The sequence below is a fragment of the Lactuca sativa genome, chromosome 1 (genome assembly GCF_002870075.4).
Source record: "Lactuca sativa cultivar Salinas chromosome 1, Lsat_Salinas_v11, whole genome shotgun sequence".
Classification (NCBI taxonomy): domain Eukaryota; kingdom Viridiplantae; phylum Streptophyta; class Magnoliopsida; order Asterales; family Asteraceae; genus Lactuca; species Lactuca sativa.
This window is the reverse complement of record NC_056623.2, coordinates 51,604,472-51,675,898: the sequence shown is the minus strand read 5'-3', so window position 1 is coordinate 51,675,898 and position 71,427 is coordinate 51,604,472. Positions and strand designations below refer to the sequence as shown.

Sequence of the window (71,427 nt, the reverse complement as noted above, 5' to 3'; positions counted from 1 at the left end):
GGAAAGCCATCTGAAGTAATCTGTTTGATAAAACATCTAAAAGTGTAGTAAATCCATTTGTATGTTAGTTATTAATCACATGTGATTGATATAATAACTAGCATGATTCAACTTGTATCCCCCCCATAAAAGCATTTAAAAACATTTAAAAATATTGATTAAGGGGGTATGAACTCACCTGTAGCAAGTGGTTGGGCTGAACGGACTGAATAGGATGCTAAGTGTCAAGTGAAGATTTGAGCACACACAAGGATCCTAATTAACATATATTAACACATATATGTATCCAATTAGTCTTTAAACAACTAATTAACCAAGATTAGACATCCTAATACATGTAAAACACTTGATCTAAGTGTTATACGTCCTAAGGATTGTATCTAAGGGGTGTAGGACTTGACTATTGAGTTTAGGGTTCAAGGGTGAACTCCCTTGGAGTTTACGGTTTTGTGACCATAACCCCGTAGGTTTACGGTCATAAACACATGATTTTACGGCCGTAAACTCATGTTCTTTTGACCATTTGTTGCTTTGAAGCTCTACAAGCCATTAGAAGCAATCCTACTTGAAGCATAAGTCAACAAATCACTACTATATGTAGTTTACGGCCCATGGACCACTATTCCATGTGTTTACGGTCGTAAACACATATGATCTAAGGTCTTTTGACATTTTAAAGTCCTAAACACATCAAGGAAGGGGTCTAAACTCGTTTCCAAAGCTTGAGAAGGGACTAGGGCCACTTTGGCACACTTTTTAGGGTTTACGGTCCAAGAACATCTTTGACCGTAAACACCTTTGATCTTCACTTTCTTGGGTTTTTTCTTGATATATGGAAGTATAAGAAGCCTTAAGATACTCTAGGATAGAAGTACTTACAAGATAGAGGCTTGAAATGGTACCAAAAGGCCAAGAACACTAGTGTGTGTTCTTGGTGTTCTTGAAGATCTAACCTTGTGGAACATTTTTACGGATGGAAATGTGTTAAAACACTAGATTAAGTGATATATCAACTTAAAAGGGTTAGAAACACTTACTAGTTGAAGATCTAAGAGCAAAAGTCGGATGCTACTTGAGAGGGTTTGAGTTCTAACTTGAAATGGTGAAAAAGTGATTTAAATGGCTAAGTGCCATATATATACCACTAGGGTTTACGGTCCAAATACCATTTGGACCGTAAACTCCAAACTCCTGAAGTTTTTGGAACTTTATTGTTTCACAATAAACCCTAGGGCATCCTCTCTCCTGATATCTCCTAAAGGGTTAATCCTAACATACTCAAACTTATTCCAAAAAGCTTGAAAGTTTGCAGAAACTTGTCACACCTTGAAACCAAAGGTGGAAACATTCCGGGGCAGAGGACGTCATGAATATCGCAACCAATGTACATAGTAAGCATAGTAAACATAAAACTTTACATTACATAGATTCATTTACATTGTCTGAAAACAAAGAGTTACATGTGTTACACATATACATATCATATGAACAAAAGTAAAGACGTGTCTTCTACGTACTCTGTCTTCGCCAAAAGGATCGTTGGTACCTGTATAATGTGGACCTGAGAATACAAGCAGTTTGAAAATCAGCATAAAGCTGGTGAGTTCATAAGATGTTTGTTTTCTGAAAATGTACAAGTTTCCTTTAGTTTTCCGAAAAGTTTGTTATCCAAGAAAATCCCATATTTTCTTATAAGTATAGTTTAGTTATCCATTAGTTACACGGTCTAATTAAGAACAATTCAGTTATCTCAGGAAAAACCCTTATTTTCCTAAAAGCAAAGTTTAGTTAAATACCATAGAGTATAGTTTACTACATAAAACTATATATTGAAAACCACTAGGAATTACCATCCAGTATAACAATAGATATTTTTAATACATAAAAATATGGATTGAGAACCATGGGAATATTAACCCGTACTAGATATAAAATAGTTTTTATTACATAAGACTATAGATTGAAAGCCATGGGAATACCATCCCGCACTAGATATAAAATAGTTTTTATTACATAAGACTATAGATTGAAAGCCATGGGAATACCATCCCGCACTAGATATAAAATAGTTTTTAATACGCAAAACTATAGATTTAAAAGCCATGGGAATACCATCCCGTACTAGATATAGATATAGATTCAAAACCATGGGATTACCATCCCGTACTAGATATAGATTCAAAACCATGGGATTAACATCCCGTACTAGATATAGATTCAAAACCATGGGATTAACATCCCGTACTAGATATAGATTCAAAAACCATGGGATTTACATCCCGTACTGATGGGTTTTGGTCATAAGACATCCTATGTGCTCATACAAACCCTAATGCTTGGATCTAGGTTTCTCTATTGTACATGATTTGAATCCAAGACTATAAACCCTAATTCTAGCATATGGAAATCGATATTAACATATAATTAGGTTTATGATATTACCTTTATTGTTATGTAGCAATAACAATCCCAATTCCTCCTTGAATTGACTTTGGAAGGCTTAGAGTCACAAGTGTCACTCTTCTAATGGCTTACAAACACCAAGAGCAAATGGAGAAGGTATAAAGAGAGAGGAGAGGTATATGAATTCGTCTCTAGTACCTCTTGGGAAGGCATGGACGAATTCATGAGCCTTGGGGTCTTTATATAGGTGTAGAGATTAGGGTTTTAGTCCTTATCCTTATCTAGTTGCTTGCCCACCAAGTAACCATAAGATAAGACTTGAAAACCTTTATCCTAGTCGAATTCTAAGGCCTTATCACCTTAAGTTCGTCCAACCTATTAATAAGATAATCCTTACCTTATTTTGTAACTATCACATAATTACAATTCAACCCCTCTAGTTTAATTAATTACACTTGATCACAAAATTAATTCTTAATTAATTATTGACCAATATTAATTAAACAAATATGATTTCTCCTTTAATATATTATTCTTATAACATATTAATAAATCATAATAACCTCTATCTTTATTTATTTCTCCAATCAAGTTGCTTTGGTGAAGGCAACCCAAAAGGACCATGCACCATCGGGTCAAGTACATACCAAAATAGTTATGGACTTAGACACTAATCCAACAGTCTCCCATTTGGATAAGTCTAATAAATATTATGCGTATGACTTCAGATCCTGATCTGCAATCATAGCTTTCCAAAGCCACTGTCAACTCTGATCCTATCAGATACGCGTGTCCTTAGATAAGGGATCATATATTTCTCCATTCTAGATATCATATGAGATATGATTTCAAATCATTCTCTTTGTACTATATCTCGATTCCGATTTATGACGACTGACTAATTGAACAAATCAAATTAGCCCCAGCCCGGCCGAGCATTTACGTTTGTCATCACTAAATCATCGAGGGGCCCAAAGATATCGCTTTTACCCTACTTCGAATAAAAGGAACGGATAAGCTTTGATTCAATGCTCGCTTGCACTCACTCACCGAATCACACACAACAATATGTTTTATAACACCAAGTTACTGGTGCGTTTACATATTATCAATGTGCAACCGATTTGCAAGATACAACTCACACATCTCGGTTTCAAGAATATAAGATGTTATCGTCTCACCAATCACTCGTGATACAATTCATGGAGTAACCCAAGTGAGCGTGGGTTTAATCCAATGCTCAAATCATATTCATAAGCACTCATGAACGTTGCAGCAAACATTTGCTTATGTCTAATACTCTTTTAGACAATCCACACACCAATTCACGACAGTCTTCATTCATATCTACTTCCAACATATGAACGACTGTGGCCCGTTCGAATAATTAGATTATTCTTAATAAACTCAATTATTCTGGAAGTCAAAACATGCAAATGTGAAACACAAGAATAATACTAATCCCATATGGCCTCAATCCTTTGAGCATAAATAAAACACCTTTTATTTATCACCATATTGATTACTCATTATTTGTCGTTTCGGTTAATCAACTTCTTACTTGAATTACAACACTTGTCCCATGCTCCTAGCATGCACACAATGTTTACCTATGGTTCTTATTTTGTGAAATAGATCACGTTGAACACATTTCCAATCATTCTCATTTCACAGCTCCAAATCCTTTTTCCATAAGTTAAAGAATATCAAATTCTTGCTACTTATAGAATATGCTAGATTCTAACATTTTATGCAACTTATCCTTTCGTAATGTCATTGCACCAAAGTCACAAAGACTATTGCCAATGATATTACAAAGTCTTTTATTGTAAATTGTTACAAGACAATTCCTTAGATATGATGTCTCTCACTCAAAGTACATTCCTTTGAACATCCTTTTGCATAAAAGTTTCTAATCTAGTCATAGATTATCAATATTCAATTCCCAATGTGGATACATTTCCATATTTTCCATATGTCAACTTATTCTTAATAGAATCTTATCTATTCCTAATAATGTCGATATGGTCCATCCAATATGAAAACATTTCCATATCTTCCAATACTATACTTCCAACTACTCACAAGCAACCAATCCTCGTCGAACTTGGATTGTCCTTTGATAGTTGTTTAATTATTTTAGTCTAAACCGATTCTAGTCATTTTTCCCTCTAAATGCGCTAGACATTTGGAAAATTTTAGAATGGTCAAACATTAAAGCATTTGCAATCGATCCTATACGCGAAGCGTATGGGACACGACGCATAATGTTTTATTTGCTATGTTCTCAAAATTCGAATTGTGAAGAGGAATGTCGTAATTATAATCGAAATTTTAAGAACACACTATGTACCCTTGACTAAATTTATTAACATTTTTCAACCTAAACCTTCAGATTTGAAATGAAGCATAATATTCTCTCCCTTAATTATAGCAAAACAACTATTCCATCCTTACAACTTTGCAAAGAATGACTCTTGTTTTCTATAATTAATATTGCCAACTTGCAATACTTTCCTTAATAATCATACAATCATAACATTTATGCTCCCACTATCATGATGATTATTATAAAACATAACACTTATGCTCCCACTAGCTTCGACATGTATTCATAAACATCTTTAACTTTCAGAAAAACAATACCTATTGAATTTCTTAAGTCCATGTTTCTAATACTTAGTGCTTTGATAATCTTTTATCAAGGCTTCTTGAACTTATACACCTTCGCCTTAGATAGTTCATATGCGTGTGTAAACAATTGCCAAACCTCACAATTCAAATTATGGAAAGGGATACCGTAACCATGATTGAATTCGAGAATGGAATTTTACAATTACTATCTTCTAAAAATCTTTCTTAGTGAAAGCATTTCCCTACAATCATTTTCATGAAGGAGGAAATCTTATGACACTTAGATTTTAAACGGTGTATGTGTTCCTATCCATGTGAATTTGTTAAAACCAAAGTTTACGACAAATTCAAACTCATATGGATCGAACTTTCTTAATCTTGATTTCTTGCCTTATGGTAACACAGCTGCCCACCATGTCTTCCAAGTAGTTAAGCAACTCACCCTTTCCTATCAATGTACCTTTCATTGATTAAGGTGCTTTGCCTTTTATGCGTTCAAAATGAGAACTCATAGAACTCACATGCATAATTAACTCGATTGGATTGGCACAGAAACAAAATAATGTCAACACGATAGGTTGTAAACCTCAACTCGTGTGCTAGTGATGATCGATAAGGTTTATTTGATTTGTTCTTGAAACCTTTCAAGACCATTAAGACTCCCACTTACTCCTTGACATATAAGATTCTCTTTTCAATAAACATTTCTTGACAAACAAATATCCAAGAGTTAGTGTAGCTCATATTAAAAATACTTCATAAATTGGTCCTAGTTGGTCTTTGTCTTATCCAAGACATCCCAACTTTCAACATTTGATGAATGTTATAAACCTTACTTTTTCACTCGATGTCACAATCTTAACTTTAAGACTTGTTATTGGAACGAAGTATGATTGACTTATTGATTTAACCATTTCTTCAATTCTTGATTCCTCTTCTTAGACATACAATTGTACTAAGACTCATTTAGAGGATCAATTGAGATATGGTTCTTAATCATTAAGACCTATCATAAAGCATAAAAGGCACTCTCCCATCTTCTTAGAATGGAGAAACTTTTATCTTTCTGCCTACTTGATTATTCTTATTCGTTCTGCTATTGATCTAAACCCTTTAATCAATTCAGAATTACACTTAATCTTGTAAGTATAATAATATTTACTAAACCTTTAGTAAATCTTGACGAATATCTTTGTTACTCTTATGGTGGACTTGATCAACACGCAACTTTGTGTATTCGATCTTCAAGTCCTTCACTTGACACTTTGTATTGGAATTAGTCTAATTTCCAAATATGAAATTTCTCATTCATCGTGCAACCAAGTTGCATGATTCCAAATTTCTGTCCAATTGAAACTTGGGCAATGAGAAACTCTCCCTATTTGGTAAATTCTCGACTTTTCCATAAACACCATAAATAAGAATCATATCCATTTGTTGTAGAAATATGCAAACACCAATTTTCATAACAATTTCATTGCAAGGAAATAAACAAATAAATAAATAAGTCAAATGAAAATTTATTTTATTTATAAAAGCAGCGGAAAACATTTGTCCTTACAATGCAAAATCCATTGAAAACTATGTATTTCAAAAGAAAATTTTCTAACAACTCTATCATAACTATCTAATCTCAAAATCTAATCTTCAAGTCCATGCGATCAAGATCCATTCCTTGTGATTAGATTCATCTTGCTCTTTCACCAAGCTTCCTTTCTTTTCACCGATCCTGTAAAACATTCAAATGCAATCTTATTACATTATGTATTAAGAATTAATGAATGGGAACTTAATGGAGTTAGATAGTGGATTTTACCTGAAGCGTAGCCATACACCTTGACTCTCCCATCTTCTGGACTCTTCAGGCTCTTTGGGCAGACTTGTATCCAACGCCCTATCTTTTGGCAGCAAACGCATGTCGGTTCTCCTACAACGTCCTCGGAAGCATGGTCGGTTGACCTTTCCAACAAATACGCTCCATTGCTTCGCCAAATCATTTCTGATTCACCAACAATGAGCATGTAAGTTAGGTCAATGAGGTTGTCGTCATGATCCATCATATAATACTTTCTTTTGAACTCATTATATGATTCAGGAAGTGACTGCAAAACCCAATTCACAGCCAACTCATCTGGGAATGACACACCCAACATTATCAACCTATCAATGTGTGATTTCATTCCTAGAACGTGGGCACACACGGGTTTACCATCTTCATGTTTCATTTCCAATAGGGCTTTAGTGATATTGAACCTTTCAATTCTTCGATCTTGTGGGTTGGGGAGAACAATAGGAGGAGGAGGAGGAAGTGAAGCATGATTTCTAGTTCCTCGATTGAATCGTGGAACACCATCTTCATGTGGAATGTTTGTTCCACGGGATTTGGGAAGACCATAGTTGTCGAACTTTGACATCTACAAAACGGGAGAAAACGAATTCAAGTTAGTTGATTGATTGAGTCCTTAGTAAATCACCCAAATGAGATACTAAGGCTAGGACCCAACACAATATTCTACAACTTGGGAGAGGGATGCCGTAACCCTAATTGCAAAATATTTGAAGGTAAGTGAATGACGATTCACTAATTTCCACCATGAAAAACGAAAAAGGAAATTTAAGTTTTAAATCTATGAAAACTCCTAGATCCATTGAGATACATTGAACTTTCAATGGCATGTTTAAATCTCGATATGCCCCTCTTGTTTGTGACTGGGATGCCGAGGATCACAAAGCGAGTGTGAATAACCATGCAAACTTACATGGTGCCCTCACATGTTACAGTCACCTATTCGATGTGCCGGTAAACCACACACGCTCCACCGAACTATGACAAACATTGAGTCACCCTTTGCTACCTTTGCTTAGAGCCATTTAGTGTGCCGGTTAACCACACACGCTCCACTAACGTCTTCGCAAGGGCACAAAGTGTAATTTCATGGAATTGCATCAATTCACTTTTGCCTAAGTAACTAAGATTGGGAATTTTTTAAAACATTTAGTTACTTTTGTACTTTATTATACTTATAATGAAAGGTTTTGTCATATCCTACCCGTTCGGCTAACGACCCTCCACTAGTCAAGAGTGTGGTGGGTAAGAGTGGATACCCATTCAATCGCCATTTTATAGGCAATTTCCTTAAACACCCCTTATAGACCAGCTTCGTGAATGAGGCCTACTAACGGTAAGATTGACTTTTACTCATACATATATATATATATATATATATATATATATATATATATATATATAATGTTAGACTTTTAATGTTATATATAGTATAGGGTGTATTTTATACTTTCAAAATACTAGGTGGTCTAATCTAACAATTATACTTTTAATTCAATTAAATTGTAAACCTAAACTTTTATGGATTTATTAAACTTCTATTAATTATACGCCTTAATTAATTAATAAAACCATAAGGGTGTGATTTGAACTTTTCAAAACAATACTAGAGTTTTAGAATTTAACATTCATAATTAAACTTTTAATCAACTTTTAAATTCCAAAACTTGAGGGCAAGTTTTGAAACATTTCAACACATTAGGGTTTAGAATTTAAACATACATCAAAGTTAAACCATTTAATCAAAATTTAAATTCCAAAACTTGAGGGCAAGTTTTGAAACATTTCAAAACATTAGGGTTTTAACTATTTAAATTTCAAAACAACAAAACTTTTGGGTTCAAATTTAAACTATAAAACCTAAAAGATAAAATATGAAACTTTTCAAAACAACAAGGATCAAATAACAAATAATCTAAATTAACAATTAATCACATAATTCTCCATATTTGATTTATTTAATTATTTCTTGCAAAACAATTTATCAATTTAGTCAAACATAATTAATCAATTATCACATAAGGAAACAATTATCTTATTAATTGATAAATATCTTCAATTATATCAAGAATATAGTCAAATATATCATAAAATCGGATTTATATGGATCTAATATGATAAGGTAACTATCCCAAAGCAAAAACAGCAAGAAATCCCGAGATATACTCCATCTGACGAGTTGACTCGTCGAGTCAAGCTTGGACTCGTCGAGTCTGCATGGACTCGGCGAGTCCAGCCTCCAGAACATCAAAAATCGAATTTTTGAACATGTAATGCATCAATACAATTGAAACCAGTCTAGGCTCTGATACCACTGATGGGTTTTGGTCATAAGACATCCTATGTGCTCATACAAACCCTAATGCTTGGATCTAGGTTTCTCTATTGTACATGCTTTGAATCCAAGACTATAAACCCTAATTCTAGCATATGGAAATCGATATTAACATATAATTAGGTTTATGATATTACCTTTATTGTTATGTAGCAATAACAATCCCAATTCCTCCTTGAATTGACTTTGGAAGGCTTAGAGTCACAAGTGTTACTCCTCTAATGGCTTACAAACACCAAGAGCAAATGGAGAAGGTATAAAGAGAGAGGAGAGGTATAAGAATTCATCTCTAGGACCTCTTGGGAAGGCATGGACGAATTCATGAGCCTTGGGGTCTTTATATAGGTGTAGAGATTAGGGTTTTAGTCCTTATCCTTATCTAGTTGCTTGCCCACCAAGTAACCATAAGATAAGCCTTGAAAACCTTTATCCTAGTCGAATTCTAAGGCCTTATCACCTTAAATTCGTCCAACCTATTAATAAGATAATCCTTACCTTATTTTGTAACTATCACATAATTACAATTCAACCCCTCTAGTTTAATTAATTACACTTGATCACAAAATTAATTCTTAATTAATTATTGACCAATATTAATTAAACAAATATGATTTCTCCTTTAATATATTATTCTGATAACATATTAATAAATCATAATAACCTCTCTCTTTATTTATTTCTCCAATCAAGTTGCTTTGGTGAAGGCAACCCAAAAGGACCATGCACCATCGGGTCAAGTACATACCAAAATAGTTATGGACTTAGACACTAATCCAACACGTACTAGATATAGATACCATAGATTGAAGATAGATATAAAATCAAATCCGTGAATAAACTTATGTTAATACGTATTGTGAGTCGGGTAACCATGCTGATGCGACACCGAGACCTCCTTGACGTTCGTCAGACGTCGGACGATATCTAGAATTTGTCACCCCAGGCGTGCCCGCCTAACTGTAGCTAGCAGTTTAGGTGTAGGATTGTCAGTCCCGAATAGATTTATTCACAAATTCCACGCTCTCCCTCCTGGAGACTCTGGTTACACTTCCGGGGAGGATTTACTGATAACCCAATGGGTAATGACGAATCTCACAAGCTAGTATTAAATTACTCACGGTGTTTTCAGACGTTATCAAACATACTAATCGTTTTGAAACATAATACAGTGAAAATAGTTAAAAACAATGGAATTATCTGGCAAAATACTCTAAATTAAACAGAGATAAACCGAATCAGACATAGTTTATCTAAAAGCTTTACATAAATTTGTGCTTGTTAAGTGAGAACTAAAGATCCCAAATTATTCCCATAATAATTTGATTGATTTGATTGTTTCCTTTACTGAAATCCATGTAGTTATAATCGATAAAACATCCCTTATGCTCAGCATAATACATAAGGGGTAAAGATATCTAAAAGTTAGCCAGATAATTATAGAATTACATCAGTTTTAGGTTTTGAAAACATTTATAATTTGCTTATATACCCCCCCTTGAAAACATTGAAAAACACGGAAAAAGGCGTAGGGGTATGAACTCACCAGTCGAAGAACGTGTCGTCTAGGATGCTAAGTGTCGGATCGAGGCTTGATAACGCGTGAGGTTCCTATGTAATATGAAATGATACACAATTGTATCTAATTAGACATTGAATCACTAATTAGATAAGATTATACACTCCAAGACGCAAAAACATTTCAAAATAAGTGTTTGGAGTGACCCGGGTGACATCTAAGGACGTATAAGGCTTGGATATGGAGTTTACTCCTCAAGAGTAAACCCATAAGAGGGTTTACGGCCCTAATGACCCTATCCCCATGAGTTTACGGCCATAAACTCATGGTGGTTGTTCTATGATGTTAAATGGCCTTATATCACTTGGGAAAATTAGCTAGGATCAAATCTAGGGCATTGGAATGGATTAAACTCACTTATGGACCATTTAATGGATTTTACGGTAGTAAACTATGATTTTATGGCCGTAAACTCCACCACACTCAATCCCTTGAAGTTTTGGTGGTCCTAGGTCATTACAATGCACATAGGAAGGTTCTAGGGTGGATTCCATGGCTTAGGAAGTGATTGGGACTTGAATTGACCTTGGAAAAGTAGTTTACGGTCTATGAAGATGTTCTTGGGAGTTTACTACCTTAAACACATGAGTTTACAACCGTAAACTCATGTTTGTCCAAGATTCATGGGTTTTGGTGGTTGAAAGTTAAGCATACAAAGCTCTAGACCCATTTCTAAGCCATACAAGGTGTTAAAGGCACTTTAACACCCATTGAATGAGTTTAAGGTCTAAGGAGATGAGTTTACGGTCCAAGAATGTTCTTGGGCCGTAAACTCAAGCTTGTCCCATTTGAGTAAGTTTTGGTGCATTTCTTGAAGGATTATAAGGTTCTAAACTCTCATGGAGGCTTGTTGGAGGTGTTTAGGGGCAAACTAACACCTTAAATTGAGTTTACTCCCCATGAATAGGTGTTTACGGTCCAAGCATGTGCTTGGGCCATAAAAACATGCTTATGCCCTGAATGATGAGTTCAAGGTGTTCTAAGTCCATACAAATAAGTCCCTTAGTCATATCTAAGCTCCAAATGAGGTTTGGAAGGGTTTTAAGGCTCAAAACCCCTTAATACATGTGTTCACGGCCTAAGGAGGTTCCAGGACCGTAAACACATGTTTATGGTCCTATTTCTCATATTTTTCACGAATTTGAAGGCCAAAGGTGTTATACTAGGAGCTAAGATAGTTACCTTGATGATTTGGAGCTTGATTTGGATATTTTGGCTTGATTTCGAGTTTTAGAGAGAGAAAGTAGAGAGAGTGGAAAAGGCTTCAAATGAGGCTCTCTCAACTTTATATATGCTCAAAGTTTGGGACACGGTGGAATTCTACCCGATACTGACGTTAGGCGAGGCTTCTGGTCGCACCCGATTAATTTACCGTAATTACGACTTAGATGAAACTAAATATTTTCTAAATAAAAATAGAAAATATTTTAATGAATTAAAATGTATCCCGACACTTATGAAATTTAAATAGAAGTAGCAAATAAATTTAATTAAAACAAAGTTAACGGAAAAATTGGAACATAACAACTTTATTAACGGAACCGGGTTACGATGACGGAACAAACTTCGGGTTGTCACATTATCCCCCGTTAGAGGGAATTTCGTCCCGAAATTCAAACTTTAGATGCGACTCGCGGATTTGGAAAGAGAATACAGATACTTCTGTCCTATTGGATCATCACGCTTCCAAGTGAATTCGGATTCTCGCATGGCATTTCGGGTAACCTTTCACTTATCGGGATACTGCTTGTTTCATACGTTTAACCTCTTGATCTATGCTTTCGATTGGTTCTACCATGAAGTTCAGACTTTCGTTGATTTCGGTCTCATCAAAGGGATTAATGTGGTTTCATCGGGTAGACACTTCTTAAGAACAGAGACGTGAAATACCGGATGGATGCTGCTAAGTTTCTGAGGGTAGTCAGAGTTTGTTGGCTACGGGATTGATCCTAATGAGGATTTCGAAAAGTTCTATGTACCTCGGGATTCACGTTTTAGAAGGTAACATGCCTTCTTCGATTACTACATGGTCAAAGAAAATGATTAGACCGAAGGGCATCACTACATCTTCGTAGTGACTATATCGAGTCCTGAATGCCGTTTTGGAAACATCATTCCTGTGATCTCATAGCTGACTGGAAAACTCTTGCATTGTTGTTGGCGCTAATCGATACGTGGCTTGGTTACGAGGGTAGCTCCAAGAATTTGGTCGATGTGAAACTCGACTCGACACTCGGGAGGAATTCCTGGAAGCTCTTCGGGAAAAGACACCAGAAAAGCTGCAGACTTCGGGGATGCAACTTCCTGTTTCTCGATGGTCACATAGGCTAGGAATTTATGGCACTCCCTTCTGGGAAGCCTTTTTGAGCTTTGACGCAGGAAATGATATGAAGATTCGAGTTAAACTTATCGCCACAGATCGTGAGAGTCTGACCAGAGGGAAGGTTGAGACGGATGACTTTTTCGTAATAAAGGATATCCGCATAATTGGAACTCAATCAATCAATGCCAAGGATAACATTAAAGCTCTCTATGGAAACTGGCATTAGGTCGACGGGAAAAGAATGATCGTTCGGGGTAAGGGTACAACCTATGAATCTATCGCTAACATCCTCTTTCTCGTTGTTAGACACCTCGACGGTAGACATTTCAGTTACTAATGGAGGACTAAGGTTAAGATGATGTTTGATTGAATAAATAATAGATTCTCTTTCAACAATATAATCGAAAAGGATTGTAAGTATAAGGGCCGTCGAGGAAGAATATACCCGTGGCAACTGTGGGATCGGCGACTGTCTCAACTTGTCCTATAGCTAGGACTCTTCCAGTGTTGCCAGTTGCTGCTGCTTTGAGGCAGTTCCTCTTGAAGTGCCCAACTTCACCACAATTATAACAGGCCTTATCGACACCCGCTCCGGAAGATTGATTTGTTGATTGGGTCGGTTTTTTGCAGTTTCGAGCAAGGTGACCCTTCTTGCCACAGTTGTTGCAGAGACGTTCACGACATGGCCCGAGAGTACGGATAATGACTTAAAAGGGAGTACTCTGATTTTCGATAAATGTATTTTGGAATAAACATTTTTTCTTAATAATTGATTTATAACTAGGGAGTTTTGCCTTATTTAAAAATGAAATTTTTTTGTTGTGAAAATGAGACGTTACACATAAACATCAACAACCCCACACATTTCATCAATGATTGTCCCACGTAAGATGTCGTGAGAAAAACCTAAAGAAATCATTTATAAGTACTGAATGAGTATAAAAACAAAAATGACTTATTTTGAAACAAAAAAGTATTAATGACTAAATGTGTACAAAAATATTAAGGACTAAATGTATACAAAATGAGAAATATATTACCTTATTAAGTCATTTTTACCGGCTAACCTAGAGTAATCGGTCATAAGGATTGAATGTGTACAATTTAACAAGTTGAAGGCGTAAATATGGACGAAAAAAAAACTTAGTGACCAAATATGTACAAATCAAAAAATATATTACTTTTTTAAGTCATTATCCCATATTTAAATTAACACAAATTGACAATTAACAAACTGAAAATTAAAAGAAAAAATAACATGTGATAATTGTTAATTTTGTTTGAATGTTGATTTACTGAACTTTTATCTTTGTTTGAATGTTGATTTACTGAACTTTTATCTTATTAAAGCTTATATTAATAAGATTTAAATACATATCATAATTTTTCGAATAAATGAAGTAATTATAATTCATTGGTATTATGTTTTAAAAGGACAATAACATAACATGTGTGCTGGTGTGACGAAATTCAAAGCTAGGGTTTCAAAATTCAAAACCATTTTCAACAATCACGTGACTTCCACATGATCATCTAATCAACGGTACGCATAAAAGGCATTTGATCCAACGGTGAAGATGAACGCGTCAGCTTAAAGCTAACATTAAAGACCAAATTTCGGTGAATATTTATTTGTGCGTATTCTCTGAATTTAGGGTCTCTCACTCAACGCAGAATCCCAGCCTCTTACTATAACAACCCTCACACTCGCTCTACTCCGCCTCTCTTCCCCTCTTCTCGAACTATAAAAACACCCTTCATAATGGTATGTTCTCTTTCTTCTTAGATCTGCTGTTATTCGGTTGTTTTAATTCGTTTTTATTTTCTCGATGAAAAAACGACGAATTTGTATTGGTTGATTGAAAACGTTTAATTTTATTGGTTTTGTGTTGTAGGCGTTGCCGAATCAGCAAACCGTTGATTACCCGAGTTTCAAGCTTGTAATTGTCGGCGATGGTGGAACTGGTAGAAGTTCTTGATTTATTTTTATTATTGTTACTTATCTGAATTTGTTTTGTGAAAGTTAATTTGTAAGGATTAAGATATTGATCTTGTGTGTTAACAAGGTTTTGTGATTTTAGTACGATCTTCATTTTATGTTAAGGGTTAGGGTTACGGTTATACAGCATATATGTGAAAAATACATTTAGGACATAAATACCCCTGTTGTGTTGCTTTATAAAAATAGAACGTTTTAACTTTAGAAATAATGAAATAAACCACTGTTCCTGAAAAAATGAAACATAAACTGCAGCACATTTAAGGAAAGAACAGTTTTAACAGTTATTGCCATGTATTATGTTACTTATTGGATATTTTCTAGGTCTTTATAGCTGTTGATGCTTTTTTCTGTTGCCATGATCCTAAATCGTCATTGTTTGAATCATGTAGGAAAAACCACCTTCGTGAAGAGACATTTAACTGGAGAATTCGAGAAGAAATATGAACGTAAGTAATCATTAAAGTGCATTCTCTTATCTATCAAAGTTTTTCATTTCAACTCTAATAATTAATAAATTTATGTTTTCTTTCATATAGCAACCATTGGTGTTGAAGTTCACCCCTTGGATTTCTTCACTAACTGTGGAAAGATTCGATTTTACTGCTGGGACACAGCCGGACAGGAGAAATTTGGTGGTCTTCGTGATGGTTATTAGTAAGTATCTAATCTGCCATTCTTTATTATGTATATCAAATGTCTAAAATGCCCTTTATTAACTATGACAATAAGCATATTTAGTTATTTACTAACCTATTTGAGTGATGTTTCAGCATTCATGGTCAATGTGCCATCATCATGTTTGATGTAACTGCAAGGTTGACTTACAAGAATGTTCCCACATGGCATCGTGATCTTTGCCGGTTAGTTTTGTGATAATTTTTTCTTGCATATTTTTTTTTTATCATGAATCTTTATTGTTTCTTGATGTATTGTTATATGGATTTTTATAGTGTTTGCGAGAACATCCCAATTGTGCTATGTGGAAACAAAGTTGATGTGAAGAATCGACAAGTGAAAGCAAAACAAGTTACTTTCCACAGAAAGAAGAACTTGCAGTATTATGAAATCTCAGCCAAGAGTAATTACAACTTTGAGAAGCCTTTCCTTTATCTTGCCAGGAAACTTGCTGGGTAATGCAGACACATTTTCTTTTGTTGTTTTGAATATGTCTGACTACAATAAGTCAAAATGTTGTTGCATGTTTTGATATAATCTTTAAATGTTGTTGTTTTTAGCGACCCCAACTTGCATTTTGTTGAGTCTCCTGCTCTAGCTCCACCAGAGGTGCAAATTGACATTGCTGCTCAACAACAGTAAGACTTTGTTTCTTTTTTTATTTATTTATCAAGTTCTTTCTGAATAAGTTGTGTTTGGTGTGGAATGAGAAATGAATGATGTTTTGAAACTTGATTTTTGCAGGCATGAGGCAGAGCTTGCTGCAGCTGCAAGCCAGCCACTTCCAGATGATGATGATGATGCTTTTGAATAGAGAAGAGAGTCTATAAAATTCGAATGCTTTTGTTGAATTTGAAAAGGGTTTTGTGTTGTGGATTTTTGGATTATTGAGTATTATGATATGATGATATGATGATGTCTGAATGGTTTAAAAAACTTTTGGTAGGAGATGATTTGTTTGCGAGAAAAACATGAATATTTTCTGTTGTGAAGCAATGTGCGGGTGTTGTTTTTATCAGCTCCCAATTACTTCAAAATGTGTGGTTTTGTTTGATTTGTTCATGTCATTAGTTCTTGTGTTTTCATTGCATCTTGTTTGATCTGGTCCGTATTTGTATTCCGAAAGAGAGACACTAAGTTTTCTGTCATCAAACTACTATTAAAGAAGTTAAAATTTCATTGTTCATGGTGTGACGGTTGGATGTTCTAATTTTTACTAAGTACTTGCACAACAGAGTTTGAAACACATTGAACGTGTTATACAGTTTATGTGTATGGCATTGTGGAGTAACCAAGTAGTAGGGTTAAGGGCATCTCTAACCAAAGTTTACATAAATGCTTTAACCCGATATTAGACTTAACTATTATGTAATGCTATTGAACTAGATTATGACCCGCGTTAAACGCGAAGAACATAAATTAAATACATATTACATCAATAGGTGACATTATTTTAGGTGAAATTTTAATAAAAAATGTTCGATTATTTTTAGATTTTTTGAATCAAACTTATTAAATAAAAATATTTAATATCTATATTAGAGTAATTTAGTTTTTTATAATAATAATTTTTAACATAAATGATCCATGTGATGCGACTTCTTTATTAAAACATATTGTGTAGTAGCGTTATGAATTGACTTTGTCAGGTGTATCAATTTTCATGGAGGCTTACATGACTCTTTTCATATTGGCCCTAATAAGTTATTATATGTACCATCAACATTAAATTCTGCAAAGAATTTCGATAAAGATTACAGTTTAAGTGCATTGTCATAACCATAAACATCAAATTCAGATATTTTAATTTGGTAAATTTATAAAATACTTTTTCCTTATAAGAATTAAAATATGATTTTTCAGGCTACACCCGATCACATATACATATCTTGTAATCAAAGAAATTATTACAAAAAAAACATGTTATGAACAAAAATATAATATTAGTTTCATAATTTACCCAATGTTAACACTAATAAATAATAATGGCTTTTCACAAATTTTGCATTTTGATCACTGCATCCAACTAACAAATGAAATTCAGTTTAGAGGATTGATTCAAGAAGTGCATCCATGACTTTTTGTAGCAAAATTTGAGGAAATGCTAAGACCTACAAAGATATGAAGGAACGGTCTATGAGGCTACAAATGGTTTCTGGAGGACAATAGAAATTCAAAATCGTTAGCACATATTTTTCATACCTGCTTCAATTATTAAATTTAGATCAAACTTGTCAAAATCAAATTACAAAAAAAAAACCCTGAAATATAACCTAGCAATCAAACAACATATTTTTCATACAAATAAATATCACAAATCCACAATTTATACTTTATATAATATTCTTAAATTATATCTTACCTTTTCATCTTTAATGGTTACTAACACCTCTTTCTGTCTTATTGTTGTGACACACATGTATATCAAAAATAAGATAAAGAACTTTAGAGAACGAATGTTGATAGAGTGATCATTCATTGAAAACGCAGCAAAATTATTCATAGAGACGCTAGGATTCTTCTATAGACCGCTAGAAGATCTATATAGTGACAACCGATATGACTTCTATGAGAACACACCATTTAAAGTAACAGATTTGATTAATGTAAATGAAAAATCATTTGGAATACTTACCAATTGTGATTGTTTCTACTTGAATGTGAACATTAACATTCATGTCTAGAAATAGAACTTCAAATTAATCCTATATAGTCAAATCAACAAACATGACAACACAAAAAGAAACCTAAATTGATATATAACCAATTAGGTTTTGTTGAACAACTTTTTCAATTTATCAAAATTTTATTTTATTACAAACCTACATGAGTAATCAATAATCTTAAGCAAGTGAAAGAAGTAATTGTTAATTTAAAGCTAGTAAAAAATACAATATTGTGAAATTGCTTATAATTTGCATGTTTGTTTATTGTCCTGGAGGTACCCAACCACTTGGACATGTATTATTGTTTGATTAATTAGTGCATTAATTACATTATAGAATATGAAATTTAACAATTGTTCAAATTCATTTACACTTGATTATTAATAGAAAATTGACAAATTTATAGTCATAAAAGTATGCTTAATTCAATAATTTTTTTATCAAAATTAGTAGAAAACCGAGTTTCTTGAATAAACAAATCAAATACACAAAAACGATATAAATAAAAAACAAAGAATTGAGCAAAGAACATTTGAAGATCATGTCAGAGAGGTATGACCAATATGATCTTTTTGGCACTTTTCAATATAGTCATGGTTAATGTTTTCTCATCTTCAAGATGATAAGTACAAGTGAGTAGAGAAAACAAATTTATAAGCATAAAAATATGCTTAATTCAACAAATTTGTTATCACAGTTAATGGAAAATATTTTTCTTTTCAAAATACTCAATTATTAAGTATGTAGGATATTACTACTAAGGTATTTAGAGTTTTACATCCTCCTCTAGCTTCAATACAAACATCAACTAATGCTCATCATTTTCAAGTAAAATTCTCTGCAAATTAAACTTAAATATAGTAAATATAATCAATAACATTATAAAAAAGGGTAATTTAAGAATAAATACATACAATTATTGAGTTAGATAGTTGGAAATTGAGCAATTGTAATTTAACATATATCAAACCGATTATTACTTTCAAAACTTGAGGTATTTACTATATTAATAAGATTTAAATTCAAGATGACTGTTTTTCCCTTGATGAATTTTGGTACCATCGATCTACATTGAAAATAAAATAGAATAATTATGAAGATATATCATGTTGATTTGCAAACATATATGATGGTCAGTGCATAAATTACGACTTTAAATTTGGAGAGGATTTGAATTTTAAATTTTATTTTAGGGATAGAGGAAATTGGTGAAGGTTTGGCGGAAACGTTAATAGACAACGTGTTTGACCAAACATTGGTTAATATGACATAAACAATTTGATCTAAAGGTGGAAAATGTATAAGTAAAACACAATCAAAAGTCTTTATTGTTTTAGATGATGGAATAAAGTTTCTCTTTTAAACATAGATGTCAATCTTCTTTTTAGTAAATATAAACCTCTTAGTGTTCGTCTCACTCTAGCATCATTGTAATGAGTTTTATTATTTAATTCTACAAAATTGTATAATATCATTAATATCTAAAAATAATTATATTTCAATGGTAAATATTACTAATAAATTTATAAATAATTTCACAAGAAATATAAATAATTGTTTTATAACGGTTAAAAGATTTATAAAAGTTTACAATTTTCTAAAAAGTGGTAGTTTTCTAATATTTATATTGAGGCTGTAATAAATAACATTGTAGCAATGCTGAAATATTCACATTCAAACGAAATAATAGAGTAAAATATGATTAAATTTATCAATTCATCTGAGTTTAAACCTAAAAGGAAAATAGATGAATAATTCAGCATTTCATAAAACCCAAAATATATTCAACTGATCAAAATTCTAACCCAAAAACGAATAGTATGAAATAAAGTCATCAAAGTAAAAATAGGAATAAGCATCCATATGATCCCATAGACCTCTTTTAAGGATTCCAATATAGAAAAAGAATTGATAGCTTGTCAAACCCCATAACCAAATAGTATGTAAACAAAATATGAAATGAATAATATTCAAATCACTCAACTACTCAAACAAAATCATGAAAATAAGATATTATTTATCTTGCTTTGGAATTAACAATTTTGGCTTGCCTTCTCTAGAAGTACGATTTGTCATTGATGTTGATGGTCATTTATTTGAGGACATGGTTGTCAGATTATCAACATCGTAAACATCTTACAAGTTGCGTTTTAATTCTTCATGTCCATACATTTTTTTTAAAGGATGTCCACTTAGTTAATGGACTTGTTGTAGTGTTTTTATCAAGATTCGAAACGGGTGTGGCATTATCACCAGTAAACGAAACAACATCCTAAATGTAGAAAATAAATTCATATGTCAATCTAAAAGTTAATAATATTTTAAGGTTTTTAAAATAATAGATTTAGTTATATTATATTTTGAAACCTTCGAATTTAATGTGTCTTGAGATCCGACTTTTGCCAATAAAACATTAAACAAATTGGATTTTGGCGCCTACATTTGTAGTACATAGAAATATGTTAGTTGGTCAACTGAAATATAAAAAACAAAATTTAATAAGTGTAATGTTTGTAGTATTCTTCGTAAAAGAATGTTTCCTGTTCGATGTTAATTTTTTTTCCAATTCAACAATGATTGTATTATCAACAATAAAGTTTGAGATCGTATAATCATCAACATTGTTCTTCAAATTATAATGTGAAATTTGAATTTGAACACCAACTTTTTATCGAAAAATACATTTAAAGCAAATGGATAAATCTCCATATTACCCTCCTAAAAACTAAAAAAATTATGGTTATAAAAATAGATAGACAAAAGGTAAAAAATTAGTTTTATATAAATGAAGTTAATATCGATAACCTCATTAAACTTTTGAAGCAACTCTTGTGCAGTTTTTCTAGAAGTTTCTTTGTTTCACGATCAAATAATATAAGTGACACCACACCGGTAAAGTCTTGTACTTGAATGTCGATTTTAAAACTAAAGCCACTGATATAAACAAATACAGTAATATAAAATTAGAAAATTCAACTAAAGAGTATAATAATATGTATAAAAGAATTATTGAAAAACTTAGAACAAGATATATGTATTTGTTTATGCAAGTTGAAGTGTAACAACAAAAAACTTATTTATCTTGCTTTTGGTCCGTTCCACGAGTTTTGCCATCATACGTTAAAATGACTTTTATGGCTTTCTCTTGACAAACATGAGTCAACATATTAAAAAAATTAATATAATGGATATAATTTTGTTTCTATAACTAAATGAATGAAACTAATATACTAAAAGTATGTTAATTAATTTTTTTATGACATCTCAACAGGAATATAGTAATAACAGGTAATAAGAATAAAGTAAATATAAGAAATTGTAGAAGAAGGAGAAAAGAGTAAAGAAAGAACCTATAAAAAATTATAGAATAAGACCGTTAAAGAAGAGCACTGTAAATCATACGATTCAATTCAAAATCGTAAGAAGAACAACTTCAATGTAATCGTATATATAGGTTGTTTTTCAATAAGGAAATCATTATCTTCCAAAAAAAAATGGGATCCTAAAATATCATCTTGGAGATTTTCGGTTATTCATCTAGAAAAAAATGATATGATTTATATTGAATCAAAATTTCAAATTAATTGACTTGCTTAATTAATGAGTTTTAAATTCAAAACCATTATCTCAAATTGATTTATTTTATGTGGGATTTACCGGGAGATAAACTATAAATAATATTGACATTATTTTTTACTCTTAAATATTTCGCTAATTTAATAGGATTAGATTAGATTTTATAGGTTAATGACCAAATTACTGATATGCTTATTTAATGAGTTTTTTCAAAAAATAAATAAATAAAAATTAAACGGGTTTGAATTTTGAAGCCAGGAGCTATAAATAAGAGAGTTAAATTAAGAATAATATTAATTAGAGAAACTAATATCTCATATATAAATAGAATGATATGGTATAATTGATAATGTAATTATTGAATTTAAAGATTCTATAATTAAATGTAATTGTGTTTGAATTTTATTTGAAGAAGATGATGTCATCAATCTAATCTAATGGTGTAAAACATAGAATTGAAATTGAATCAAGGGTTCTGATTGCTTCATTGATGAATTAAGGGATCTGTTATATATATATATATATATATATATATATATATATATATATATATATATATATATATATATATATATATATATATATATATATTGAGTTTGAAAGAATTAAGTGTTTGCATTGTCTTTTACTTTAAGTTGTGTAAAGCATAAAAGATAATGTTAAGGGTCGAAAATGATCTAAAGATGGATGTAAAAGATAATACTAAAGAATGGAGATGGTCTAACGTCATGATACAAGAGCTTCAATATCTTGATTTGTTACGACAAGAGCATGTCATTTTTTGAAGAGTACAAGGTAGAATGTAAGTTTTTGAAGAGTACAAGGTAGAATGTAAGGGTGGAGGGTGTCGGTTCTTCCCAACCCGGTTAGCCATCACATCATTCATCACTCTTTTGTAATTTCCTTCTCACCCAACTAACAATTTGGTAAAGTTAATAATAGAGTGGGAGGATTTAGGAATGACTTAACACCTGAAAATCTATATCTTCCAACCTAAATATTTTGATATAAGGCTGATCAGAGTGAGTCGCTATGCACCATCGCTAGAAGCTTGCTAGGAAAAGCAACAGTGCCGTTAACTCTCGCTAAGCCGAGAGAGAGAGAGAGAGAGAGAGAGAGAGAGAGAGAGAGAGAGAGAGAGAGAGAGAGAGAGAGAGAGAGAGAGACTTGGTTGATTTACATTTGACCAAATCCTAATTGGTTTACTATTTTTTTTCAAAGCAAAATATATTAAACTCTTCACCTATGCTATGTTTTGCGGTGTTATAGTGTTTTGCGGTGTTACTGAACCGCTATTTTGAAATAACATTTACAAATAGATGTGACGCTATTAGCGGCGCTATTTACTGCGAATCTCATCAACGCTATAGCGACGTTACACTCGTTTTTACAATTTTGTATGTATTGGGCTACTTTGACAAAGAAAAAAACGATTGTGTGTTATTTCAATATTAAATCTTTATTTTTTTAACTAGTCCACTACACTTTTTGTCTTAATAAGTCCAACTAATAAATATAATTAATTACAAACTACAATACAACAAATAACAACTTCCCTTTCTCGTCTATTTTAGTACTTAGAAACCACGAACGAGTTGAGGTGCGATGATATTTTGACACTTTTTAGTTTTCATATTACTATATTAGATTATTATATATAGATTATGTGATGTTTTTGTATGATTTTTTATGATAGTAATTCTATATAATATTAATAATCTAATATATAAATTTTGTATAAATATATAATATAAATTATACATAATATTAAAAAAACTGCTATACCACCGTGATAACTGCGATTTCAAATAACGGCATGTGACCGCCATTGAAATTTTGACCGCAATAACTGGTTAGCTCCTCACACTACTACTCTCTATATTTTTCAATCTATACATACTAAACTTATATGACAATGAGGCTAGAGGGAGTGGTGCCACATTTCCTTACTACACACAATGAGTGGTATACCATAAAAAGAGAAAAGAGAGAGAGAGAGAGAGAGAGAGAGAGAGAGAGAGAGAGAGAGAGAGAGAGAGAGAGCGCTCCCATTTTTGGCCGCACACCTCAAACCGCATAGGGGGGCTTGGTGTTCGCTATGTCACATAGGCACCACCTTATTTTTACCGCACTCCACTCCTCATAGCCTAAAAAACCTATATGTCAATGTACTAGAAGTACAACCACTTCCTATAGCCTAAATGAATATGGCACAAGTGGCTAAAAAGACAAGAAAAGTTGAGAAACTGTTTGCTTAAGCAGTGAACTTATCCATTTAGCGGTGGTTGGTCGGAACAGTTAGGGATGAGCGTGGGACGGAACTGGTACCGACCCGTACCGTTTCCGATTTTCTGAAAACTAAATTTGATTGAAAGCAAATCCCGAGTACCAAACCAAATTAACATCACCGGTACCGGTACTGGGAATGGTACCAGTTTTCGGTACTAGTACCGGTACTGTTGGTATTGAATCCCGAATTTTATGTATTTGGAATACTGTGTGCCGTCTCATATTTTCAAATTCGGTATGTTCAGTACCGACTGGTCATCCCTAGGAATGGTGTAACTGCCGCTATCGCTGTGACCACCACTATTTTGCTTCCCTAACTGGCTAGCGTATATACTTATAATTTTAACTGTATTTGCGTGTTTTTTCTATTCTTTTTTAAGCACATGTTTAAATTAATAGAACACAGAAGATACCACACTTTAAGCACAAAATACAATTCCTCTTAAAAAAACTACGAAACACCCCCCTCTGCTCCTCCCCCACCAGTCCACGACCTAACACAACCGTTACTGCAACTCTCCCTCCGCCGTTCTACACAAGGAACCTAACCACCACCTCCCTGAGTATAAATCCAGACCGCTCACACCACCACCGCCATAGAGAACCCATCAGCTCTCCCTCCCTCTCTCTCTCTCTCATTGGGTTGAGATATAGAAACGTTAAAGCGCACCACCATCGGAACTTCTCTCTCTGTTCAGATACCACCGCCGCTGTCACCAGACGATTGAAGCTTGGTTTGGAATGAAAATCCAGATCCACTAAAGAAGGATCATATATACCCTGAAATAACGCCAGTCCCCACCGTAGGGAAAATGGACAATATATACTGATGAATGCCTAACGGTCACCGCGCTAAAGAATTACTTCATATGTTCAAGCCACTCAACATCTCTCAGCTTTGCTTTGCAAGTTTCGTTGTCCCGTTTTTCCCCAAACAATACTCTACCCATACACACACCGTTGCCAAACCCTTGACTACTTCTGTGAAAAGAACATTCTCCCACTTATACCAACGATGTTCAGATCGAAAGGACCTTCGTCATGGAAAAGAAGCGCATGCTCATATGATTGTATCTGGGTTCGAACCCACTGTCTTCGTTACGAATTGTTTAATCCAAATGTACTTAAAGTGTTCCAACATGGAGTATGCTCACAGAGTGTTCGATAGAATGCCTCAAAGAGACACGGTTTCTTGGAACGCTATGATTTTCGGGTATGCAGGGATCGGGCTACTGAATATTGCTCAAGAGATGTTTGATTTAATGCCCGAGAGAGATGTGGTTTCGTGGAATACATTAATTTCAGGGTACTTACATAATGGAAGTTATTGGAAATCCCTTGAAATTTTCACGCGTATCCGAAGGGAGGGTGTGGGGTTGGATGCGACTACATTTGCTGTGGTTCTGAAGGCCAGTTTGGGTTTGGAGGATTATAGTTTAGGTGTTCAGATTCATGGACTTTTAATTCGTATGGGATTTGTTCATGATGTGGTGGCTGCAAGTGCAACTGTAGATATGTATGCAAAATGCAAGAAACTGAAGGAATCCATAACCTTTTTCGAAGAAATGCCTGTGAAAAATTGGGTTTCATGGAGTGCTTTGATTGCTGGTTGTGTTCAAAACGATGAGTTTTTAAGTGGCTTAAAACTATTCAAGAATATGCAAAAAGAAGGATTAGGAATTAGCCAATCAACTTACGCAAGCCTTTTCAGATCATGTGCATGCTTATCTGCTTTACAGTTTGGTTCTCAATTGCATGCCCATTCATTAAAGATGGACTTTGGCTCTGATACCATAGTAGGAACTGCAACTTTAGACATGTATGCAAAATGTGGCCAGTTATCTGATTCCAAAAAACTTTTTCACACCTTATCAACCCATAATTTACAATCATACAACGCGATTATCACAGGTTGTGCTCGTTTGAATCAAGGATTTGAAGCATTGCAGCTGTTTCATAATCTGAGAAACACTGATCTTGGTTTTGATGACATTAGTTTATCTGGTGCTTTTAGCGCATGTGCTGTAATCAAAGCGTATACATTTGGACTCCAATTACAGGGGTTAACAATCAAAAGTAAGTTCCTATCAAACGTTTGTGTACAAAACGCGATTCTTGACATGTATGGAAAGTGTGGAGCTTTAGCTGATGCACGCCAAGTGTTTGATGAAATGCCAACACGGGATGCAGTCTCATGGAACACAATCATTGCTGCTTATGAACAAAACGGAAACGTACATGAAACCCTTCAACTTCTTGTTCAAATGCTAAGTTCACGTTTTGAACCCGATGAATTCACTTTTGGTAGTGTCTTAAAAGGCTGTTCTAGTCTGAAATCTTTAAAACATGGAATGGAAGTTCATGGTAGAATTGTGAAATCAGGAGTGAGTTTTGAATCTTTTGTTGGAAGTGCTCTAGTAGACATGTATTCCAAATGTGGAAACATTGAAGATGCAAAGAAACTCCATGAAAGAATGGAAGAACAAACTATGGTGTCATGGAATGCAATCATTTCAGGGTTCTCAACACAAGAACAAAGCGAAGAATCCCAAAGATTCTTTTCAAAAATGTTGGAATCGGGAACCAAACCCGACAACTTCACATTCGCGACAGTTCTCGACACGTGTGCGAATCTTGCAACCATCAATCTAGGAACACAAATACACGCACAAATCATCAAACAAGAAATGCAAACCGATGTGTTCATTTCAAGCACTCTTGTGGACATGTACTCAAAATGTGGCAACATGCAAGATTCAAGATTGATGTTTGAGAAAACCGTAAATAAAGATTTTGTGACATGGAACGCGATGATTTGTGGGTATTCTCAACACGGGCTTGGAGAGGAAGCTTTAAGTGTTTTCGAGTCAATGAAAGTCAACAACGTGAAGCCAAACCATGCGACTTTTGTTTCGGTTCTTCGTGCGTGTGCTCATGTGGGGTTAGTTGAAAAGGGGTTGAGTTACTTTAACTCGATGGCTACTAACTATGGTTTGGAGCCTCAGTTAGAGCATTACTCATGTATGGTTGATATATTGGGGAGGGCGGGGAAAGTGAAGGAGGCGTTGAAGGTTATAAATGATATGCCTATGGAGGCGGATGATGTTATTTGGAGGACTTTACTTGGAGTTTGTAAGTTACAAAAGAATGTGGAGGTGGGTGAGTTGGCAGCGAGTTGGCTTGTGAAGTGGGACCCGCAAGATTCAAGTGCGTATGTGCTTTTAGGGAATATTTATGCGGATGTTGGGATGTGGGAAGAGGTGTCGAAGGTAAGGAAAAAGATGAGGTGTGGTGGATTAAAGAAAGAACCGGGGTGTAGTTGGATTGAGGTGAAGTCGGAGTTGCATATGTTTGTTATTGGGGATAATGCTCATCCTAGATGTAAACAGATTTATGAGAAGTTGGATGAGTTAATAAGTGAGATGAGATGGTTAGATGATCATGATCCCTTTGAGGGGTGGATGGGAGCATAAAAGTTTGGTGGAAACGCCGAATGAATGAAAGAGTATGGGTTGAGTAAGAAGAAAGAGATGAATACATTATTTAGGGGTATTTACAGATTTTCTTTTTTTCCAATTTATGTTAAGTTGATTGAAAAACAGAACACAAAATGATAGTGATGAAGATGAATTCTATGATCCAACAAGAAAGAATTGAAACCATCATAATAGAAAGGCAATCAATATGAATCAATTGAAACAGCTGATTCTTTTTTAGATAAAAAAGGATGCAATCGATGAACAAATCGAAGAATAAAAGAAGCTAGTTGAGTTCTTGATGAAAATAATAGAGTGATTGTTGAAGTTTGATGTTACAAAATCTTGATTAGGGGATGAAAAATGTTAAAAGAAATTTAGGTTAGAACCCAATCCGTAATTTTCATATAAGCATAGGGACGAAAAAAATGTACTTTACCAAAGCTTATGAAATACAAGCTTTTGTCTTATTTCTCATTACAAATCCAAATTTTGAATAATATAATAAGATTAACATAAATTAAGTAAATCCAAATTTTGATTAATATAATAAGATTAACATATATTAAGTACAAAATTATGTGATTGGTCTATGTGGTTTGCCAAAAGATGCAGATTCATGACAACAAACATAATGTTGTCTATCTAAGTCTTATTCATTCAGAAGATAGAAGACTCAACAACTGAATGAATAAGTATAGATTAGACCTAAATTAGCAAGGGAAGCTTTGTACTAGTAAATGAACAACAGATGAAGGTGATTAATAGAAAATACAGAATGTAAATATAACTGTTACAATAGTTGTTAAAGCATAGTAGAAGAGACTCACATCACACTGTCGTTAATTTACACCTCTACGTAGCAGTAAAATCCACATCCTGAGGTTTGTATCTCGGATGTAAAGCTACACAACTAAAGAAGCTCTCTTGACCCATAAATGCGCACACCTTTCAACCAAAGAATGCTCCGTCGAAGATAACTTATGCATGTACCTTCTATATCCAACTCTTTTAGACATTCTAAAAGTCCAATTTCGTCGGGCAATCTCGCAACTCGAATAAAATAGCGGAGATTGAGATATTTTAGAAGTTTCATCTTACAGATTTTGTTCGGGAGATTTCGTAAATGTTTACACTTGGTAACTAATAAATCATGTAAACATTCTAATCGGTCAATATCCTCAGGTAACCTCTTAAGCCCACAAGATATAAGTTGGAGAATTTTCAGATGTTTTAATGTATAGATGCTATCTGGAAAATGCTTAATCTTTGTATCTGATCTTTGTATCTGACAATGTTAGCCTGTCAAGTCAAGTACAATGAGTAAGATTTAAATACTGCAGATTTGGAGTAAACCCGTGGTAAAGGGACCTCAACTTTGAATGACTGATGTTAAGGGATGAGAGCTTTTGACATCCATCATCGGCCATGTGAAGTTGTTCCAAATCATAACACGTGAGACATAAATCCTCGAGATTGGGAGTCAACCCAAGGTCAAGGGTCCTCAACTTTGAATTAATAAGTTGGAGGGATCTGAGATTAACACATCTATCTGGCATATGAACTTCTACCAAATCCTCGCAAATATCAAGATCTAACACCTCCAGATTTAGAGCCGACTGAAGGTCAAGGGTTCTCTAATATGATTAGGGGTGTCGAACGGGTAAAATTTTCGTGTTTCGGGTAGAACGAGTCGGGTAGAACGAGTATTTCCTTAAGAAAATAATAGCCGATACCCGACCTATATTGTAATTCGGGTTTTCGGGTTTCGGGTATTCGGGTTTCGGGTATTCGGGTTTGAGGTCGGGTCGGGTAATTATCGGGTATACCTGCAATTTTTTTAAATGACACTTATTGATTATTTTTTTTTTTTTTTACATGTTGGTTGGTTTAATAAAGAATTGGGTAGGAAAATACTCCATACAATTAACAAGTACATATATAATAACAACACAAATTATTATAATATGTTATGTACTTTTTTAATTCTATTCCGTGCGATAGTGAGAAACTGAGAATTGTGATGACGGTTCATGACTTCAGCTTCAGTGTCATATTCCCTTTGCAAGTTTGCGTCGACTGTCGAGCCGTCGTTAATAAGAAGGAAACGAAGGATTTTGTTTTATTTGAAGTGTGCGTACGTGACTGCATTGTATATTTGATATTATTTAAAAAATGAATTCGGGTATTCGGGTATACCCGAAAATAAATATTCATACCTAAAACCCGACCTATATTATTATCGGGTTAACCTATTACCCGAATGTTCGTAGCCGTTACCTGTTTTACCCGACCCATTCTACCCGAATTCAGAACGGGTCGGGTGGGTAGAACGGGTATTGGGTTTTTTCGACAGGCCTAAATATAGTCATGCATGCCCATATGCTTACCATCAATGGTTATGAGAGATCTTTGCTCAAGAACTCTTAAACCATTTCTAGCGTAAAATCCATAGCTTTCAAGTGCTTCTAGTGCCAAATGTTTTGGCTCACCTTGCAGCAAGCATGCGACATCCAAAAATATTTCTTTGTAATCCTCCTCTAGACCTATATAGCTTAATTCCAACTTTTTCATAGTTTCCATTAATGGAATTATTTTTAGCCTTTCTATGGCATCCATCCATTCAAGCTCATTTTTACCACAAAGAAACGAACCCAAAACTCTTATTGTCAAAGGAAGACCACCAGCATAATGTATGACTTGTTTTGATAGTCGTGTATACCTTTCAATTGGAATCACTCTCCCAAATGCATACCTATTGAAGAGGCAAATTCCTTCTGTATCGGATAACAGTTTGACATTACAAATCAACTTCATTCCGTGTGCTACAAGAACTTGCTCATCTCTTGTTGTGAAGATAACTGTACTTCCCGGTTTAAACCAATTCGACTCACCGACTAATGCCTCAAGCTGGTCTATATGGTCCACATCATCTAGAACAACAAGGACCTTTCTACTACGCATCAGCCTCTTGATGATGTTTTTCCCATCATGAACACTACTTACCTTGACACATTTTTCATTTAAGAAATATGACAGGAATTGATTTTGCAACGATTTCAACCCAGCATGGAAGCCTTTGAAACTTCCTTAACATTCTCAATGAAGCATTTACCTTGAAATTGATTATATATTTGATTCAAAACCGCTCTGGCCAAAGTCGTCTTCCCACCACCTCCCATCCCCTTGATACCGATCATGCCAACATCATCATCAAAACCACTTCTTAAAGATGATACCGCATAATTGACCCGTGTCTCCATGCCTACTAATTTTTCGTTAATGACAAAATTGATGGAGCGTAATGTTGAATTAGTGTCTAAGTCCATAACTATTTTGGTATGTACTTGACCCGATTATGAGCTTGGTCCTTTTGGGTTGCCTTCACCATAGCAATATGTAGGATGATTTAAGGAGAGAAAGGTTTAAATATGATTTATTAATATATTATGAGAATAATATATTAAAGGAGAAATCATATTGTTTAATTAATATTAGTCAAGAATTAATTGATAATTAATTTTGTGGCTAAAAGAGATTAATTAAACTTAGGGGACTGAAGTTGTAATTATAAGATAATTATAATTGGGCTATGGATCACCTAATAAAATATAGGTTGGACGAATTCTATGGGAAGCCCATTAGAAATCGTCCAAGGGATATGTTTAAGGAGTCCATGGGCTGCTTAGGGCTTAAGCAGTCAGATTAGGGTTTCCTAGTTGTAAACCCTAATAGCCTACATGTATATAAAGGGCACCTATGCCCCAAAAACGTGGACAAGTCTTTCTCTAGGGTTTCTAACCGTTTTTTGGGCAGCCTCCTTTCTTCTCCTCTTCATCCAAGTTGTATATGGTGTTTGTGACTCCATTAGAGGTGCAGCACCTGAGGCACCAAGCTTTTGAAGCCAATCCAAGCAAGGAATTGATTGTTATTGCTATATAAAAATCAAAGGTAATTCTCTAAACCCTAATTCAGTTTAATATATATTAGATCTAGGGTTTATTAGTCTTGGATTCATTGCATGTACAATAGAGAAATCTAGATCCAAACATTAGGGTTTGTATGAGCACATATGATTGTTCTTATGCCTAAAACCCATCAGTGGTATCAGAGACTTGATTGGTTTCTGTTGTATGTCATGCTATATATTGAATTATTTACTGAAAATCGATTTTTTGGCCTCTGCCCGACCTGACTCGGCGAGTCCAGTCCCTGACTCGGCGAGTCCAGGGGTCAGACAGAGGGAATATCGGGAATTCTTGCTGTTTTGCTGAAGGATCAATACCAAAAACATATTTTGATGATAAAATTCGATTTTTATTATATTTGGATGATTATCCTTCATAAAACAAAAGATAATTTCAAATCTTTTGAATAATAGTTTCCTTATATGATAAATATGGATTATTTAAATTATTTGGTAATTATCTTATGAATAAAATGAGATTAGGTCAAATATAGATAATCTCCAAATTAATTATTTAATTTATGTTATTTGTTATTTGATCCCTTATGTTTAGAAAAGTTTCAAAACTTGCCCTCAAGTTTTGGAATTTAAATTTTGATTAAAAAGTTTAATTTTGAAACATTTAAATTCTGAACCCTAATGTTTTGAAATGTTTCAAAACTTGCCCTCAAGTTTTGGAATTTAAAAGTTGATTAAAAGTTTAATTTTGAAATGTTAAATTCTAAAACCCTAGTAATTTGAAAAAGTTAAAATCACACCCTTATGGTTTTATTAATTAATTAAAGTGTATAATTAAAAGTGATTTAATAAACCCATAAAGTTTGGTTTACGTTTAATTAAATTAAAAGTATAATTTACTAAGTTAAACCACCTAGTATTTTAAAAGTGTAAAATACACCCTATACTATATATAACACTAAAAGTCTAATATTATATATGTATGAGTAAACAGTCAGTCTTACCGTTAGTAGGCTTCATTCACGAAACTGGTCTATAAGGGGTGTTTAAGGAAATTGCCTATAAAATGACGATTGAATGAGTATCCACTCTTACCCACCGCACTCTTGACTAGTGGAGGGTCGTTAGCCGAACGGGTAGGATATGACTAAAACCTTCCATTATAAGTATAATGAAGTACAAAGTAACTAAAGGCTTATACAAATTCCCAAATCATAGTTACTTTAGGAAAAATGTGAAATTGTATGCTAATCCATAGAATTACACTTCGTACCCTTGTCCAACGTTAGTGGAGCGTGTGTGGTTAACCGACACACTAATTTGGGGATGACATTGGTAGCGAAGGGTGACTCGATGTTTGTCATAGATCAATGGAGCGTGTGTAGCTAACCGACACATTAATTAGGTGATAGTAGCATTGAGTGCACCACGTGATTCGTATGGTTATTCACACCTTGTTTGTGATCCTCGGCATCCCAGTCACAAATAGTAAGGCATAATCGAGATTAAACATGCCATTGAAAAGTTCAATGAATTTCAAAAGATCTAGGAGTTTCAATTCATTTAAAACTTAAACTTCCTTTCGTTTTTCATGGTGGAAATTGGTAAATTGTCATTTACCTACCTTCAAATATTCTGCAACTAGATTATGGCATCCCTCCTCTAGGTTGTAGAGTATTGTGTTGGATCCTAGCTTGATGATTCATTTGGGTGTTGCATCAAGAATTCTAATCAACTTGACTTGAACTTCCTCCCGTTTTGTAGATGTCTAGTTCTGACAATCATGGTCTTCCCAAATCCCATGGAACAAGTTTTCCAAATGAAGATGACGTTCTGAGATACGATCAAGGAAATGAGAGTCATGCTTCACTTCCTCCACCTCCTCCAACTGTTCTCCCTAACCCACAAGTTCAAAGGCTTGAAAATTTCAAGCTCCCTCAAGCCCTTTTGGCAAGTAAACACGAAGATGGGAAACCTGTGTGTGCACACGTCTTAGAGATGAAGTCTCACATTGATAGGTTAAGCATGTTGGGTGTCGAGATCTCAAGTGAGTTGGCTGTTGACTGGGTTCTTCAGTCACTTCCTGAATCATATAGTGAGTTCGTTAGAGAGTACTATATGATGGATCACGATGTGACCCTCATTGATCTCACCTATTTGCTTACAGCTGTTGAATCAACAATGATTTGGCATGTTGGTCAAGCAAATTTGTCTGGTGAATCAAACTCCCAAACTTCAAGGGACACTGGCAACATTGGAAGTCCAGAAAGAGCTAAGTCTGTGATTGTCCGATGTGTTGTGCCAAAGGACTCCATTTGCTTTTATTGCCAAGAGAAAGGGCATTGGAGACGAAACTGCCCTAACTACCTGAGAGATCTAAGAGATGGGAGAGTCAAGACGTATGGCTCTGCTTCAGGTAAAATCCATTAACTAACTCTTTTAAGTTCCTATTCTAGATTCTTAATACATGATGTGATAAGATTACATTTTGATGTTTTTGTAGGATCGAAGAAAAGAGAGGAAGCTTAAGGGAAGAAGTGAGCTGAATCTGATCGTGAAGAAATGGATTTCGATCGCATTACTTGAAGATTGGATTCTTGAGCTACTACTTGGAGTTATAATAGAAATATGTAATAACATAGTTTTTCAATTGAATTGCATTATAAGGACAATTTTTTTCCGCAATAAAATGAATTTTGATTTTATCTTATTTATTTATCCTTGCAATGGCATGTATGAAAAATTGATGTTTGAAGGTTTCTATTATTAGCAATAATGGATTTGATTCTTAATTGTATTATTTGTGGAAATATCAAAAGTTTACCAAATAGGGAGAGTTTCTCATCGCCCAAGTTTCAATTGGACAGAAACTTGGAATCATGCAACGTGTATTGTATGATGAATGAAAAACTTTCACATTTGGGAAATTTAGACTAATTCTTTGACAAAGTTTCAGTTGAAGGACTAGGAGATCAAGTACACTAGGTTGTGCGTTGATCAAGTCCACCACAAGAGTGACAAAGATATTCGTCATGATTTACTAAAGTTTAGTAAATATGATTATACTTATAAGATTAAGTGTAATTCTGAATTGATTGAAAGAGTTTCAATGAATAGTAGAACAAATAAAGAAGAATCAAGTAGGCAGAAAGATAAAATTTTCTCTATTCTAAGAAGAAGGGAGAGTACCTTTTATTGTGTTTTATGATAAGTCTTAATGATTAAGGACCATGTCTCAATTGATCCTCTAAGTGAGTCTTAGTGCAATTGCATGTCTAAGAAGAGGAATCGAGAATTGTAGAAATGGTTAAATCAAGAAGTCAATCATAATTCGTTCCAATATCAAGTCTTAGAATCAAGATTGTGACTTGAGTAAAAGGTCTTTAGTAGGTTTATAACACTTAAAAAATGTAGAATTTGGAAAAAATTTCTTATTCTTAGAAACTGGTAAGTTGTGATGTCTTCGATAAGACAAAGACCAATTAGGACCAATTTGTGAATTGTTTTGTCTTGATAAATGCTACACTAACTCTTGAATATTTGTTTATCAAGAAATGTTTCTTGATAAGAGAACCTTATATGTCAAGGAGTCAGTGGGAGTTTTAATGTTTTTTGAAAAGGTTTCGAAAACAAATCAAGAATAAACCTTATCGATCATCACTAGCACACGACTTGAGGTTTGCAACCTATTGTGTTGACATTATTTTATTTCTGTGCCATTCCAATTGAGTTAATTATGCATGTGAGTTCTATGAGTTCTCATTTGAATGCATAAAGACAAAGCACCTTGATCAATGGAAAGTACATTAATATGTAAGGATAAGTTGCTAAATTACTTGGAAGACATGGTGGGAACTTGTGTTACCATAAGGAAAGAAATCAAGATTAAGAAAGTTCAGTCCATATGAGTTTAGATTTGTCACAAACTTTGGTTTTGGCAAATTCACATGGATAGGAACTCATACACCATAAAATCTAAGTGTCATAAGATTCCCTCCTTCATGAAAATGACTGTGAGGAAATGCTTTCACTAAGAGAGATTTTAAGAAGATAGCGATTGTGAAAATTGTATTCTCAAATTCGATTATGATTACGGCATCCCTTTCCATAGTTCGAATTGTGAAATTTGGCAATTAGTTTCAACATTTGGAACTTAGTAACATAAGTTCTGAATTGTTTAAACACACATATGAGCTATCTAAGGCAAATGTGTATAAGTTTAAGAAGCTTAGATAAAGGCTTATCGAAGCATCTGGTATTAGAAATATGAATTTCAGAAATTCAATAGGCATTGTTTTCTGGAAGTTCATTTGTTTTCTGAATACAAGTCAAAGCTAGTGGGAGCATAAGTGTTATGCTTATATGATAATAATCATCATGATAGTGGGAGTATAAGTGTTATGCTTGTATGATTATTATGGCAAGTATTGCAAGTTAGCACTATTAATTATAGAAAAACAAAGATTCAATTTGCAAAGTTGCATGGGTTGAAAAATTGTTTTGCTATAATTAAGGGAGATAATATTATACTTCGTTTCAAAATCTAAAGCTTAGATTGAGAAATTTTAATAAATTTAGTCAAAGGATACATGGTGTGTTCTCAAATTTCGATTATGATTACGACATCCCTCTTCATAGTTCGAATTGTGAGAACGTGACACATGAAATATTATGGCAGAAGATTGATAAAGTATCATATCTTTATGTAAGACATTATGCATCGTGTCCCATACGCTTTGGGTATAGGATCGATTGCAAATGCTATAATATTTGACCATTCTAAAATTTTCCAAATGTCTAGCGCATTAAGAGGGAAAAAAGACTAGAATCGGTTTTTGACTAAATTTATTAAGCAACTATCAAAAGACGATCTAAAGTTCGCTAAGGATTGGTCACTTGTGAGTAGTTGGAAGTATGGTATTGGATGGACCATATCGACATTATTATGAATAGATAAGATTCTATTAAGAATGAGTTGTCATATGACAAATGTGGAAATGTTTCCATATTGGGAGTTGGATATTGAGAGTCTATGCCTAGATTAGAAACTTTTATGCAAGAAGGATATTCAAAGGAATGTACTTTGAATGTGAGACTTCACGTCTGTGGAATTGTCTTGTAACAATTTCTGATAGAGTACTTTGTAATCTCAATGACCAAGTCTTGGTGACTTTTGTGCTATGGCTTTGCGAAAGGATCGTTGCATAAAAGGTTAGAATCTAGCATATTCTAGTAGTGGCAAGAACCTTGTGTTCTTACACTAATGGTAAGGATTAAGAATTGTGAAATGAGCATCATTGAAATTTTTTTTTCAATTGATCTATTTCACAAAGCATGGACCATAGGAAACAAAGTGTGCATGCTTGGAGCATGGGACAAATTTTTGTTATTCAAGTAATGAGTTGGTTATCCAAAACATTGATAAATAATGAGTAATCAATATGGTGGATAAATAGAAGTGTTTTATTTACGCTCACAACTTTGGGGCCGTATAGGATTAAGTATTATTGTTATGTTTCAGTTTGCATGTTTTGACTTCCAGAATAACTAGGTTATTCAAACATCCATAGTCGGTCATACGTTGGGAGTAGGTATGAATAAAGACTGTCATGAATCTATCTATAGACTGTCTGAAGTGTTTAGACATGGCACAAGTTTGCTGCAGAGTTCATGAGTGCTTTGATAAGATTAGAGTATTGGATTAAACCCATGCTCACTTGAATCACTTCATGGATTTATCACGAGTGATTAGTGAGACGATAATATTATATATTCTTGAAACCGAGACGTGTGAGTTGTTATTTGTTGGTCGCTTGCACATTGATAATAAGTAAACGCACCAGTAACTTGGTGTTATAAAACTTATTGTTGTGTGTGATTCGATCAGTAAATGCAAGCGAGCATTTGAGTTGAAGTTTATCCATTCCTTTTACCCAAAGTGGGATAAAAGCGATATCTGTGGGCCTCTCGATGATTTAGTGATGACACCTAAGCGCTTGACCAAGCCGGGACTAAGTTGATGTGTTCAATTATAGTCTGTTATTAGTCGTCATAAATCGGAAGTCGGGGAATAGTATAGAGAGAATGATTGAAATTCATGTCTTATGTCTATACGATATCTTGAGAATGGAGAATATATAATCCCTTATCTAACGGACACGCTATCTGATAAGATCAGAGTTGACAGCGACTTTTGAAAGCTACGATTGCTGATCAGGTTCTGAAGTCATACGGAAAATAGTTATTAGACTTATCCAAGTGGGAGACTATTGGATTAGTGTCTAAGTCCATAACTATTTTGGTATGTACTTGACCCGATTATGAGCTTGGTCCTTTTGGGTTGCCTTCACCATAGCAATATGTAGGATGATTTAAGGAGAGAAAGGTATAAATATGATTTATTAATATATTATGAGAATAATATATTAAAGGAGAAATCATATTGTTTAATTAATATTAGTCAAGAATTAATTGATAATTAATTTTGTGGCTAAAAGAGATTAATTAAACTTAGGGGACTGAAGTTGTAATTATAAGATAATTATAATTGGGCTATGGATCACCTAATAAAATATAGGTTGGACGAATTCTATGGGAAGCCCATTAGAAATCGTCCAAGGGATATGTTTAAGGAGTCCATGGGCTGCTTAGGGCTTAAGCAGTCAGATTAGGGTTTCCTAGTTGTAAACCCTAATAGCCTACATGTATATAAAGGGCACCTATGCCCCAAAAACGTGGACAAGTCTTTCTCTAGGGTTTCTAACCGTTTTTTGGGCAGCCTCCTTTCTTCTCCTCTTCATCCAAGTTGTATATGGTGTTTGTGACTCCATTAGAGGTGCAGCACTTGAGGCACCAAGCTTTTGAAGCCAATCCAAGCAAGGAATTGATTGTTATTGCTATATAAAAATCAAAGGTAATTCTCTAAACCCTAATTCAGTTTAATATATATTAGATCTAGGGTTTATTAGTCTTGGATTCATTGCATGTACAATAGAGAAACCTAGATCCAAGCATTAGGGTTTGTATGAGCACATAGGATTGTTCTTATGCCTAAAACCCATCACGTAATTCTAATGAAAGCTCTTCAACAATTTTTTGGATAAATTTAGCTTCATGTCTGTATTTTAAAGAAACCCTAGTCATTAAATTAATCAATTTTCATGTTCAATCTTTCGCAAACGAGAGTTTGAGTTAGAATTTGATAATAATAGATACAACATAAGATTCCATTGATCAAGGAATTACCCATCAGCAATGTTCTTCAACTCCCACCTGACCATATTTGCAGCTTCTTTCAGAGCCTCTCTCCATTTTCCAGCAACCTCTTTGTTTCCATGTTTGGCAAAGGCTTCTCTAACTGCTCCACTCTGTTTGCGGACTTCTGAGGGTTCCACGTCATAGAAGACAGGGTAAGTTGTATGCTCGGTTATCTTCTGACATTCTATTATCTTCAACTGCTCATCCAAGCACCATGACGAAGATGCATAGTTCTCTGAGAATACAATGATGTAGAATTTTGAGTCTTCAATGGATCCTAAGAGCTCATCACTGATCCTTTCCCCTTTCTTGATTCTCTTGTCGTCCGTGTAAGTGTAAATGCTTTTTTGCTGAAGAGCATAATAAATATGATCGATGAAGTTGTTGCGTGTGTCTTTACCTCCGAAGTTCAAAAACACATCATACTTAAAGCTATTGTGAATCGATGAATTTGAAGAAGACGCCATATATTGAAGTTATGCTTGAAGGATCTTAAATATCAAACCATTGTTGGGGAAAATTTACACACTTATCAATTGCTAAGAAACTTGATGAAATGGATCAACTATCAACCCTCAAGACTCAAGAGTGATTGATCATGTGATGTGCTTGTATGGAAAAACTTTGGAGTTGGGTGAAAAACAAAAGGGGCTTGTTTGGTCAAAGGAGAAGATAAGATTCTTATTTGGAAAAAATAAGAATCATTATTGAGTTAAAAGTTTTTAATTTTAGCCCTTCTCATGACGTGAGGAATGCTTGTCACGTCGTGAGGAGTAATTTAGACCCGCGCATCATTTTGAGGCTCACGACGTGAGTAATCCAATGCTCACGATGTGAGAGCAGTCCGAGGACCAAAAACCCTAATTTTCGGTATTTAAAGGAAAGAGGGGGCTAGGGTTGTCCACCCTCTAAGCCCCAGAGAACCCTAAGTTTTATCATCCTTAAAGTTCTTAGCCAATTTGGTGCCATTTCTAGCTTGCAGAAGGAGAGAAGAAGAGGAAAGGAGTAATCTAGTGGTGGAGTGGAAAAAGTAGCAACATTATCATCACCTCTTCTTGCTTTTCGACCTTTGTAAGTATCAAAGATCCAAAATTTATTAAATTTCATGGATATATCTAGGATTTTGTCTGCTTTTCTTCATGTTTAGCATGCTTGAGTGAAGTAAATCCATAAAGTTAGCAACTTTATGGATTCTGTAACACACAAAAACTTCAAACCAATTTAAACTTTCAAAAACAACCCAAGTTCCATTAGTTATTACAAAGAGGTTTCCAAATAATTTATTATCAGAGTATCCCAGAAACAACATCATAAAAGTGAGGAGCGGTACGATCACGTCTTTGCCTTGCCACGATCTCCTGATGTACCTGAAACAATAAACTGAAACTATAAGCCCGAAAGCTTAGTGAGTTACCCCCAAAATACCCATACACATACAACCATGCACATATAACAATGAACAACATACTATGGGTCCAGTCAACCCTCGGGTTGGAATACCCCTGGCCCTCAACCATCGGGTTGGAATGCCAATATACGAGTCCAATCATCCTCGGGATGGAATACTCTCGGCCCACAACCATCGGGTTGGAATGCCCACACTCCTACACATACAATAACTACTATGGGTCCAATCATCCATCGGGATGGAATACCCCAGGCCCTCAACCATCGGGTTGGAATGCCAACCTACTATGAGTCCAATCATCCTATAGGGATGGAATACTCCTGGCCCACAACCATCGGGTTGGAATGCCCATATACTAACAAACATGTGCACATATTGGATAACCATATAACAGTTTATAGAAACAACTACTATGGGTCCAATCATCCATTAAGATGGAATACCCAGGTCCTCAGCCATCGGGTTGGAATGCCCACCTACTATGAGTCCAATCATCCTACCGGGATGGAATACTCCTTGCCCACAACCACTGGGTTGGAATGCCCACCTACTATGAGTCGAATCATCCTACCGGGATGGAATACCCCTGGCTGACAACCATCGGGTTGGAATATCCACCTACTATGAGTCCAATCATCCTACACGGATGGAATACTCCTGGCCCATAACCATCGAGTTGGAATGCCCACATACTAACAAACATGTGCACCTATCGGATAACCATATAACAGTTTATAGAGACAACTACTATGGGTCCAATCATCCATCAGGATGGAATACCCAGGCCCTCAACCATCGGGTTGGAATGCCCACCTACTATGAGTCCAATAATCCTACCGGGATGGAATACTCCTGGCCCACAACCATCGGGTTGGAATGCCCACATACTAACAAACATGTGCACCTATCGGATAGCCATATAACAGTTTATAGAGACAACATACTAGGAACCTATCATCCTCGGGATGGAATACCCTCCACTACCAATCAACCAAGTACACATATAACAGGTAATCTCCTACCAGCATACAAACAATTAGACCTAACTATAGGTCACTAAGCATAACCACATCCAATCTACCAGGATACTGATCTATCATGTCACAAACGTAACTATCTCAAATACAAATCAAAGGGCCGACCTTGGTGCCTTAGACCCTTGAGTATAGTGCGGATAACTCACCTTGCAAATGCCGAACTGAAGAGATGAGATCAAAACTCCCGATCATCGCCACAAACACCACCGCCTAAAACTTCATTGAAACCATAACCATCAGAGCCCAAATTACCAAAATACCCCTTTGAAGTCAAACTGGTCAACTCTTGGTCAAAGTCACAGTCCTGGTCAAAGTCAACCTTCCTGGTTGACCCTACTCGCCGAGTCATCCTAATGACTCGCTGAGTTCATGAACTCAGAACCCCACAATTCGTTATTGGACTTGCCGAGTCACCCCATGACTCGTCGAGTCCTTCAATCCGAGTCCTAGCCTGTCCAACTCACTAAGTCACCACTCAAATCACTGATTTGCATCATAACCAATTGGGTTAGGGTTTGCGACCCAACTCGTCGAGTCCAAGAACAGACTCGCCGAGTCTACTTAAGTCATCCCTATTCAGACGATTTCAGACCATCTCACTGCTTCCAACTCATAGATCTGGACTCTTAGGGATAGTTCCACACGTAAAGTTTCCAACTTTACGTGTATGCAAGGCAATATAGGCTCAACACAAGCTAGAAAGAAGGTCCAAGACAAGAATGCTCTTATACATGCACAAAGGCTGATATTTTATGCCTCCATGGACCAAGATAAGTATGGATCTGAAGTTGCAACCCCGGATCTAGTCCCAGAACCCGAGATGGATCTCAAACATGCTAAATAGCCCCACATCATCATCCAAGAATTGATCTAGAAGGAAAGAGCTCAAAGCAACGACTTGTTACCTCCAGAATGTGCCCAAAAATGAATTAGATTCTGGATCTACACGAATTCCTTGATGCTAGCCTCTTGATTTACAAGCTTCCTTCTCTATATTCCTCCTCCAAAGCTCGAATCTCTTCAACAATGGAAGCTCACACGCTTTTAGGGTTTACTGACTCTCAAGGGTAACAAGGAGGCTGACGGGAGGATATAAGGTCCTTTAAATAGGGTGCAAACCCTAAGATTTAGGGTTTTCTCTTCCCAGCACTGACTCGTCGAGTCCAGCCGCCGAATCGGCGAGTCAGGTCACGTATCACGTGCCCAACACACGTTCCGACTTGACGAGTTAAAGCTCCAACTCGCCGAGTCTACTTTTCCATTTACACTTTACACCCCTGAACTCTTGCTTCTGAACTTGGGATGTTACAGATTCTAAGAGTTCCTTGACCATTATATTGTTCAGATCTGGAATTTGGTGAGGTATAAGAGGCATGCATGAGAGTTTGAAGCATATTTCTTCACTTTTGACCTAGAATGGGCTGGGTCATGCATGGTGCAAACATGGCCATAAAGGAAACATTTTTATGGACTTTAGGAGTCCCTTTTAGCTTCTGGATGAGATGGATTCGAGGAATTAAAGGAATAAGGACTTAAAATGGTGACTTTTAGCTTTAGACGGTGATCACGACATGAGACATAAGATCTCACAACGTGTGATTTGAATAACCGCCGTTTTTTGTTAAGATCCTTAGAGCTCACGACGTGAGTGGGTGCTTATGTCGTGATGTCAGCTCAGGTGATTTCTTTGACTGAGTTGGCTAGGTTGGGTCGAGTCGAGTTGGAATTGGACCGAGTGGAGTATCATGATGTGACCAAGGTCTGGTCTTGACGTGAGGATGGATATTTGACATTATGGGCTGTTGACTTTGACCAGGATTTTGACTAAGTTTGACCTAAGGGTATTTTGGATTGTGTTTGAGAATTGGTAACTTTTGATGGATAAGTGACAGGTAAAGTTGAGATTCGAAGTCGAGACCTTATCAACTATCGTTCAGACTGTGAGGTGAGTTTATCACTGTTCTTGTGGGTCGAATGCACCAATACCACCCCCTTTAGTTATGTATCCTGGTATACAGGATGTTGCTATACAATAGTGATTTCCAAATTTGTCTGTTAGTCTGTTAACTGGTTATATGATTATCTGTTGCTGGATATATGTTATTTGTTATGTATATGTTGACATGGTACGATGGGGTTGAGACTGTACTGCTTTGTGATGTAGGTCAACAGACCGGTGCATTCCAACCGAAAGGTTATCGGCCAGGGCATTCCAACTGGAAGGTTGTGGGTCGGGGGTAATCCAAGCAGGAGCTTGTGGACCTGTTATGTATTAGGCAAACCAACCGAAAGGTTGTGGGCCGCGACATTCCAACTGAAAGATTGTGGACCAAGGGTAATCCAACCAGGAGGTTGTGGACCCGTTATTTAAATTCATATTTTTGTCCTTTTTAAAATTTTAACCATTAATATAAAGGTTTTCTAAACATAAAATAAAATTATATTAGAGTTTTTTCTTGCTTATAAAAAATATATATAAATAATTATGTTTTTGTGACTATATCTCTTTGCAAAATCCAAAAACATGTCTATAAATAACAAAATATACAAATCAAATATGACGATCAGTCAATATCTCAAAGAAAAATAACGAAATGGGTGTTGTCTATCGTCTACCAATCACAATGTTTTTTAGTCTAAATCCAAAGAAAATCAGCCAAATAGGATTACTCATCAACCAACATTCATCTATTTAACTTCTTGTTCCCTTAAAAAAATATTATTATTTTGTTTTGGTTCATAGATCGATAACTTCTTAGGAGACATGAACATTGTTTGCTCACTTATGTGGTGTCATTAACTATATTATAGCAATCTATCTCGCTATCATTTAGCCACGGCCTGCAAGTCTTTAACACCATCTTCTTGACTTCTTCCAGTTTGTCCATTTTCGAAAACCCTAGATTCTTCAAGATCCATTTTCTATAAGAACCCAACCCCATGATTCATCACAAAACTAGACTCCAACGACCCAACCACAGATCATGGCTAACTCAACATCACCGGTGCCGCCAGTCAGCGGTGGTGCTAAGGGAAGACGAAAGATGCCCAACTCAAGGGGCCACCCTAAATACGTAGGGGTACGACAGCGGCCGTCGGGGCGGTGGGTGGCGGAGATCAAGGACTCGTTACAGAAGGTCCGTTTATGGTTAGGGACATTCGACACTGCCGAGGACGCTGCCCGGGCGTATGACCAAGCTGCCCGAACTTTACGTGGAGATAACGCGCGTACCAATTTTGAGCTACCGAATTCAAACGATGTTCCGTGTGTGTCACTTGACACCGAGCCGTTTTCTTTTGAGGAGGCGTGTAGTTCAGACGGTGGCGATGAAGGTCTTCTTGGCGTGCTCAAGGCGAAGCTTAGCTCAAAACATACAAAAACGACTAATGTGATGTGTTTTAACAGTACAAGAAAGAGAAAAGCATCGCCACCACCACCATCACCGCCTGATCAGGCGGTGAAGTGTGGTGGAGGCAAGGTGGTGGTTGATATTTTGCCGCCTGATCCAGATCGTGTTTGTGATGCCATTGAGGTCGCGAGTCCTAACCACTACGACGGGTTGATCCAACCATGCTATGAGCCGCTACCTCCAGCAACGGAGCCATGGTCTAGTGAAATTCCATGGGTGGCGAGTAACCAATCAAGTGGCTTGTTTGAGTCTAGTCTCATGGATTCCATGTGGCCGGTGTTTTCAACCGAGGCTAACCAGTTAACTGGAACCGGGATTTGGCCATCGGATCAACCGGTGGTGCAGTGTGAGTATGGTTGGGATGGTGGTGGTTTGAGTCAATATTCCACTAATAGTGTTGCAATCAATGCTTCTAATTGGGATCCTTTCGTTTATGTAAATTCAGTTCTAGGTTGACACATGACATGATATATATATAGTTCTTTAATTAGATTAACAATTCTTTATCCTTGTAAATTCTTCCAAATAGGATTGTGGGATATATAATCAACAACTTGGATATATCAAAATTAATCCAATAAAAAAGACAACTTCTAGTTTAGACAAAGACGACTTCACCTGCCTTCCTTAAAGCTAAAATAACGTGAGATAAAATAATTAAAAAAAAAAGGCTCTAACATATGTAGAATGCTTATCATTTCCAAAACCTTCACCTTCTTCGTTGTCTCTGCGTTCTTGTCAAAACCTGTTTTCTCATTTTCCCTCTCATGCAATTTGCTTCATGGATGACGTGTACTTCATTTTCCATTGTAGATGAGGCCAACTTATCACAACAAGTTGTCCAGCAATGAATCATAAGTAAGTCGACTGATCATGTCATTCTAGGCTTGTGAGTCGCTATCCGGATGGTGAACCTGAAACGACTTTACAATTTCACCATTTTTAAGTTTCTTTTTTTTTGGATTTTTGTGATACAGAAAGAGAAAAATGAGAGATTATTATTTACTAACATGAAACTGTTTATCGTTAAAGCTCGATCTTAGCTTCAACTCGCCTCTGTGAGTAATCATTTCATCCAATATCTCCGTGGAAGACAAATCATATTCGCTATCATCCGAGTGTTCCTCATCAAACCCTTCAATTCTCTGTTCAAACACCTTCAAATAAATACTTATCCAACTTTCAAAAACTAATTATATTCCATTATAATTTACTTAAGTTTTTCATCCAAAATAACATAAAAAGAAAAATGCAAATTGCAGAAAAAGATAACGGCGGTGTTCGTAGTTCTTACCTTGCGTGAAAGACTGCCATTGTTAGCGTGGGGCCCGATATATTCTTCATAAGCAGACGCGTCTAGTTCTTGAAGATGTTGATGAGGGAACAATTTGGGAAGAAGATGTTCTCTTATTGGAATTAGAAAAAAGAAGGGTAATGGAAACAATATACCACCTATTGGTATCCATGTGATCAAATAACAAATCAAGAAATACACAAGCTGGAGGAATGTGAACATCATTATGTATTTAAATGGCACCGATTCCACATATGAAGCATGAGGCCCTTCGTAAACTCTGACCCAAATACACCACAACACAATAAGTCGCAAATTAAATCAAATTTATAAAAATATTTTTAAAATTTGAACTTACTTGAAACGGCGTCCAGGAGGGATGAAAAGGAGCAATAGTCTTTCCCAAAATTGGTTTCCCGGAAGGCTATCGATTGACATGTAGGCGAAGTATCCCCATAAAACAGAGGTAGGGATCTTCCGTATTGCAGGCATAGCGAAGACTGCGGACCCCACTAACAGGGATTGTAATAGATTTGTTAGTCTTTGCTCATTCACACGAACTGGTATGTGATCTTCAATATGTTTATCAGGGTCGAATTTGACCTTGTTTTCGCCTCCATCTTCTTGATTCAGCACAACTTCCTTCAAGTCTTCCAACTCCTTCACTGCAGGACTCTGTAATGGAGGAAATTTTTTAAATAAGGTGATTTTAAAATTTTTGAAAATTTAAAAATTGTAACTAAAGTACTTGTGGATGAGGATCCATTTGAACAAAAGCAGCATGCATTTTTCCATAGATTTCTAAGCTGCTTGCTTCCATTTTCATGCCTTCCTTTGCACACTTTACCATCTTCTTTTGCATAATCTGAAAAAAACAAACCATGAAGTATAACATTTTATTATTAATGAAAAAAAAAACTTATAATTTGTTGAAAAAATGGGTAACCTGTCTCTCGAGAGTTGCAAGACTCCTTGTGTGCATGGGTGATTGTGGGAGGACACCGTTTGATGGAGGGACACCAACCAGACCACAAATCAAAGTCTAATTTCACACATGTAATGGTTGTTGAAATATAAATAATAATAATATATAAAATGGAGAAAAGGGTAAAAGGCATTAATTAAGGGTATTAGTATTTAATACCATGAATCCAAGTAACAATATGTCATAATGGTAAGCAGAAGGGTTTTTGAGATTGAATTCTTTCTGTTGTGCCATTTGTGCAGCAACACTATGGTCAAAAAAGTACAAGGCTGCTATCATCAGTGCTGGTATTATAGCAGTGAAAATATGAACTGCTGGAACCTTCACCATATCCTGAAATAACATTAATCTTTACTTTCTAATAGAAAGGTACAATCTACCTTCATTTCCTCACCCATAATAGCAACATACTTCAATTTTTTAATGATGATATTAATATACAACCCATAATATGATAATAGCAACATATTTACATTTCTTTACCAATAATAGAAATGTACTTGTTATAATAATAGCAATAAAAGTTAAAAAAATTACCTTAATGACTGTCCAATGGGACAAAGATCCAGGTTCCCAAGGAAGGGGACAAAAAAGGCGTCTAGGAACACCAGGAGGAACATCTCTAGGTTTGATATAAGATATTGCAGTCCACACTAACACCATTAGAGGAACCCCATAGTCTGCTATAAGACCACGTATCCACCCTATCCTTACCAAAAAAAATATAAAACATATTAAAATGAAAAAGTAAATGCATGTAAAAAATAAAAAATAAAAAAATTACATGACTTTTTCAATTACCTACACCATAAGGCCAAGCCCTGGCACCTCTACTCTTGATGGAAGTCATGAGGGTACCAAATGCCAAAATAATTGCAAGCAACCCGTTTGTATATAGCCAATGAAATTGGTACTCCTCTATTCTTTCATTTTCTCCTTTTGGTACATGGAACTCACTAATAACTCCCTAAAACAAATTATCCAACATTTATGGATAAAAAATAACATATATATTAGTCAAAACATTAACAAGTGCATCTGCATATACCTTGATAGCTTCTTGCATAAAGAGCACTGAAATCAACATGCCAAAAAGTTCACCAGCAACCCTTGTGAATCTTGTGATGAGTGTGCAAGCATTGAGTATAGCAAGAACACACAACATCACAGCAGTCCAGACACAAACCCTAAAAACAAGAAGAATATGTATATTTATTATCATATGTTTGATAGGAAAGAATAAGATGAACACATGATAATTATACTTGAGGCATTTCTAGAAGGTTCTATAATACCATCCAGCCCAAGCGAGAAACAGTTTCTTCCCCAATTCTGGTCTTTCTTTAGCAAAAGCATACAAGTAATTGTACATTATAACAGTAGGTTCAGCAACGCCTAAAATCAAAAGAGGTTGTCCACCGAATATTGCATGAATAACTCCACATATAGCAGTAGATGTCAGAGTTTCCACTGCACTCAAGGTATCATCTGTCCTCAAAACATATAACTTCTTAAGCCAAATAAGCATAATGATTTGTTAACAACACATATATATTGTATCTATCTGTACCTGTCTCTTTATTCAGCTGCTCACCGAATGCAATCACTGGAAGGGTGGAGGCAAAGAAGATGTATGCTGTTGGAGCTAATATTCTAAAATAAATATATATATGATTATTAGTAACAGTGAACTAAATAGTTAACTTTTCAATACAGGTTATAATTTATAGCTAAATGATATATAATTATATATACCTTGCGCCTGAATCTAAAGCCCTGACCCAATCTTGCTTGTAACACTGCAATCTTCCTTGAAGATCTTTTTTAATCCCACTTAAGGGAGTTTTAGGGGTATCCATTGCAGATACGATCAAGCAACTCTACCACTTAAAAATGAGAAGAAGAAATAAATTATCTAGAGCTTAGGTTTGCCTATCTTTTCATTAGAATAACCAGAAATCGTTGATGTAGTTTGTTAATTAGTCGGGTTAATATTACAAGAAGAAATTAAATATTTTTTACGTGTAAAAAGTTAAAGAAAAGTATAATTTTAGATCAATTGAAACTCTGCTAGTATCTGTGGTGCTATAATAGAAACAAATAAAAAACACTTTGGAGAAACTGAAGATTGCAATTCATTATGCATGAAGATGCTTTCACTCCTATTTCTCAACCACCAGAGTCATGATATTTAACAATCTTAATATGCTGAAAACATTCGATACCCTTGAAAATGTCCTGATTCAGACTAATAAAAATACACAAATGATGAAAACCCACCAAGTTATGCTAAATCAATATCCTTTAGATAGAAAATGCAAGGGGAAAAAGGAAGATTTATTGGAGATAGAGTTCCTGTTTAAAAAAAATGTTGTCACGCTCCCGATCTTCCCTTAAGTTTTCTACGAAAAAGAGAATCCTGAAGAAATCGGTTTGGATTAATCTCTGTTACTTTATTTCTGAAATCGGTGCATGTACATATTGTTTCCTCGCAAAAACTAATAGGAGAAATACATTTGTATACATTGTAGAACACACTACAGCAATGCAGACAACTATAGAGATTTTGAAAAAGGGCACTCATAATTTGATTTTGAAAAATAAAACCTAAATAATCCTTAAATTCAAAAATTACGTAACGGAATTAATTCGTGATAAAAAGAAAGAGATATATGAGGCATTGTACGTAACAATAACAAAGTAGGACGATTACCGGGGATAGATGAAGATCCAGGAAAGAAATAAGCGTTCCCGCATGCGAATGGCCAGGGGAGACGATTATAGACGAGATTAGAGATGATTACCTCTTGCACAAAGTTGTTCAATTATTTTGTATCCTTTTATATTTACATTTAGATGAATCGTTCAATTGTTTCCATCTTGCTCCTCCATTTTCATTTGATTCTAGAGAGTTAGAGAAAAAGAAGATAGATAGACTGCCGAGGACGGTGGTTGTGTGTAATGTTGAGCGACGGAACCGTCGTTGTGCGGCAATGTGGCATGCAGACCCGTTGGATCCTGTAGCGGCTTTGCTTATAAACGTGAAATTTTAGAAAATAAATTTACAATAAATAAAATGGTTAATGCATTATGCATGACAACAAATAATAACCGTTTTCAATTCATTTAAATTTGGGATTAACATAGAAAAGTTCCATTATTTTAGAATTTTTTTTATAAAGTCTTAAAAATTATTTTAAAAAAAAAAAATCCTGATTATTTAACATTTTGCCAAAATTAACGAAAAAGTCATTTTTTATATTTGGATAGCAAATGATAGATTATGTAATTTTCTCAAAATAATAAGACTTTTCTGTTAAAAAAATAATAATTTATAATTTTTTTGAAATTTTTCCCAAAAGTTTGTGACTTTTCTATAGATTTCCCTTTAACTTTTGACCTTACTCTATAGACCAATAACCAAATTTTAGGTTATGGTTACGTTATTAGAGTGAATTTTAACGGGAAAAACTAGTACCACATTCTTATGTTACCCATTGTGACATTCAATATGAGAGATTTCGTTCACTTATGTCTATCTGACACCGGCATTACATCAGAGTGGTTCCGAAACTAGAACCGGACCGGAATCAAAAAAACCAAAAATAAAAAATGGAAATTCAAGAAACGGAGAATCGAACCAAATATCCCTATGTGGTTCCAATTGGTTTCGGTTCCGGTTCGGTTCTATGTTTAATTTCCTTTGTAGGGGAATGAGATCAATTTTGTATCAAGGCCGAAACGACCCGAAACTGAAACCGAAAAATGGAAATTCAAGGAACCGAAAAACCGAATACTCTTATGTGGTTTCAATCAGTTTTGGTCGGGTTCGTACATCCCTAACGTCCATTTGTTTGGCCTCCAATGGTTTCCATTAACAACATATAAGTATATAATGACCACTAGATGTATAAGTTGAGTTGTGTACCCTTACTGGGGGTATTTTGGTCAATATGTAACTTTTGATCATATCTATAGGTGAATCTTGAAAATACTTACCTGTTTGTACATATACTATACTCATACCCATATTACGATACATATGTGTTCACCCTATCTTGCTTTCACGGCTTTGACCGGGAACTAAACCAAAGAGCCAATACACCAACAACCAAGGAACGGGAGTGGGTGGTCCCTAAGAATGGCAGAAAGGAAGTACTGGTTCAACCAGATACGAGTGACGGAACCGGTGTTGATCAAAGACATGCGCCGAGTGCCAGGAATGACTTTAAGCCGATAGAGTCGTTTTAACATGCCATGAACCGAGATACAAATTTACTAGTGCCAGGTACAAGAAAGAGTGGAGTTGATTTACAGATACTAGTACCTGAATGACAAGTGACGAAAGCAAGAAAGAGTTATTAAAACCATTACGAATGACAAGTACACACAAGAATGACTCGATCGAGTCCTGAGAGACAGATAGAGCTTAACTAAAACGTCTGCCCGATCATCCTTCCGCATCATCATCCCTCTTGGAGCATAAGAAGCAATGTTGCCTAGTTAAGAAAGCAACTCATGTGAGTTTACCGGAAGTACAAGTCCTATATTGATTTCTTATTTTAAGATGTTTTCTATGCTACTATATATTGGATATGCTTTGAGGAGTTGCTGTAATCGTCTTCCCTATGTGTAATGTGTTTACTATATGTATTCTTTGTGTATAGCGTAGAATCTCTTTTTGGAAAGTAGGTTGCTCAATTGAGCCATTGTTAATTTGAAAACTATATTTTGGAGCATCCTTATGTATATACGTCTAGGATGGGAGACTCTGGGTGTAACTCATGATAGCCAAAGGGTTTTCACAAATTCGAATCGATTTTTTTCACGTAACTCCTTCCATTTCTGGAAAACGAATACGAACTTCCAAATATCGACATATTTGAACGACCTCCCTTTATTTTCGATCTTAAATATTTCTATCATCGTCTCGAAAATGTTTATATCACTATCCCTGTTTTTTGTTGACTTTTCAAATTGTTGTAGGTCTCGTTGAACTTTGTGAGAGTCTTGTTCACATCAATAGACTTGGTCGTCAATTAGTGTTTTGAATGGTACACATCACAGATGCGTTGCCAAAAATGATCATTTGCTAGAACATTTTCGTGTTTGGAATCCTCGTATATATCAACCCATGACATGCTAACACTTTTTCTTCTTGCGATGTCCACTATTGAGGGGATTCCTATGTTTTTTAGTGGACACCTTTCCTTTTCCGTTTCTAGGCCGGATGGTCCAACAACATTTCGAATTGATCATTGAACCACTTCCACGTGATTTGTTTCGACCAGATCATGGGTGAGATTGGTGGAATGGTTGTTTGGATTCATTTCGATAAATGAAGGTTTGGATAATGTTAGAAATTGTAGAAAGTTGTGTGAAATGATGAGTAAAAGTTGTATATTTATAGTGGTAAAAAAGAGACCTGAAGGAAGATAAGGGAGAAAGAGGCGGGGATTCACACCACACCACAAGGTGTGTTGTTCACCGCACAACCACTTCATCTCACCGCAAACGTGGGGTTTGTACACCTCATGGCCCAAGAGTGCAATGGGCAAATCAAAATGTGTTCAATCTCCTAACATGTTTGATTTCTATTAATTTGCAAATGGGTTAAATATTCAAACTTGTTTTTGCAATGGATATTTGCCCAAACGGCTTGTGAAGTTTTGCATCATAAATTACTAATTAGTTAATCAAACAATCAAACAACTGATCATTGATTACGTTTATCAGAATAATGGATTAATCAAACAACTGTTCATTTTGTTTATTGTATGTACATCATCAAGGGCTAGATGCGTTGTTTACCTCAAATCTAAATATCTAATCAATTCATCGGAGAAGACGAACCAGCACTCTGGAGAGATTACTTGGTATGGAAGGGAGGTAAAGGTTGATGGAACCCATTTAAAATAATAATATACTAATGACAAATTAAAAATAAATAAACATATATATTAGGGTTCAAATCCACAACTAAACTACATCAAAACAACTATTTTTGCAAGTTAAAAGGTTATTAGACCATACCCACAAAAACGAGCAGTTTTTTCCTCAAAATGTTGTGTTTCACATGATATTTTTATGTTCTATTCAAACATAATCATAACATCAATCCGAGAATTCACCATAGTGATATGGAATCAACACAAATATTCAGTAATATGCTTCATCTATTCTTATAACCTCTTGTATTAGCTTTTGGGAACTTCTGCTTGTATAAGTTGATATTCTAGATACAGATATTTTTTGAATTTTCAATATGCTCGGAGTAAACAATTTTTGGGGAAGTTGGGACGATCATCTACCTCTTACAATAACATAACAGCTATCATGCTCTCTCTTATATAAAATAGAGTAAAAGTTAGCATAGCATCACTGTTATGGATTTGATAACCAAAGCAAAAGAGCTAATATGTCATTTGCAATTAATCATTCCTATTGCTTAAAAAGTCGCAACAGAAATGTATAAATATACACATAACCTAACCTTTGTCAAATCAGCCCACGTAAACATATTTTAGGTGAGAATTACATTCCAAAGATACTTGTATTTTAGGCTTTAGCAAAACACAAATCCTCTTTGTTATCTAAGTCATTGTAGGATCTTCACGTATAGCCTCATTCTTGCAAACTGATATAATCAAACAAGAATCCATCAAAAAGTTAATTATCATCCGTATACATGGAAAAGATCATCTATACACTGATATGAAGCCTAAAGAAAGTATGTATATTGGCTTTTGAATAGAAGAGTTAAAAAGCCTAATTTACAGACAAAAGACAATAATGCCACTAACATAAAAGGAAGAGTAAAAGATCCATACCTAAACATCTTGTGATGTTTCATCATTCACGTCTTTACTGAAAGCCAACTCAGCAACCAATGCAACATGATCACTTCCCCATCTCTGTCAAGACAAAAAAATTATTTTGACATATATATCCAAATAACATATTCTCATAACTCACATAACATAATGATAAGAATAAATACAAGTAAAAGATACCTTTGTAGGAAATCCAGGAGTCCACTGCATTGCATGTTTTGGTATAGGAGCAAGGATCCTCACAGTCTGGAGACCATCAGATCGCCTTCATGTAAACAAATACGAGTCAAACCTTGTTTTTTTTTTTTTTATTATAATTAAAAAATATATATATATATATATATATATATATATATATATATATATATATATATATATATATATATATATATATATATGAAAGGGAGATGATGAGTCACCAAATGTAATCAACTGTCCCTTGGAAAGTCCTATGGTAGCTAGTCACCTGGGGCTCCCCATTCGAGTCTCTTGTTCCTGAATAATCCTAAAATACAAAGTTACAAACATAATTACAAAAACTCGTTAACTTTTAAAATAAATAAATTGGATGCAAACAAGAAGAGAAAGATGGGCACCTCAACTTCTGAATAAGTGCTTCTTAATCTCAAAGGATGTTCCATAGTTGTGCATTCTGAACTTCCTGTTGCAGCCTCTATTTCCATTGGGGTCCACCCTGATGGGTCATAACCATAACCAGACTTCTCAGGAGTTCCTCCTGAATCCAGCTCACCACCCTCAGAGCTCATGTTCACTCCCACAAACTCAGATCCATCAGCCCCGTGTAACTCAGACAAAAATGAAGTGGAATCCTCACTCACACTTACAGATACATCTTCCATGCCTTCAAATATTTCTTCTGTTGATAATGTCACAGTAGTGTTTCCAGCATTGCCCTCAACTTTTTCATGTTCATGTGTTTTATCAGGAAGCAAACTAGTGGTTTTTTCGTCTTCCTGCTGGACTTCCTTGTTATCAGGAGATTGAGTTGCATTATCAGTTGGCTGAGTTCTACAAAAATATGCAACCTATTTATTTTTAGCCATCATTTTGTAATTTCTAAATAGATTATGATATGATGATATTGATACATACCTGAAAGTATTAGTAAACTGTCTTTTGGGTCGAATTTCACCAGAATCTTGACCTGATATCTTGTTTCTAGGAAGTTCAGATACATTTAACTGCATGGAGAGGTAAATTTAGCAAAGAATAACAAATTTAACCAACTTTTAGTATTTGGAACGTTATTTAAATTTTAACCTTTTGATCTGATATGAAGTTGTACAATGAACTCTGAAGTAAAAAAGAGGAAACAGTTATTGGGATATAAATACAGTCAAAATTTGAGGTTTAGATATGTACAATGGAAGAGTTAAGATACATCATACATACCTTAGGGGTAGAGTTAAAATCTCCACAAAGAACAACAGGAGCATTATCCCAAAGTTTTGATGTAGCATAAGCTCTTTCTAGAAGAACCCTAACCTGTTTGTGAAATGTGAAGGAGAAGTAAATTTACAAGGTTCACAAATCATGACATCTTTGCATAAACAGATATATACCTGTCCAAGCTTAATCTCTCCCCTTTTAGGATTGAAAAGCACATGAATATTACATATGACTACTTTATTAGAGCTGCAGTCACATAAAAAGTGTTCAATGTAAGAATAGAAGAATTTATAAAAATAGAAGAATATGCTAAACTTAAACTTACCATATTGGTGTAGGTGATTCGGTGGAACTTTTGCCATTTAGTGACTGTTCAATGTAAGAATAACATTTAGTGAAATAATGAACACAAATATGCATTTTGTAAGTTTTTAACACTTCATTTAAGCACAAACACACCTCTAGAACACATATCTGAGCCACATTATCCCTCAGTCCAAGCTTATTGTACTCAATGGCTTCCTCATGTAAAAGCTTGAATCTAGGATAAGAGCCTAAATCTCACAACTGATTTCATAGTAAAAGCATATGATGAAAATGAAGGGATACCTTGATGAACGCCAAAATATTGCACAACCATCAACTGCCTCACCAGTTCTCATCTGATAGACAGAAAAAGGAGAAAAATTAGAAACAAACAAACAAATTTGAAAATTCCCACACAGAGACATTGACACCACTAACAGCATTTACCTTCCAAATACCACTGTAGCCCCGCATCTTTAAGTCTTCCTCAAAATCCTCAAATCTATCAACCTCCTGCATAAATGAATAAACTACTGTAAAAAACAGAAAACAAACAACTAATGAGAGCTAAGACTTTTATTTACTTCAAACTCAATTTTATAGAGTATGGACACTCAGACTGTAAAAGGAAATAGAAAGAAAGCTTAACAGAACATGAGACAGAGGAGAAACCTGAAAGCATAATATATCAGCCGACCACAATCCCAGCTCAAACATGATATTTCTTTTCCGAAACTCCCAATCCAAAATATGGCGAGGAATGTGAAAGTAAAGTTTGTTTCGATGATTAATAGCAAGGTAATCAGCAAGAATATTGTAAGAAAGGATTGTAAATCGCTCTGCACAAATGTTTACCAATATGTTAATGCCAACTTGAAGAAAGTTACAGAATTTTACACGGACATTACTTACCGCATCCAGGAGGAGGCCCTGGTTTTGCTTGCTCCCAATTACGATAGTCCAATGGCTTCGACGGACGCTGCCGGAACCGCTGTTGCGGGCGAAACTGTCCATAAGGCTGTGGTGGCTGTCCTTGCGGCCGAAACTGTTGGTTCTGATCAAAATTCGACTGCTGTTGGCCTTGATTGTAAAATGGAGGTGGCCTGAACTGTTGATTTGGATTAAAATGCGGGCGAGGTTGTCCTTGCTGTTGAAACTGTTGATTCTGATAGTAAAGAGGTGGTGGCGCGAACTGTTGGTATGGATTTGAATACGGTGGAGGTGGCTGTCCCCGTGGCTGAACATATTGGCCCTGATTAAAACGTGGATCGGAATTAGGTCGAAAATGGGAACGCGGCGGCGGAGGATTATAATCTGGCCGGAATTCACCATTATCATCGTTATTACCGCTGATAATCTTGTCGGTTGCGTGCGGACGATTGGAGAATCCTCTGCCTCGCCATTGATTCCGGCCGCCTCTGTACTGCCATGTACAACAACAAGGAAAACTCAATTAGTATGAAGTGGAAATTGGATAAAGTGTCATTAGTATATGGGCGAGTGAGTGAATGCGTGTGTGAGGTTTGAAGGGGATGGATAGGGTGATTACAGATGGGGAAGGACGGAGGGACATGACGGCTGCGGCGGTGGGGAGGAACTGCAGGGAAGGGCAGGAGCGCTTCTTCAACATTGAGCTGCTGGCGACGGTGTCCCAGGGATCTAGCGCGTTATCCACGCTCCTCTAACACACGTGTCATACACTTGCACGGGTAAACACGTTGTTTTAATTCGACAAAATTGCAAAATAAAATACATAGAAATATAGAATTATCTATTTATGTTCGAAAACTTTTTAATTAATTTTTTTAGATAAACTCTTATACTCTAAAATAAAATACATTGAAATATAGAATTATCTATTTATGTTCGAAAAACTCTTTAATTATTTTTATATCTAGATAAATCCCCCTTGATAAATGAAAATAATTTTGTCATATGTCACTCTTTCATTAATTTGGACACATGTCATTTTTTGGTATTTTTGAATAAATATCTTTTCATTTGTCATTTTCTCATTTTTTTTATATTTTCTTAATTAACATATTCATATTTACATCTCAATTAATAGTCGCCTTAATTGAAAATAACAAATAAATTACAATATTACAACGCATATAGTATTTAATATGTTTGCTTTTAAAAAATCAAATTTAAAATTCAAATAGATTTTTATTTAAACCTTCATGGTTAATTTTTTGTTTTATCCAACCCGTTTAACATACGGTTTCACAACTAGTTTAGAAAAATATAAAAAACTCAACTAATTATTCACTTATATTGAAAAAGGTACAATCATACATCTATATGCGAAAAAATAATATGTGTAATCAAATTTTGAAGATATGAATAATTATTTGTATTTTTCTTTTATATATATATATATATATATATATATATATATATATATATATATATATATATATATATATATATATTAAAATTCTCTTTGCTTAACTACAATATACTTTCATAAGAAAATTGGCAGAAAAGGTCCCCTGTTTATGGGTTTGATTGCAATTCTCGCTTGCTTTTTGTAAGGGGCGTTTTATGCTATTTTCTCAGTTTTTTGTGGACCTGAATTTGCCTCATTGAAAGTGGGTAGTCAATGGTTGGGTCGATGTGTACGCCACGTGTGATCCACATTTACTTTTTCTTAGTCTCTTCCTTACACGTGTCTGCCTCATAGTCTGAATCGTGTCCGCCACCGCCCCAAATATATCGATTGGTGTCACCGCCTTCTCTTTCAAGGTACCCCCTCATATGCTCTCTATCTCTGTTATTCTCCCGTCGTTCCCCTAAAATGTGACCGACTCGATCACCATTATCATCCCTTAATCGGTTGTATCTCCTGAATCAGCAAACCCATTACCTTTTATCTAAAATCTCCACATCCAAGAAGAATCAGTTCTCTGCCCCTCCTCCTTCTCTCTTCTGTTATCGTTCACTTCACCATCGTATTGCATTACGATTTGGTTAGTCAACTCCTGAACTAATTTTCTTGGTTTTAATATGATTGATTTACTCACTATTGATCGCAATATCATCAACGTTTCGTCTTACGTTACAAATTCTTAAACTTCTTCAAAATTTTAGGGTATCCGCTAATTCTCACTTTGTATCTATTTGGATTTGCTTCGTTCGCGACCCATTGTTACCAGAAATTGAGAGGGAAGGGGAAAGACGAACTGAGAGATTGAGGGTGAGTCGAACAACAACTGGAAGTAGGAGGTGCGTGGTTTTCTGGATTAGCGCCTTCTAACACCACCGAATCACCAAACTTGGTCCGCCCTCTAACAATCGATTCACCAAACCATTTTAGTTCTGACAACCAAACCTTCACTTCACTTTGTAAATCATGTATGTCTTTTTGCCTTCTGAATTCTCCGTGACTTCCTGTAAGTTGAAAAAATGATGATCTTTATAGGTATGAACCTTTTCTCCATATTAGTTATTTTTATACTTTTGAACACCTTAAATTTGTTTTTTTTCTTCTTAGGTTAGTTAGAAGTAATGAATTATGTTTACAATTTTATTATGGATACAATGCACATCGGGTGCTCGACAAAATGTCTCAAAGAATGTTCAAATGTTCTTTTGTCATGGATTTCTATAGAAGTCACGTATATTTAACACCTCTTTTAAATATTTTTTTCATTGATTATTTCTTATATATCCAACCATTAAGAATCAACAAATTTCAGATGTTCTTCACAACATTGTTTTTTCTCTCCAACTACACCAATGAAGTGTGGAAATCAGGAATCCAAAGCTTTTTCCGAAGAAGCTGGACCACCGGAGTTGGCTTTGGTGGGAGAAGTCGTCGGAAACTATAAGGTACACATTGATGACCATTTTATTTGGGATAGTTATAACCATATATGCAATAACTTGAAGCTTAACTTTCAGCCTTTAAACCTTGGATTTGGACCATGGAGTATTAGGGAATATATTTGTGGTGTCCAGGTTTGCAAACTTCTCTTCCCTTTATATTTTATGTCAACTTTATCCTTTTGGTTTTCCAAAAGTTATTAACTGTATTTTTCCTTTTATTACTTTATCAGCGCATGATTCAGAGGTCTCTAAAAAGTATTGTGCAAAGATCACGTGATACAAATCCAATTTGCATTCATCATAAATGGTTACAATTTTCTACAGTTTTCTTGCAAAAAGATGAGGTGATAAAATTTTTATTTGTATATTCATATACTATAAGTGGTTACAGTTTTCTATAGGTCTAATGCAATTTTTACAATAAAGTGTAGTTTTTCGTTTTTCAATCATGAATACAAAGAAATTAAGCCCAAATTGATCAATCTTAATCTTTATTTGTCCCTCTTCAGAATGTGTTTTCCAGTGTCTTTTTGTATTGTTAATGATAAAGTTAATTTGTGTTGATTACGTATTTAATAACACAGGAAGTGAAGGCCAGACATAGAAGAGTTACATACGATGATCTCTATAAGGTGATTGTTTATATACCAATTACAACTCTTTCTTACATGTTGGACCTTTTCGGCTCTTAATACTAATAACTTTGTTTTGGTGGTTAAATTTTACACGTTTTGTATTTTGATAGAATTGTAACAAATGAAAATTCAATAACCTGCGCTTATTGTTATCCTTGCACATTTTTTTCGATATGATTTCTAGCAAAGGTCATTGCTTCACTATAAATTCCCAAAATTATGTTGAAATGTTCACCTTGTTAGAGTTGTTGCAATCGAATTAACAGGAGGACCCACTCTTGAGTTCGAAACTGGAAGGAAGGTATCATTACAATATAATCACTTTTTTTTTAATATTATGTCTTTCATGTAGTCAACAATTTTACATATAATTTTATTTATTAATACCTATATATAACTTTAACAAATTACATGTTCAACAATCTATTTGTTATCTTCAGGATCAACTTTTTATCTAAATCCAAATATTATGAAACTAAAATTTAACCATTTTTATGTATGTAAAAATCGATCATTACCATCACTATCAATCAAAAATTATTTAGTTTAGATAAATTAGATGCTGATTGTTCAGATAGAATAGAAAGTTAGACATCCTTTTTTAAATATATTGTAGAAAATTGGATATTGCTTTATATGATATATTATAGTTTATATAAGAAATTCATGAAATTATATCATTGATCCAAACGGGCAATCAGTTTCCATTGCAGGTTCCTATTGCTTCATTAGGCACTGATTCGATTTTTGATTTTTCAGTTTCTCATAGCTGTGTGTTTATTATTGTGTTCAGGTTCTGTTGGATTAATCGGACCTTTACAGGTAGGGGTACAACTTGGAAAAATGAACATTGCGGCTTGGACAAGTAAAGAAGACACGGAAAAGAAGGCGATGGAGTGCACCACGGACATTTTGGCTGAGGAGGCGTTCAGAGTTGAGTTTGAGAAACGGGTGGTTGCGTGAGAATATGCCGAGAATCTTAACTTAATGCAAAGTATGTGTTTTTAAACAAAAGGGTAAAACGGGCATCTACTCTTATTTGTTTTTTTAATGTTATTTCACCTTTTAATTTTTTTTAAACATTATTTATGATGTATGTTCGGATTTATACACGAAGAGATAAAAATTCAAGCATGGGAAAGTCACCAGAAAGCAAAACTTGAAACAGAAATGAGAAGAACATAGGTGAATTTGGAGGTTGCAATGTCGTGGTAGAAAGCGGAAGGGAAAAAAATGAAACACATGCTCCTTCAAGAACCCAACTGTTGGAAAATATTTTTGTTGATCCAACAGGCGTTGGAATTGCACCTGATGACAATTACATTTACATGTGTGAGGACCTTTACCCAAAGAAAATGTTGTAATTCATTTCAAATTGCTACTATTTAAACAAGGTTAACTGCTTACTAAACCAAAAAAAACCTCCGTCCCATGCGGAGCGTGGGCATACCTACTAGTTATAATATAAAGTTTTGTGTGAACATAAAGATAATTGGAGGCTTTTACAAAAACATTTGATGTACTTTACGGACTATTTTGGTCGTCCAAAAGTTCTAAATTTATAGATTATGCTCTTCTGAGCCAATTTATTTGTGTGTTTATTCATCATCAAACTTAAAACTACTCTTCTTTTTGTTAATTTGATTTAATTTTTATAGTATTTTACCATGTGTTACTTTAATTGTAAATTAAATTGATGTACTTTGCGCGTTTGATCAATATTTTTTTTCCAACTCAGGGGTCTGTATCATTCGGTTTTATATCGGATTTAGTCCCTAGTCAAGCTAAAAAGACTATTATTGGTTATTGCATATGTTGCTCTAGTTAAATAACTTCCACAATATATTACTTGTGAATAAAGAAATGAACACGTGGCACTTGATTATTGCTTCCTCTATATGTTGCCCTAGTTATTCGTTTTCCATAGAACTCATTTCTCTCTCTCTCTCTCTCTCTATATATATATATATATATATATATATATATATATATATATATATATATATATATATATATATATATATATATATATTCCGAGGGAGCACCTTATGAACATTATTTGGTTCCTCTTGGTTGTTTTTTTTAAATTAATTTTGACATCAATTTTTATGTGTGATCGCCTCCGTTTATAAAAACTGCAACATTGTCTCCCTCAATTTTCATCCTTCCACCGCCATTGTATCCAATCACAAGTAACCAAACCTTAGCCTCCCATTCCTCTTTTTTCTCACCGAAAACATCTCTAGAAAACTCGTCGGTTTCCTCTCGACCAATCCCTCTCTTCTCTTGCCATAACCCTAGCCGACGCCTTGTTTGAGTTGTGGTTCGATTTTTTAAAATCAATCGACACTCTAAAGCTTACATATAAGATCGGTTTTTAAAAATCGATTTCCACATGTCACTGAAGATTTTTGAAATTCGTTTACTGTTTCAACTCCGATGAAAACCGAACACTGCTATCGCCTGCCACAAGCAAACTGAAATGTACACAACTCTACTTAATTGAAAAACGAAGGTGAAGACATGTCGTTGAAGTCAATGTATTTAAATCATGCGAAAACAATGTATTCGGTCATGATTCTAATTAATTGAATTTTTGTTTCCCGAAAACAATACAAACAAAAAAAAAACTTTAAGTTATAACAGTTATTAACCATTTTTAAATGGCACATAACAGTTATTAACTCTTGATTAATAGTTATAATAATATTTTTATCACCTGTCTTATTAATTTGTATAAGTATGGTGTTGTGTCGCTTTGTAGATTGTAAAAGATCTTGACAACTGAGTACGATTCCCTTCTTACAAATAAATTTTTATGTTTTTCTATTACTGACTTCTTACTTTTTATCTATCACCTGGGAGACCCAAATTCAGTTCATTTTCACTCCAATGAAATCTCTCGTTATCTATTACTTGAGAGACCCATATTAAGTTCCTTTCGCTACAACGAAATTTGTAATTTTTTGGTTTTATTCAAAGTTGTAAAGATCGGAATCTTATATAATTTTTTTTTTCATTTTGTAAGATTGTGATCGTAAGATCCTACCAAAAATATTTTAGTACATAACAAATACATTTTCATCCATCTCTTAATTATTAAGTTAACAATAAATAATATAAAATATAAAAATACATATCCAATACATCATTAAACAATTCAAAATATATATTATACATAGTTAATTCAAGAAAAAAAAATAGTATCGATCCTACGATCTTACGATCCTACAATCTTACAACAATCTTTCCGAAAAACAATCCTTGAGATAAATTTACTTAGATGCGGTCGTAGGATCGTGTCGGAGTTGCAATCGTAACAGCATTGGTTTTATTTATTCTTTTTACGTAGAATTTTGGATATTTTGAAATACAGCCTTCATTCTTTCGGGTTTTTATGTGAATTTACCTCTAAGATTATACGTATTTCACTTTAACTCTAATACTTTCTCCCTCAAATTTTTTTAGTTTTCTTATCCAATTTTTACTCTTAGGGTTCTAGATATTTAAACTTTTCTATAATATTTTTTCCATAAATTTCATTTGGTCGTATCCACATTAAAAGTATTATCTTTATTTCGTTTAAAATAGTTTTTATGAGATTTTACAATTAAACTTTTTTAATTTTTACACATCAACAAAATCATTGAAATGTATTTTTATTAATAAAATATATTTTACGATTTGCTTATTTGGCACAAAAAGATTATTACCACATCAAAACTATTGGATAAATACAAAGATGATGAAAATGGATGGATTTTCCAATTTATTGATGTATTTCATATCATTTATCCTTTTTCTCTTTTTGGCCTTAAATTATTTTTAAAGTTTTTAACTTGTTATATTATAATTAGATCTAATCATACTGTAAATCATCTCTTCTCTTGCCTAAATATACAAAAATTCCGCAACATGGCGTGGCACAGGGTTTGTTTCTAATAATTAAGTTAGATATTACAAAAGATAGATTTTGAATACTTGTAGTCCACAAGTGAGCTAGTAGCCTTGCAAAATACCGAAACCAAGATGGCCCTTCAATACCTGATCATATTCATCACCAAATTTGTGTGCCACCTCCCGTGCCTTCTTTTTCAGAGCATCTGAAGCATTATCATACTCTAACTGTGCCACCTTCAACATCTCCTGAGCTTCCACAAACTGTTTCCATCTCCCACCCAACCTTTCCTTCAATGGCTCTAACGATTCTTTCAACGCCATCAACTCTTGTTGTAAAGGCTCGTTTCCAAATTTAAGCTTCTCAACCATGTCTATCCTCTTGTGGGCCCACGACAGATCAAATCCAAACCTCTCAAATTCTTTAAGATCCTCCCGAAGGTTAGCTAACCGGTCCTCCGCCACTGCATCCACGGATGTTTCCAGAAAACTTTTGATGACCGCATGGAATTCTTTCAAAATGGAAATCCACATTTCTTTTGCACGAATTTGAACCCCTTGAAATGTGTTTGGGTATTGGTGTTCAACAGCCTCCAGTAGCTTTTTCACCTCCAACCCAACAACATTCCCCCGCCACAATCCTTCATCAGGCATCAATGTTCTAGAAGCTTCATGAGTATGATCAGTCAACCACTCATTACTGCTGGTCTGGTCAGAATCGTCACCGCTCTCAGTATCATTCACCCAACCGTTGCTATTATTGAAATTATTTGCATGATCATCTGCGTTTTCACAAATTGCAATGTGAAATCAGAAATTTAAAAGTAGCCACTATAAGATAGGTTAATTGTGATGGTTTATGTACCCTTTGAAGTCTCAGGTACCTTCAGATCATCAATGGGGTTGTTTGAATCACTGACCCCTGCCAAATCCATCATGGCATGGTCTAATGCATATAGCATCATTTTCCCAATCTAAATATACCACAGAAAAGTAACAAGTTAGATAATAAAATTACTTATTAATATAAGCAATACTTTAATACGTGAGAGACTTTACATTTAGCTTATTTTGTTTGGCCCTGTGATTGTTGGGAAGCATACGGAGTTCGTGTTGTAAGCGGATGCATTCACCAAGACTCTCGGGTGAAACAAAGTTGAGTTCAATCTTTGTACTTGACTATAAGGAGATGGCTTTTTTTTTTTAATCAGCAAAATTAATAACAAACAAAACAATATTGCATTCATACAAGTATTAAGTATTATATAGTGAGAAAAAATCTGATCTGACCTTCAAGTTTCTAACTTGATACGGACAACCAGCTGGAATAAAAACAGCATCACCCAGCTTTTGTTTGAAGCTCCATGGTTCGATTCCTATTCAGGATCAATAAATCTGTATAAACATAACAAACAATCACCAAAATAGTGAAATACATACTCGAGATCAAGACATACCCAATTCCTCTTTCAGCTTCCTTTTATGTTCTATGTTCAGGTAAAATATCCGATCATGTATAGGGTGAACAATCTTCTCAAATGCAAGACAATCAGCATGCATAAGGTCACTTGAGTGATTCCAAAGATATTTCTCTAATTTAGGTATATCTTGCCTCCTGAATATGTCCCACAGAGCACCTTCCTCCTCACAAACTAAAGCTTCATCTTGATGTTTCGCCATTTTGGTATTGTTAAGCTTTGTGGATGCAAGGATAGGAGATTCTGTATGTGTCAGGACATTCACCTGCAAGTATTTTTTTAAAAAAAAAAACATGTATGGAAGAAAGAATCATATGCAGAATAAGATTTTAAGAAGAAAGGAAATCATACAGTATCAGATTTATCATAGTGAAGCTTTGTAACAGAGTTTCCATAAGCTATATCCATACGTGGACCCATGTCAGGTTTGGAAGACAAATCAGGCAACTTAACAGCCACATTCAGGTAGCCATTTTTAGGGTGTGTGTAGTCTTTAAATGGCAAACAGCCAATGAATTCAACAAAATGACGTGGCCATTCTCCTTCAGATAAGCAAGAAGGTTGCCAATCTTCTAACTTCAAAATCTCCTTTTTGAATCCACCTTCTGAGTATCCCCTAAAGAATTTGTGAAGATCAACACTCACCTTTTTCCAATCAAAACAATCGATTGCATTCACTTCACATGTATGGGAACGATTGCTATTTTTTGTGATGTCACGAAAAGCACGCCACAAAACCATTGGCTCCCAACTTAGCCCTGAGGAAGTTGAAAGCACATCATTGACTACTATAGGCTCGCCTTTTGACCAATGCAATTGGAAATGCTGCATGTCTTGTTGAGGTTGAATGTCTTTAGCACTTAGAGAATACAAATAACATCCATTAGAATTTTCTTCATTAGCTTCAGAATCATAACAACACATGCCACATTTGGTAGAAGTTTGATGAATATCAATATCATCACTTGTGTTGATTTTGTATATCTCTTGTGCTTTCTCCAAGATATTTACAACCCAATCAACAGGCATTATACGTTTCAACTCAAGAATTCCCTCATTACATCCACCAATATAAATTGGTGGGCAATGAATGCTACCATCTATAGAGAACTTCCATCCAGATTTCATACCCATATTTCCCTCACGCAAATCTTGACAACATACAAGGCATAGATCATAACCACATTCACAACTTCTATACAAGTCAAAGATATATGCTCCACATTTGTCACTACACAAAAATATAAGTTTTAATACCTTCATATAGTCAACACAATAACATTCTTTAACAAGATTAAGTAGTCATCCCATGAGAGCAAGACTCCTACCAGTATATATTATCATCCACCTCACACTCAGCGTCTTGCAATTGTAAGTATGATAGAGACAATCCTGCCCAATGAGATAATATTAGGAAAGTAGTAAATATGGTTTTTGTTTATAGTTTTAAGTATATGAATATCTTACTTAGAAAAGGAATCAAAATAAGCTACCTTTAACCTTAGCCTCTATTAGCTTCTCCCTCAGTTGGTCTGCATTCAGACGTTTCACAAAAGCCAAAACTTTTTGTATGATATGCTTTGAGTATCGAATTTGATCAGGTTTGGAGCAAGAATACCCCTGCATCACCTGCATAAACTATTAACAAACTTGTTATGAGTATGTGGAATTACACAAGTAACAAACTAACAATAACCAAGAGTTTGCTTCAAAAAACTAACTTTAGGTGAATAGTCACGCAAGCATGCTTTGCAATTGCAATTTTTGCGACAAAAAGGGCAAGCCTTGATAAACTCCTCCTCCGATACATTGGGGTACCTATTTCAAGGCGAACACATAATCACAAAGTTGAACAGGATTCTCTTAAGAAAATGTAATTACAAGTTCAAAATTACTACCATTTAGTCATGCATGTGACGCAATATTTCTTCGATTGACATTTCTTGCACTCAACAACGCGATCTCTTTCACTCCTATGACATTGATGGCACGATTTCAGCTGCTTGTCAGCCTCATTTCCTACCTACAAGAAATCAAACTAAAATTATAGCAACTTGCGTGATGATTCCGTATGAAAACGAGCAAGAACGGTCGTAAACAACTGAAATTACGTTGATATCCGGGTTTTTTCGGCGGAGTTTCTTCTGATTGTGAGCTTTCACCTTCGCTGAAGCTGATTTCTCTGTCTTTCTCCTTTTACTTGAATTCTTAATGGGGTCAAGTTCTGGTTCCTCCATTTCAGCAGGGACCAACTTTCTTTGCAATTGCCAAGTCGATATGTGAGCCATTTTTGCTTGTGTGATCGTGGGGGAGGGCGGGCAGAAGCAGGTTACAGAAAGAGCCGCGTTAGTTTGAAAAAAGAAGCGTGTCGTATAAGATAAAGCTTTTTGAAAAAAAATTCACAAATTGGTCCTTTAGGTTTACCGTTTTCCATGAAACGGTCCCTATGAAAATTTTTCTCTAAAATGGTCCCTAATGAACAAATCTTGCACACAAATGATCCTTACCGTGGATAGATCCGTTAAGTTGAAAGAATTGTAGATAATGATAATTTATGTCATTTTATGAAACTTACTTAGTGATCATTTGTGAAATTTTACACAATAATCATTTAAAATATTACAAAGTTAGTCTTCGGGAAATGACACAGATGCCCTACAAAGTTTTTAGGATTGGTCGATTCAGTCCATAAAATTTTTGTTGAGCTTTATGGGTCCCTAAACTAGGAAACGATCTGTTCTTTTAGTCTCTATCAACCTGTAATAGCGAGTTCACCATACACAGTGACCATTTAAACCAAAAATTTTTATATTGTGCCCCTATAAAGCCAAAAAAATACGTTCAAGGATCAAATGCTTATGCCACAAGATCAAAGAAACAAACCATTGAATTTCACTTTATTAGATGAAGAATATGCTTGTTGATATTGTTGATGTCAGGATCTTTCAAAATTGCTTCTCCAATAGCTCATTCTATTTCTGAAACTAAGAGTTTCTTCTTTTCTCATTTGGAAGTTTTCTCTTCTCCTAAATCACTTCGATTTTGTGGCATAAGAATTTGTTCCCCATTTTTTTTTTGCTTTATAGGGGAACAATGTGAGTTTTTTTGGTTTAAATGGTCACTGTCGCATTGTGAACCGGCTATTATAGGTTGACAGAGATTAAAATAGCAGCTCATATCATAGTTTAGGGACTCATAAAGTCCGACAAAAACTTTAGAAACTGAATCGGCCAACTCTAAAAACTTTATAGGACATTTGTGTCATTTCCTCGTTAGTCTTTCATTTTTTCCTTTTTATATTTTTTGCCCTCTTGTTTACCTTTTTTTTATTCAAATTTCTTTTAAAATTTTTTCTTAATTTTTCACAACTTCGTCATTATATATATTTTTAAAGTTAGAATTTTAGAAATTAGTTTTTACAACATTGTTTTACATGAAATCTATGAACTATATCTATTTTTACACGAAATGTAATATTTATATAAATAAAAAATTAAAACTTATAAATTTTAATCATCATATAAATATATTTTATTTAATATATAAATAATTTTTGTTGTTTAGACTTTATCTAAAATACTCAAACTACAATACATAACTAAATATTTTGGTTTTTTTATTTTATTTTAAAAAAATTTAAAGTATAAAAACATCACTTTATTACTTTTTAATTTTTACATTATGTAATTTTAAAAATTTATCTTCGTTTATCTTATATAAACATTTTTTTTATTGTTATAAAAAAAAGTATGATGTATTATTATAAAAAAAAGTATGTTACCATACAAATAATAGTATTGCTATTTTATTTTAAAAATATAAATATGATTTTGAGTTGAGATAGAAATATTTTTCTGTTTTGGTTTCACAATATAAGTACGGTAAATTTTATATTGATTCGATATAAACTTTTGATATTTAATTTTAAATTTTTATTTAGTTGTATCAATATTTGAATATATTCCTTAATAAAGACATAAACTTTTCAAAGCAAAATTAAAAAATGAATATTAGCTAATAATTAACTACGCTACTACACATACTAAAATAATTAGCCATATGAATAATATGACATTAAATTCCGTCTAATTCACTATATATATATATATATATATATATATATATATATATATATATATATATATATATATATATATCAATGTTGAAAAAATCGTTCGACGGTAGCTCGACGGTCGACTAGTATTAAGGGATTAATCGGTCTTGGCGAGGATTAATCGGACACCATAGATGATTAATAAAATATTAAAATTAATCAAATATTAATATATCTTAAGAAAATATAAATATGATTTTGAGTTGAGATAGAAATATTTTTCTATTTTGGTTTCACAATATAAGTACGGTAAATTTTATATCAGTTCGATATAAACTTTTGATATTTAATTTTAAACTTTTATTTAGTTGTATCAACATTTGAATATATTCCTTAATAAAGACATAAACTTTTCAACGCAAAATTAAAAACCATATATTAGCTAATAGTTAACTATGCTACTACACATACTAAAATAATTAGCCATATGAATAATATGACATTAAATTCTGTTTAATTCACTTTATTTAATTATATATATATATATATATATATATATATATATATATATATATATATATATATATATATATATATATATATCAAGGTTGAAAAAATCATTCGATGGTAGCTCGACGGTCGACTAGTGTTAAGGGATTAATCGGTCTTGGCGAGGATTAATCGTGGATTAATCGGACACCATAGATGATTAATAAAATATTAAAATTAATCAAATATTAATATATCTTAAGAAAAACAAGTACTTCAAAATTAAAAAATAAGAAATTTTGTAATTTGAAATTTTGAAAATACGAAAATATGAATATTTTGGTATAATTTTTGAAATTTTGAAAATTGTAGAGTAAAAAAAGTTGATTTTTTGAAAATTTTTAATTTTTTTTTTATCTTTTTACTTTTGTTGATTTTTGTTGACCGATTAATCCCGTCAATACTGATTAATCCCGCCAAACCTGTTTCAGATTAATAGACTAATCCTCGATGGTTGGAAAACGCCAAGCGACTTAATCGCCGATTAATCCCGATTTCTGCAACCATGATATATATATATATATATATATATATATATATATATATATATATATATATATATATATATATATATATATATATATATATATATCAATGAGCTTCTCAAGAAATACCATCTTGTTCTACAACATTGCATTAAAAACTAGACCTAACTTGTATAAAAAAAGTGGTTTTGAACATCTTTTACTAGTGAGTTAGAGTTGTCTTAAAACTTTTAAGTACAGTAAGAAAATGCATAAAAATGTTCGGCCATTCACTTCTTATGTTTAATTAGTGAACTTATTTCTTCTAGTTGTTCATAACTTATTTCCTTCTTTAATTGTACCTCCCCACATCCTGCTTGATTTTAAGAATCAGTTGGTACTTTTGAGAGAATAATGACTTGCCATTGTTTAAGAGGAGTTACTTTTTAATGTGATTTTATATGGTGGTTAAGGTCTATGAACACCCTTACTAATTTTGTTTGTTTTAAGGTTATCCATCACTGCAATATCATTAATCTTTTAAATATATCACATCAGCTTTTACAGTTACTCGTATATCAATGCAATATGACTAATCTTTCGAAAGTGGTCTCTACCGCCATTTCAACAACTAATTTATACATTTTAATATTTATCTTAAATATTAGTGATGAGTAATTATTTAGTAAGAAATTAACATAAAACACAGTTATATATATATATATATATATATATATATATATATATATATATATATATATATATATATATATATATATATATATATATATATATATATATTCAACGTTAGTTTAAATATTAAACAATGCAAGTATAAAGACAATATACAAGT

At 34.3% G+C, this 71,427-nt stretch overlaps 8 protein-coding genes and 1 long non-coding RNA gene across 10 annotated transcripts; 4 read left to right on the top strand and 5 right to left on the bottom strand.

Moving 5' to 3' along the window:
- The first annotated feature begins 14,729 nt into the window (after positions 1-14,729).
- On the top strand, positions 14,730-16,848 carry LOC111911914 (GTP-binding nuclear protein Ran-3). The gene is made up of 8 exons (XM_023907668.3): positions 14,730-14,882; positions 15,013-15,082; positions 15,509-15,565; positions 15,656-15,773; positions 15,890-15,979; positions 16,070-16,249; positions 16,355-16,432; positions 16,539-16,848. Exons 1-8 carry the CDS (start codon positions 14,880-14,882, stop codon positions 16,606-16,608), a joined length of 666 nt encoding a protein of 221 aa, XP_023763436.1. The 5' UTR covers positions 14,730-14,879; the 3' UTR covers positions 16,609-16,848.
- A 7,894-nt stretch (positions 16,849-24,742) lies between these two features.
- Positions 24,743-28,271, top strand: LOC111911915 (pentatricopeptide repeat-containing protein At3g02330, mitochondrial). Its single transcript, XM_023907669.3, has one exon. It carries the CDS (start codon positions 25,159-25,161, stop codon positions 27,796-27,798), a length of 2,640 nt encoding a protein of 879 aa, XP_023763437.1. The 5' UTR covers positions 24,743-25,158; the 3' UTR covers positions 27,799-28,271.
- Positions 28,272-30,159: 1,888 nt separating this feature from the next.
- Positions 30,160-31,064, bottom strand: LOC111911940 (TMV resistance protein N-like). The gene is made up of 2 exons (XM_023907707.1): positions 30,897-31,064; positions 30,160-30,807 (listed from the first exon to the last, which is right to left on the bottom strand). Exons 1-2 carry the CDS (start codon positions 31,062-31,064, stop codon positions 30,160-30,162), a joined length of 816 nt encoding a protein of 271 aa, XP_023763475.1.
- A 7,712-nt stretch (positions 31,065-38,776) lies between these two features.
- Positions 38,777-39,450, bottom strand: LOC111911941 (disease resistance protein RPV1). Its single transcript, XM_023907708.1, has 2 exons — positions 38,972-39,450; positions 38,777-38,861 (listed from the first exon to the last, which is right to left on the bottom strand). The coding sequence occupies exons 1-2, from the start codon at positions 39,448-39,450 to the stop codon at positions 38,777-38,779; spliced, it is 564 nt and encodes a 187-aa protein (XP_023763476.1).
- Positions 39,451-44,346: 4,896 nt separating this feature from the next.
- Positions 44,347-45,661, top strand: LOC111911942 (uncharacterized). Its single transcript, XM_023907710.3, has one exon. It carries the CDS (start codon positions 44,413-44,415, stop codon positions 45,292-45,294), a length of 882 nt encoding a protein of 293 aa, XP_023763478.1. The 5' UTR covers positions 44,347-44,412; the 3' UTR covers positions 45,295-45,661.
- LOC111911899 (probable boron transporter 6) lies at positions 45,625-50,139 on the bottom strand. Its single transcript, XM_023907649.3, has 14 exons — positions 49,831-50,139; positions 48,873-49,003; positions 48,688-48,770; positions 48,413-48,605; positions 48,166-48,304; positions 47,919-48,084; positions 47,655-47,821; positions 47,277-47,450; positions 47,079-47,174; positions 46,881-46,997; positions 46,491-46,807; positions 46,133-46,412; positions 45,849-45,983; positions 45,625-45,761 (listed from the first exon to the last, which is right to left on the bottom strand). The coding sequence occupies exons 2-14, from the start codon at positions 48,974-48,976 to the stop codon at positions 45,720-45,722; spliced, it is 2,013 nt and encodes a 670-aa protein (XP_023763417.1). The 5' UTR covers positions 48,977-49,003; positions 49,831-50,139; the 3' UTR covers positions 45,625-45,719.
- Positions 50,140-53,483: 3,344 nt separating this feature from the next.
- LOC111911916 (carbon catabolite repressor protein 4 homolog 6) lies at positions 53,484-57,375 on the bottom strand. The gene is made up of 16 exons (XM_023907670.3): positions 57,216-57,375; positions 56,579-57,089; positions 56,339-56,505; positions 56,114-56,179; positions 55,970-56,022; positions 55,820-55,901; positions 55,686-55,729; positions 55,534-55,606; positions 55,364-55,456; positions 55,232-55,264; positions 55,064-55,152; positions 54,547-54,979; positions 54,370-54,455; positions 54,131-54,215; positions 53,948-54,031; positions 53,484-53,754 (listed from the first exon to the last, which is right to left on the bottom strand). Exons 1-15 carry the CDS (start codon positions 57,294-57,296, stop codon positions 53,948-53,950), a joined length of 1,980 nt encoding a protein of 659 aa, XP_023763438.1. The 5' UTR covers positions 57,297-57,375; the 3' UTR covers positions 53,484-53,754.
- An 854-nt stretch (positions 57,376-58,229) lies between these two features.
- LOC122197205 (uncharacterized) lies at positions 58,230-61,654 on the top strand. Its single transcript, XR_006189918.2, has 4 exons — positions 58,230-59,500; positions 59,573-59,629; positions 59,728-61,126; positions 61,250-61,654. It is a non-coding gene; the product is annotated as an uncharacterized LOC122197205 (long non-coding RNA).
- A 2,344-nt stretch (positions 61,655-63,998) lies between these two features.
- On the bottom strand, positions 63,999-67,965 carry LOC111911917 (lysine-specific demethylase JMJ25). 2 transcript variants are annotated; one of them, XM_042900738.2, is made up of 11 exons: positions 67,619-67,822; positions 67,406-67,530; positions 67,229-67,325; positions 67,001-67,145; positions 66,836-66,899; positions 65,859-66,738; positions 65,487-65,772; positions 65,320-65,405; positions 65,089-65,208; positions 64,895-65,003; positions 63,999-64,811 (listed from the first exon to the last, which is right to left on the bottom strand). In XM_042900738.2, the coding sequence occupies exons 1-11, from the start codon at positions 67,793-67,795 to the stop codon at positions 64,132-64,134; spliced, it is 2,769 nt and encodes a 922-aa protein (XP_042756672.1). In that variant the 5' UTR covers positions 67,796-67,822; the 3' UTR covers positions 63,999-64,131. The 2 variants fall into 2 exon arrangements, with proteins under 2 accessions (XP_042756672.1, XP_052626761.1); XM_052770801.1 differs by having other exon boundaries at positions 64,620-64,811; positions 64,914-65,003; positions 67,619-67,965.
- Between the last annotated feature and the right edge of the window lie 3,462 nt (positions 67,966-71,427).

What these genes read in the sequence shown, in the direction of transcription:
- LOC111911914 (XM_023907668.3), top strand. An exon ending in GGTCTTCGTGATGGTTATTA is followed by an intron (nt 15,774 to 15,889) that starts GTAAGTATCTAA and finishes GTGATGTTTCAG; the next exon opens with CATTCATGGTCAATGTGCCA. An exon ending in GACATTGCTGCTCAACAACA is followed by an intron (nt 16,433 to 16,538) that starts GTAAGACTTTGT and finishes TGATTTTTGCAG; the next exon opens with GCATGAGGCAGAGCTTGCTG.
- LOC111911915 (XM_023907669.3), top strand. Translation starts at nt 25,159, where the DNA reads ATGCCTAACGGTCACCGCGCTAAAGAATTACTTCATATGTTCAAGCCA.
- LOC111911940 (XM_023907707.1), bottom strand. Translation starts at nt 31,064, where the DNA reads ATGGAGACACGGGTCAATTATGCGGTATCATCTTTAAGAAGTGGTTTT. An exon ending in GTAAATGCTTCATTGAGAAT is followed by an intron (nt 30,808 to 30,896) that starts GTTAAGGAAGTT and finishes AAATGTGTCAAG; the next exon opens with GTAAGTAGTGTTCATGATGG.
- LOC111911941 (XM_023907708.1), bottom strand. Translation starts at nt 39,450, where the DNA reads ATGGCGTCTTCTTCAAATTCATCGATTCACAATAGCTTTAAGTATGAT. An exon ending in TTGAAGAACATTGCTGATGG is followed by an intron (nt 38,862 to 38,971) that starts GTAATTCCTTGA and finishes TTTAATGACTAG; the next exon opens with GGTTTCTTTAAAATACAGAC.
- LOC111911942 (XM_023907710.3), top strand. Translation starts at nt 44,413, where the DNA reads ATGGCTAACTCAACATCACCGGTGCCGCCAGTCAGCGGTGGTGCTAAG.
- LOC111911899 (XM_023907649.3), bottom strand. Translation starts at nt 48,976, where the DNA reads ATGGATACCCCTAAAACTCCCTTAAGTGGGATTAAAAAAGATCTTCAA. An exon ending in TTTCTCGCTTGGGCTGGATG is followed by an intron (nt 48,305 to 48,412) that starts GTATTATAGAAC and finishes TCTTGTTTTTAG; the next exon opens with GGTTTGTGTCTGGACTGCTG. An exon ending in ATGGCAGTCTTTCACGCAAG is followed by an intron (nt 45,984 to 46,132) that starts GTAAGAACTACG and finishes GTGTTTGAACAG; the next exon opens with AGAATTGAAGGGTTTGATGA.
- LOC111911916 (XM_023907670.3), bottom strand. Translation starts at nt 57,296, where the DNA reads ATGTTGAAGAAGCGCTCCTGCCCTTCCCTGCAGTTCCTCCCCACCGCC. An exon ending in ACTTCATATCAGATCAAAAG is followed by an intron (nt 55,153 to 55,231) that starts GTTAAAATTTAA and finishes CTCTCCATGCAG; the next exon opens with TTAAATGTATCTGAACTTCC. An exon ending in GCACTTATTCAGAAGTTGAG is followed by an intron (nt 54,456 to 54,546) that starts GTGCCCATCTTT and finishes TTTGTATTTTAG; the next exon opens with GATTATTCAGGAACAAGAGA.
- LOC111911917 (XM_042900738.2), bottom strand. Translation starts at nt 67,795, where the DNA reads ATGGCTCACATATCGACTTGGCAATTGCAAAGAAAGTTGGTCCCTGCT. An exon ending in AATAGAGGCTAAGGTTAAAG is followed by an intron (nt 66,900 to 67,000) that starts GTAGCTTATTTT and finishes CTCATTGGGCAG; the next exon opens with GATTGTCTCTATCATACTTA. An exon ending in CCAAACAAAATAAGCTAAAT is followed by an intron (nt 65,004 to 65,088) that starts GTAAAGTCTCTC and finishes TGGTATATTTAG; the next exon opens with ATTGGGAAAATGATGCTATA.